Source organism: Pelobates fuscus, chromosome 9 (assembly GCF_036172605.1).
Source record: "Pelobates fuscus isolate aPelFus1 chromosome 9, aPelFus1.pri, whole genome shotgun sequence".
Classification (NCBI taxonomy): Eukaryota; Metazoa; Chordata; class Amphibia; order Anura; family Pelobatidae; genus Pelobates; species Pelobates fuscus.
In genome coordinates, this window is record NC_086325.1 from 170,942,623 (window position 1) to 171,011,275 (window position 68,653).

At 46.2% G+C, this 68,653-nt stretch overlaps 1 protein-coding gene across 1 annotated transcript; it reads right to left on the minus strand.

The window, feature by feature from the left end:
* Positions 1–35,323: 35,323 nt before the first annotated feature.
* On the minus strand, positions 35,324–60,738 carry TBC1D25 (TBC1 domain family member 25). Its single transcript, XM_063433143.1, has 6 exons — positions 60,680–60,738; positions 51,396–51,505; positions 50,770–50,921; positions 41,562–41,683; positions 41,257–41,445; positions 35,324–37,093 (listed from the first exon to the last, which is right to left on the minus strand). The coding sequence occupies exons 1-6, from the start codon at positions 60,719–60,721 to the stop codon at positions 35,627–35,629; spliced, it is 2,082 nt and encodes a 693-aa protein (XP_063289213.1). The 5' UTR covers positions 60,722–60,738; the 3' UTR covers positions 35,324–35,626.
* Between the last annotated feature and the right edge of the window lie 7,915 nt (positions 60,739–68,653).

Below are 68,653 nucleotides of genomic sequence, written 5' to 3' on the forward strand. Positions count from 1 at the left end.
ACGTTGGAGCCTAAGGGGTTAAGTGTAGATATCAATTTAATTTGTTTTCTGTAAAGGTTCCCCGTTAACTGATTTTCTGGAAGGATTAAGTTTAGTCAACTTATTGGCATATAAATTGATTTTAGAAAATATATATATATATTTTTATTTTGGTAATAATGATTGATTTCTACTAATTATGTTAAAACTTTGCGTTTTTGGGAACTGAATCCTGTAATATGTCACTGTGTGAGGTAATGTGTGTCACAGTGTGAGGTAATATGTCACAGTATGAGGTAATATGTGTCACAGTGTGAGGTAATGTGTGTCACAGTGTGAGGTAATGTGTCACAGTGTGAGGTAATGTGTCACAGTATGAGGTAATGTGTCACAGTGTGAGGTAATGTGTGTCACAGTGTGAGGTAATGTGTGTCACAGTGTGAGGTAATGTGTCACAGTATGAGGTAATGTGTGTCACAGTGTGAGGTAATGTGTCACAGTATGAGGTAATGTGTCACAGTGTGAGGTAATGTGTGTCACAGTGTGAGGTAATGTGTGTCACAGTGTGAGGTAATGTGTCACAGTGTGAGGTAATGTGTGTCACAGTGTGAGGTAATATGTCACAGTGTGAGGTAATGTGTCACAGTATGAGGTAATGTGTGTCACAGTGTGAGGTAATATGTCACAGTATGAGGTAATATGTGTCACAGTGTGAGGTAATATGTCACAGTGTGAGGTAATGTGTCACAGTGTGAGGTAATGTGTCACAGTATGAGGTAATGTGTCACAGTGTGAGGTAATGTGTGTCACAGTGTGAGGTAATATGTCACAGTGTGAGGTAATGTGTCACAGTGTGAGGTAATGTGTCACAGTATGAGGTAATGTGTCACAGTGTGAGGTAATGTGTCACAGTGTGAGGTAATGTGTCACAGTGTGAGGTAATGTGTGTCACAGTGTGAGGTAATATGTCACAGTGTGAGGTAATGTGTCACAGTATGAGGTAATGTGTGTCACAGTGTGAGGTAATATGTCACAGTATGAGGTAATATGTGTCACAGTGTGAGGTAATATGTCACAGTGTGAGGTAATGTGTCACAGTGTGAGGTAATGTGTCACAGTATGAGGTAATGTGTCACAGTGTGAGGTAATGTGTGTCACAGTGTGAGGTAATATGTCACAGTGTGAGGTAATGTGTCACAGTGTGAGGTAATGTGTCACAGTATGAGGTAATGTGTCACAGTGTGAGGTAATGTGTGTCACAGTGTGAGGTAATGTGTGTCACAGTGTGAGGTAATGTGTCACAGTATGAGGTAATGTGTGTCACAGTGTGAGGTAATGTGTCACAGTGTGAGGTAATGTGTCACAGTATGAGGTAATGTGTCACAGTGTGAGGTAATGTGTGTCACAGTGTGGGGTAATGTGTGTCACAGTGTGAGGTAATGTGTCACAGTGTGAGGTAATGTGTGTCACAGTGTGAGGTAATATGTCACAGTGTGAGGTAATGTGTCACAGTATGAGGTAATGTGTGTCACAGTGTGAGGTAATATGTCACAGTATGAGGTAATATGTGTCACAGTGTGAGGTAATATGTCACAGTGTGAGGTAATGTGTCACAGTGTGAGGTAATGTGTCACAGTATGAGGTAATGTGTCACAGTGTGAGGTAATGTGTGTCACAGTGTGAGGTAATATGTCACAGTGTGAGGTAATGTGTCACAGTGTGAGGTAATGTGTCACAGTATGAGGTAATGTGTCACAGTGTGAGGTAATGTGTGTCACAGTGTGAGGTAATGTGTCACAGTATGAGGTAATGTGTGTCACAGTGTGAGGTAATGTGTCACAGTGTGAGGTAATGTGTGTCACAGTGTGAGGTAATATGTCACAGTGTGAGGTAATATGTCACAGTGTGAGGTAATATGTCACAGTGTGAGGTAATGTGTCACAGTATGAGGTAATGTGTGTCACAGTGTGAGGTAATGTGTGTCACAGTGTGAGGTAATATGTGTCACAGTGTGAGGTAATGTGTCACAGTGTGAGGTAATATGTCACAGTGTGAGGTAATGTGTCACAGTATGAGGTAATGTGTGTCACAGTGTGAGGTAATGTGTGTCACAGTGTGAGGTAATATGTGTCACAGTGTGAGGTAATGTGTCACAGTGTGAGGTAATGTGTCACAGTGTGAGGTAATGTGTGTCACAGTGTGAGGTAATATGTCACAGTGTGAGGTAATGTGTCACAGTATGAGGTAATGTGTGTCACAGTGTGAGGTAATATGTCACAGTATGAGGTAATATGTGTCACAGTGTGAGGTAATATGTCACAGTGTGAGGTAATGTGTCACAGTGTGAGGTAATGTGTCACAGTATGAGGTAATGTGTCACAGTGTGAGGTAATGTGTGTCACAGTGTGAGGTAATATGTCACAGTGTGAGGTAATGTGTCACAGTGTGAGGTAATGTGTCACAGTATGAGGTAATGTGTCACAGTGTGAGGTAATGTGTGTCACAGTGTGAGGTAATGTGTGTCACAGTGTGAGGTAATGTGTCACAGTATGAGGTAATGTGTGTCACAGTGTGAGGTAATGTGTCACAGTGTGAGGTAATGTGTCACAGTATGAGGTAATGTGTCACAGTGTGAGGTAATGTGTGTCACAGTGTGAGGTAATGTGTGTCACAGTGTGAGGTAATGTGTCACAGTGTGAGGTAATGTGTGTCACAGTGTGAGGTAATATGTCACAGTGTGAGGTAATGTGTCACAGTATGAGGTAATGTGTGTCACAGTGTGAGGTAATATGTCACAGTATGAGGTAATATGTGTCACAGTGTGAGGTAATATGTCACAGTGTGAGGTAATGTGTCACAGTGTGAGGTAATGTGTCACAGTATGAGGTAATGTGTCACAGTGTGAGGTAATGTGTGTCACAGTGTGAGGTAATATGTCACAGTGTGAGGTAATGTGTCACAGTGTGAGGTAATGTGTCACAGTATGAGGTAATGTGTCACAGTGTGAGGTAATGTGTGTCACAGTGTGAGGTAATGTGTGTCACAGTGTGAGGTAATGTGTCACAGTATGAGGTAATGTGTGTCACAGTGTGAGGTAATGTGTCACAGTGTGAGGTAATGTGTGTCACAGTGTGAGGTAATGTGTCACAGTGTGAGGTAATGTGTGTCACAGTGTGAGGTAATATGTCACAGTGTGAGGTAATATGTCACAGTGTGAGGTAATATGTCACAGTGTGAGGTAATGTGTCACAGTATGAGGTAATGTGTGTCACAGTGTGAGGTAATGTGTGTCACAGTGTGAGGTAATATGTGTCACAGTGTGAGGTAATATGTGTCACAGTGTGAGGTAATGTGTGTCACAGTGTGAGGTAATGTGTGTCACAGTGTGAGGTAATATGTGTCACAGTGTGAGGTAATATGTGTCACAGTGTGAGGTAATGTGTCACAGTGTGAGGTAATATGTGTCACAGTGTGAGGTAATATGTGTCACAGTGTGAGGTAATATGTGTCACAGTGTGAGGTAATATGTCACAGTGTGAGGTAATATGTCACAGTGTGAGGTAATGTGTGTCACAGTGTGAGGTAATGTGTCACAGTGTGAGGTAATGTGTGTCACAGTGTGAGGTAATGTGTCACAGTGTGAGGTAATATGTCACAGTGTGAGGTAATGTGTCACAGTATGAGGTAATGTGTGTCACAGTGTGAGGTAATATGTGTCACAGTGTGAGGTAATGTGTCACAGTATGAGGTAATGTGTGTCACAGTGTGAGGTAATGTGTCACAGTATGAGGTAATGTGTGTCACAGTGTGAGGTAATATGTGTCACAGTGTGAGGTAATATGTGTCACAGTGTGAGGTAATATGTCACAGTGTGAGGTAATATGTCACAGTGTGAGGTAATGTGTCACAGTATGAGGTAATGTGTGTCACAGTGTGAGGTAATGTGTCACAGTGTGAGGTAATGTGTCACAGTGTGAGGTAATGTGTGTCACAGTGTGAGGTAATGTGTCACAGTGTGAGGTAATGTGTGTCACAGTGTGAGGTAATATGTCACAGTGTGAGGTAATATGTGTCACAGTGTGAGGTAATATGTCACAGTGTGAGGTAATATGTCACAGTATGAGGTAATGTGTGTCACAGTGTGAGGTAATATGTCACAGTGTGAGGTAATATGTCACAGTATGAGGTAATGTGTGTCACAGTGTGAGGTAATATGTCACAGTGTGAGGTAATGTGTCACAGTGTGAGGTAATATGTCACAGTGTGAGGTAATGTGTCACAGTATGAGGTAATGTGTGTCACAGTGTGAGGTAATGTGTCACAGTGTGAGGTAATATGTCACAGTGTGAGGTAATGTGTGTCACAGTGTGAGGTAATGTGTCACAGTGTGAGGTAATGTGTGTCACAGTGTGAGGTAATATGTCACAGTGTGAGGTAATATGTGTCACAGTGTGAGGTAATATGTCACAGTGTGAGGTAATATGTCACAGTATGAGGTAATGTGTGTCACAGTGTGAGGTAATATGTCACAGTGTGAGGTAATATGTCACAGTATGAGGTAATGTGTGTCACAGTGTGAGGTAATATGTCACAGTGTGAGGTAATATGTCACAGTATGAGGTAATGTGTGTCACAGTGTGAGGTAATATGTCACAGTATGAGGTAATATGTGTCACAGTGTGAGGTAATATGTCACAGTGTGAGGTAATATGTCACAGTATGAGGTAATATGTGTCACAGTGTGAGGTAATATGTCACAGTGTGAGGTAATATGTGTCACAGTGTGAGGTAATATGTCACAGTGTGAGGTAATATGTCACAGTATGAGGTAATGTGTGTCACAGTGTGAGGTAATGTGTCACAGTGTGAGGTAATGTGTGTCACAGTGTGAGGTAATGTGTCACAGTGTGAGGTAATATGTCACAGTGTGAGGTAATGTGTCACAGTATGAGGTAATGTGTGTCACAGTGTGAGGTAATATGTGTCACAGTGTGAGGTAATGTGTCACAGTATGAGGTAATGTGTGTCACAGTGTGAGGTAATGTGTCACAGTATGAGGTAATGTGTGTCACAGTGTGAGGTAATGTGTCACAGTGTGAGGTAATGTGTCACAGTGTGAGGTAATATGTGTCACAGTGTGAGGTAATATGTGTCACAGTGTGAGGTAATATGTCACAGTGTGAGGTAATATGTCACAGTGTGAGGTAATGTGTCACAGTATGAGGTAATGTGTGTCACAGTGTGAGGTAATGTGTCACAGTGTGAGGTAATGTGTCACAGTATGAGGTAATGTGTGTCACAGTGTGAGGTAATGTGTCACAGTGTGAGGTAATATGTGTCACAGTGTGAGGTAATGTGTCACAGTGTGAGGTAATATGTGTCACAGTGTGAGGTAATGTGTGTCACAGTGTGAGGTAATGTGTCACAGTGTGAGGTAATATGTCACAGTGTGAGGTAATGTGTCACAGTGTGAGGTAATATGTGTCACAGTGTGAGGTAATATGTCACAGTGTGAGGTAATGTGTCACAGTGTGAGGTAATATGTGTCACAGTGTGAGGTAATATGTCACAGTGTGAGGTAATATGTCACAGTGTGAGGTAATGTGTCACAGTATGAGGTAATGTGTGTCACAGTGTGAGGTAATGTGTCACAGTGTGAGGTAATGTGTCACAGTATGAGGTAATGTGTGTCACAGTGTGAGGTAATATGTGTCACAGTGTGAGGTAATATGTGTCACAGTGTGAGGTAATGTGTCACAGTGTGAGGTAATATGTGTCACAGTGTGAGGTAATGTGTGTCACAGTGTGAGGTAATGTGTCACAGTGTGAGGTAATGTGTCACAGTGTGAGGTAATATGTGTCACAGTGTGAGGTAATGTGTCACAGTGTGAGGTAATATGTGTCACAGTGTGAGGTAATGTGTCACAGTGTGAGGTAATGTGTCACAGTGTGAGGTAATGTGTGTCACAGTGTGAGGTAATATGTCACAGTGTGAGGTAATGTGTCACAGTATGAGGTAATGTGTGTCACAGTGTGAGGTAATATGTCACAGTATGAGGTAATATGTGTCACAGTGTGAGGTAATATGTCACAGTGTGAGGTAATGTGTCACAGTGTGAGGTAATGTGTCACAGTATGAGGTAATGTGTCACAGTGTGAGGTAATGTGTGTCACAGTGTGAGGTAATATGTCACAGTGTGAGGTAATGTGTCACAGTGTGAGGTAATGTGTCACAGTATGAGGTAATGTGTCACAGTGTGAGGTAATGTGTGTCACAGTGTGAGGTAATGTGTGTCACAGTGTGAGGTAATGTGTCACAGTATGAGGTAATGTGTGTCACAGTGTGAGGTAATGTGTCACAGTGTGAGGTAATGTGTCACAGTATGAGGTAATGTGTCACAGTGTGAGGTAATGTGTGTCACAGTGTGAGGTAATGTGTGTCACAGTGTGAGGTAATGTGTCACAGTGTGAGGTAATGTGTGTCACAGTGTGAGGTAATATGTCACAGTGTGAGGTAATGTGTCACAGTATGAGGTAATGTGTGTCACAGTGTGAGGTAATATGTCACAGTATGAGGTAATATGTGTCACAGTGTGAGGTAATATGTCACAGTGTGAGGTAATGTGTCACAGTGTGAGGTAATGTGTCACAGTATGAGGTAATGTGTCACAGTGTGAGGTAATGTGTGTCACAGTGTGAGGTAATATGTCACAGTGTGAGGTAATGTGTCACAGTGTGAGGTAATGTGTCACAGTATGAGGTAATGTGTCACAGTGTGAGGTAATGTGTGTCACAGTGTGAGGTAATGTGTGTCACAGTGTGAGGTAATGTGTCACAGTATGAGGTAATGTGTGTCACAGTGTGAGGTAATGTGTCACAGTGTGAGGTAATGTGTGTCACAGTGTGAGGTAATGTGTCACAGTGTGAGGTAATGTGTGTCACAGTGTGAGGTAATATGTCACAGTGTGAGGTAATGTGTGTCATTGTGTGAGGTAATGTGTGACCACCCCCGGGTTAGCCCCCCCATATTGAGAATTTTAACATAAGATTATTCCATTTGTTAGATCTTTGTTAGATCAGGTTTGATCAACGATTTTTTTCGTTAGATCTACTCTAAAAGATGCGATATTAACAATCATTGTCGGGGGGGCTAACCCGTAGCCAGCCCCCCCTCAACAAAAATTTGTACAAAATGTTGTTGATTATGATAGCTCTACGTTAGATCAGGTTTGATCAGGCAAAATTTGTGTTAGATCTAGTCTAATTACTGAGATATTGCATATATAATTAGGGGGGGGGTGGTCCCCCCTCAACTGAAATTGTAATTTTTTTTAATTGATTTTGGTAGATATTCGTTAGATCAGGTAAGATCAACTGTTTTTTTGTTAGATCTATCACGCAAGAGGCGGTATTCACTACTTAACTTTGTGGGCGTGACTACGGGTTAGCCCCCCCTCAAGTGAAATTGATTTTGATAGATATTCGTAACAATAGAATGTACAAGCGCCATTGCAAAATCGTGATGTCTGTAGCTTACAAACTGGTAACGCTTTACATGGCTTCATTACAATGTGGTGAACAGTTACATTTTATGAATGCGAGGGTAGAAAGTGGATAAGGGTGTGGATGGGGTGGATTAAACCAGGTATGATCAACTGTTTCTGTCATTAGATCTATCACTAGTGGCGGTATTCACAATCTTATTTTGATTTTGCACATAAATACCAGTTGATTTTCATGTCAAGCCACGTGTCATCATAAAGTGTGAGGTAATATGTCACAGTGTGAGGTAATATGTCACAGTGTGAGGTAATATGTCACTGTGTGAGGTAATGTGTGTCACAGTGTGAGGTAATGTGTGTCACTGTGTGAGGTAATGTGTGTCACTGTGTGAGGTAATGTGTGTCACTGTGTGAGGTAATGTGTGTCACTGTGTGAGGTAATGTGTGTCATTGTGTGAGGTAATGTGTGTCACTGTGTGAGGTAATGTGTGTCACTGTGTGAGGTAATGTGTGTCACTGTGTGAGGTAATGTGTGTCATTGTGTGAGGTAATGTGTGTCACTGTGTGGGGTAATGTGTGTCACTGTGTGAGGTAATGTGTGTCACTGTGTGAGGTAATGTGTGTCATTGTGTGAGGTAATGTGTGTCACTGTGTGAGGTAATATGTGTCATTGTGTGAGGTAATGTGTGTCACTGTGTGGGGTAATGTGTGTCACTGTGTGAGGTAATGTGTGTCACTGTGTGAGGTAATGTGTGTCATTGAGTGAGGTAATGTGTGTCATTGTGTGAGGTAATGTGTGTCACTGTGTGAGGTAATGTGTGTCATTGTGTGAGGTAATGTGTGTCACTGTGTGGGGTAATGTGTGTCACTGTGTGAGGTAATGTGTGTCATTGTGTGAGGTAATGTGTGTCACTGTGTGAGGTAATGTGTGTCACTGTGTGAGGTAATGTGTGTCACTGTGTGAGGTAATGTGTGTCACTGTGTGAGGTAATGTGTGTCATTGTGTGAGGTAATGTGTGTCATTGTGTGAGGTAATGTGTGTCATTGTGTGAGGTAATGTGTGTCACTGTGTGAGGTAATGTGTGTCATTGAGTGAGGTAATGTGTGTCATTGTGTGAGGTAATGTGTGTCACTGTGTGAGGTAATGTGTGTCATTGTGTGAGGTAATGTGTGTCACTGTGTGGGGTAATGTGTGTCACTGTGTGAGGTAATGTGTGTCACTGTGTGAGGTAATGTGTGTCATTGTGTGAGGTAATGTGTGTCACTGTGTGAGGTAATGTGTGTCACTGTGTGAGGTAATGTGTGTCATTGAGTGAGGTAATGTGTGTCATTGTGTGAGGTAATGTGTGTCACTGTGTGAGGTAATGTGTGTCATTGAGTGAGGTAATGTGTGTCACTGTGTGAGGTAATGTGTGTCACTGTGTGAGGTAATGTGTGTCACTGTGTGAGGTAATGTGTGTCACTGTGTGAGGTAATGTGTGTCATTGTGTGAGGTAATGTGTGTCATTGAGTGAGGTAATGTGTGTCATTGTGTGAGGTAATGTGTGTCACTGTGTGGGGTAATGTGTGTCACTGTGTGAGGTAATGTGTGTCACTGTGTGAGGTAATGTGTGTCATTGAGTGAGGTAATGTGTGTCACTGTGTGAGGTAATGTGTGTCATTGTGTGAGGTAATGTGTGTCACAGTGTGAGGTAATGTGTGTCACTGTGTGAGGTAATGTGTGTCACTGTGTGAGGTAATGTGTGTCACTGTGTGAGGTAATGTGTGTCATTGAGTGAGGTAATGTGTGTCATTGTGTGAGGTAATGTGTGTCATTGTGTGAGGTAATGTGTGTCACTGTGTGAGGTAATGTGTGTCACTGTGTGAGGTAATGTGTGTCATTGAGTGAGGTAATGTGTGTCATTGTGTGAGGTAATGTGTGTCATTGTGTGAGGTAGTGTGTCTTTTCCTTAATCTGTATTATGCTGATAGGAATAGACCGACAGCTTTTTCACACAGCTTTCTATTTGTGTCCATTACTGCCGGTACAAAAGCCACGTCACACCATGCTCCTGATTTGAATTTATTCCTTATTTTGTTCTCTGCCTTATTATTTTTATATTCCTTAATCCTTATTTTTGGCTATTTGCCACGCCGGGTCCTGTAGTGCCAGGCATGCAATTCTTTATTCTATCACACGGTTATTGCTCACAAGAGACACAACGTGTGCAGGGCATAAAAGAAACGCCTGCGGGTATATCGCTTAATACATGCAGTGCCGCATACGATGGGTTAATAATAATAATAATAATAATAATAAACGCCTGCGGGTATATCGCTTAATACATGCAGTGCCGCATACGATGGGTTAATGTGAGATAAGTGGAACGATTAAAGGCAATAATAATAATAATAATAAACGCCTGCGGGTATATCGCTTAATACATGCAGTGCTGCATACGATGGGTTAATGTGAGATAAGTGGAACGATTAAAGGCAATAATAATAATAATAAACGCCTGCGGGTATATCGCTTAATACATGCAGTGCCGCATACGATGGGTTAATGGGAGATAAGTGGAACGATTAAAGGCAATAATAATAATAATAAACGTGTAACGGATCACCTGGCACCCCGACTTGGTACCTCCGTTAATGGATGCTCCTAGTGCTTCCTGAGGACTCCAAGCACTCTGGCAGACACCACAATCATCGAATCCGAGAAACCTTTTAAATTCTCCCAAGCATATGAATGCTGTAGACCATTGAATAGGAACCATATGAATAGGCTTGTACTCCTAGCAGTCAACTGGAACAGCATACAATAAATCCTTCCCCCAATAATGAGACGACACATCACTTTGAGGGTAAAACAGGAACTCTCGACTGGCTCATCCAGCCTGGCTTTTATTACACTAATCCACATACAGGCCACACCCAGGGGGAGGCATAAAATAACCAATCACATACATGGTTCAGCCCACACATCCCCTCCCCTCAGATAACATTAAACTCAATTATCCGGTACACTTTTTCAGCCAAGTTCTGGATGTACCCCAAAACCCGGGGGTACACCTTTAAATCCAGCATCGCTGGATAGCCCTTATTCAGGGGGACAACATATCCAAAATTCAAGTAATTCGGATGAATGGTTCGTGAGATATGGGGTTCCAAAGATTTGACCGACCGCATGGGTAAAGTATCCGAAAACAGTTCCATGCATTTTGGCCCTGCGGTCGGTCACAAACAGGGGAATGAAAACAGGCGAATTGCCTGTGTTATAGAGCCTGGAGAGGGTTTGAATGAATTCCCTTGTTTATGGGGCTCTTTCTACCGAACGGCGGGTCATTCGGTAGTTTCCATACGAATTTCTGGAAGTCTGGAGGTCTCAGCGGTGTTTGCCTAGTCGAGTGTCCGATTTTAGTTCCAGACGCTCGACGGCAAAACACCGCTGTTCGGTAGTTTAAGATGGCCGCCGCCACGTGTTGGGCTCCCGAATGGCGGCCACCCAGAGGACACAGACCACACTGCACTGATTGCCAATTACCTGTTTGCAACATTGTTGCAAACGGTAATTGGAGGCACACTCATTCCTGGGTGGTCTGGTTGTTCGGTAGTTTCACTCAATATACTGAATGGAGTGATTCTACCGAACAATCAGTTGAATGCTGCATACAAATCACCCAGGATAAACTTAACACATCTATAAATACATATATAATATTACAGGCAGTACACTCGAATATGCTTCACAGTCTTAAAGGGACAGTAGTCCCAAAAGTCCCAATGTGTCCATAGATGCTGTTAAAAGGGCCAGTAGCAGCAATATACAGTATAACAAGCCCAAATATAAATCTTTAAATGTACCAGTTTTCCAGGGGCCATAGTCAGCGGGTAAGAGGCAGGCAGCCAGGCCCCTCCAATGTCCAGTGGCGAGGTGGGTTCCGCCACATTTCTCCCCTTTCCCATTTAGACTATCCAGACTCCAGACCTCCAGTCGGTCTGGGGCTCTGATAGTCGGCTGGCTGTCCTCACATGGGGTAGTTGTCCAGATGGCCCCCTGCCACTTGTGTCCAGTTGTAGGTCCAAGGCTTGGGGAAAAAGTACCCAGAGTGTCCTCTCCTCTGGTTGAACAAAGCTGTGGTTGGGGAAAAACGACTGTCTCCCCTTCCGATATTTTGTCTGGCTGTTGTGGACTAGGACCGACTGTCCCTATCCCCAGTGGTGTAGGTGCAGAGACTACGGTCCCATCTGCACGGTTGTGGGGTTTACTGTCTCCCCTTGGTGTGCTAAGCTGCCGCTGGGGAGAGGGGATGACAAACTCCTCTCCCTGAACCGTAGACTGCCGCTGGGGAGCAAGGACGGCTCCTTCAGCTCCCTGTAACTTGGGCACAGAGACCACGGTCCCATCTGTGCTGGTGTGGGGCTTACTGTCTCCCCTTGGTGAGCTGTGCGGCCGCTGGGGAGAGGGAATGACCAATTCCTCTCCCTGAACCGTAGACTGCCGCTGGGGAGCAAGGACGGCTCCTTCAGCTCCCTGTAACTTGGGCACAGAGACCACGGTCTCCTCTGTGCTGTTGTGGGGCTCACTGTCTCCCCTTGGTGTGTTAGGCTGCCGCTGGGGAGAGGGAATAACAACCTCCTCTCCCTGAACCGTAGACTGCCGCTGGGGAGCAAGGACATCTCCTTCAGCTCCCTGTAGCTTGGGCACAGGGACCACGGTCCCATCTGTGCTGGTGTGGGGCTTACTGTCTCCCCTTGGTGTGTTAGGCTGCCGCTGGGGAGCAAGGATGGCACCTTCAGCCCCCTGTACTACACACTGCCGCTGGGGACCTGGGCCAACTGCCCAGCCTCCCTGTAGGGCCGGCAGAGAGACCACGGTCCCATCTCCACCTGCCATCTGTGGGTCTTCCCAGGACCAGTCGATAAGGTCCCCCATTTCTGGGGCCGGTTGGGCAGTAGGGGGTACTAAATGCAGGTCTCCTACTGGCGGGCTTAGTTGTTGGGGAGGGGGAACAAAACTCACCGCTCCCAATGGTGTACAGTCCAGAAGCCCCATCAGGTTAGAGACAGGCGGTGTCACTGGATCATATAAGTCCGCATAATTCTGTTCGATCTCCCACTGCTCTGTTGGTACTTGTGGGGCATATGGTAACTGACTGGCGCTGAACAGGTGTTGGTAATCCTGCTCCAGCTCCCATTCCTGGACAGCCAGTTCAGTCAAGTCTGGCCTTAGGTCCTCGGCCGTAGGGAGATCCAGCACAGCTTCTCTGTAGTCAAATATGTCCCAAAGCCGTGACTCTGCCGCACTCCCAAATTCTGGTTCTGCAAATGTCCCCCATAATAAGCCAGGGCCATTATAATCCTCGCCCTCGGGTTTGCCAAATTTGGCCATTCCAGGCACCCGCTGAACCGCGTACCAACGTAGCGCTTGGTATGCGTCCTCGAGACCCAGTTCTCTCCATGCCAGTGAATCAAGTCGCATCACCCATTCCTCCTGAGCCTGTTCTCCCAGCATAGGTATCCGTAGGGCCACTCTGGCTTGTAATCGCTGCTCCTTGCTGGGAAGACGCTCACCTCGCCAACGCTGGACACCCTCTAGGGTTTCTTCCCACATCTCTTGTCGTGCGCTCTCACTGCAGTCCAACCTGGTTGCCTCTACTATTGGCTTTACCAGTGGTGCTAAGAGGTTCTGTAACCTCCGGTTAAACTCCTCTTCCACCTGGAGCACTGTCCAGGGACTCGCTGGTTCTATGCCACTCCATAATAATTCCTGTGTCTCCAGGGTGTTGTTCCTCTCACACCAGGACGCCATCCCACCGCTAGCCACCAATGTAACGGATCACCTGGCACCCCGACTTGGTACCTCCGTTAATGGATGCTCCTAGTGCTTCCTGAGGACTCCAAGCACTCTGGCAGACACCACAATCATCGAATCCGAGAAACCTTTTAAATTCTCCCAAGCATATGAATGCTGTAGACCATTGAATAGGAACCATATGAATAGGCTTGTACTCCTAGCAGTCAACTGGAACAGCATACAATAAATCCTTCCCCCAATAATGAGACGACACATCACTTTGAGGGTAAAACAGGAACTCTCGACTGGCTCATCCAGCCTGGCTTTTATTACACTAATCCACATACAGGCCACACCCAGGGGGAGGCATAAAATAACCAATCACATACATGGTTCAGCCCACACATCCCCTCCCCTCAGATAACATTAAACTCAATTATCCGGTACACTTTTTCAGCCAAGTTCTGGATGTACCCCAAAACCCGGGGGTACACCTTTAAATCCAGCATCGCTGGATAGCCCTTATTCAGGGGGACAACATATCCAAAATTCAAGTAATTCGGATGAATGGTTCGTGAGATATGGGGTTCCAAAGATTTGACCGACCGCATGGGTAAAGTATCCGAAAACAGTTCCATGCATTTTGGCCCTGCGGTCGGTCACAAACAGGGGAATGAAAACAGGCGAATTGCCTGTGTTATAGAGCCTGGAGAGGGTTTGAATGAATTCCCTTGTTTATGGGGCTCTTTCTACCGAACGGCGGGTCATTCGGTAGTTTCCATACGAATTTCTGGAAGTCTGGAGGTCTCAGCGGTGTTTGCCTAGTCGAGTGTCCGATTTTAGTTCCAGACGCTCGACGGCAAAACACCGCTGTTCGGTAGTTTAAGATGGCCGCCGCCACGTGTTGGGCTCCCGAATGGCGGCCACCCAGAGGACACAGACCACACTGCACTGATTGCCAATTACCTGTTTGCAACATTGTTGCAAACGGTAATTGGAGGCACACTCATTCCTGGGTGGTCTGGTTGTTCGGTAGTTTCACTCAATATACTGAATGGAGTGATTCTACCGAACAATCAGTTGAATGCTGCATACAAATCACCCAGGATAAACTTAACACATCTATAAATACATATATAATATTACAGGCAGTACACTCGAATATGCTTCACAGTCTTAAAGGGACAGTAGTCCCAAAAGTCCCAATGTGTCCATAGATGCTGTTAAAAGGGCCAGTAGCAGCAATATACAGTATAACAAGCCCAAATATAAATCTTTAAATGTACCAGTTTTCCAGGGGCCATAGTCAGCGGGTAAGAGGCAGGCAGCCAGGCCCCTCCAATGTCCAGTGGCGAGGTGGGTTCCGCCACAAAACGCCTGCTGGTATATCGCTTAATACATGCAGTGTCGCATACGATGGGTTAATGTGAGATAAGTGGAACGATTAAAGGCAATAATAATAATAATAATAAACGCCTGCTGGTATATCGCTTAATACATGCAGTGCCGCATACGATGGGTTAATGTGAGATAAGTGGAACGATTAAAGGCAATAATAATAATAATAAACGCCTGCGGGTATATCGCTTAATACATGCAGTGCCGCATACGATGGGTTAATGTGAGATAAGTGGAACGATTAAAGGCAATAATAATAATAATAAACGCCTGCGGGTATATCGCTTAATACATGCAGTGCTGCATACGATGGGTTAATGTGAGATAAGTGGAACGATTAAAGGCAATAATAATAATAATAAACGCCTGCGGGTATATCGCGTAATACATGCAGTGCTGCATACGATGGGTTAATGTGAGATAAGTGGAACGATTAAAGGCAATAATAATAATAATAAACGCCTGCGGGTATATCGCTTAATACATGCAGTGCCGCATACGATGGGTTAATGTGAGATAAGTGGAACGATTAAAGGCAATAATAATAATAATAATAATAATAAAAAACGCCTGCGTGTATATCGCTTAATACGTGCAGTGCTGCATACGATGGGTTAATAATAATAATAATAAACGCCTGCGGGTATATCGCTTAATACATGCAGTGCCGCATACGATGGGTTAATGGGAGATAAGTGGAACGATTAAAGGCAATAATAATAATAATAAACGCCTGCGGGTATATCGCTTAATACATGCAGTGCCGCATACGATGGGTTAATGTGAGATAAGTGGAACGATTAAAGGCAATAATAATAATAATAAACGCCTGCGGGTATATCGCTTAATACATGCAGTGCTGCATACGATGGGTTAATGTGAGATAAGTGGAACGATTAAAGGCAATAATAATAATAATAAACGCCTGCGGGTATATCGCGTAATACATGCAGTGCTGCATACGATGGATTAATGTGAGATAAGTGGAACGATTAAAGGCAATAATAATAATAATAAACGCCTGCGGGTATATCGCTTAATACATGCAGTGCCGCATACGATGGGTTAATGTGAGATAAGTGGAACGATTAAAGGCAATAATAATAATAATAATAATAATAAAAAACGCCTGCGTGTATATCGCTTAATACGTGCAGTGCTGCATACGATGGGTTAATAATAATAATAATAAACGCCTGCGGGTATATCGCTTAATACATGCAGTGCCGCATACGATGGGTTAATGGGAGATAAGTGGAACGATTAAAGGCAATAATAATAATAATAAACGCCTGCGGGTATATCGCTTAATACATGCAGTGCCGCATACGATGGGTTAATGTGAGATAAGTGGAACGATTAAAGGCAATAATAATAATAATAAACGCCTGCGGGTATATCGCTTAATACATGCAGTGCTGCATACGATGGGTTAATAATAATAATAATAAACGCCTGCGGGTATATCGCTTAATACATGCAGTGCCGCATACGATGGGTTAATGGGAGATAAGTGGAACGATTAAAGGCAATAATAATAATAATAAACGCCTGCGGGTATATCGCTTAATACATGCAGTGCCGCATACGATGGGTTAATGTGAGATAAGTGGAACGATTAAAGGCAATAATAATAATAATAAACGCCTGCGGGTATATCGCTTAATACATGCAGTGCTGCATACGATGGGTTAATGTGAGATAAGTGGAACGATTAAAGGCAATAATAATAATAATAAACGCCTGCGGGTATATCGCTTAATACATGCAGTGCTGCATACGATGGGTTAATAATAATAATAATAAACGTCTGCGGGTATATCGCTTAATACATGCAGTGCCGCATACGATGGGTTAATGGGAGATAAGTGGAACGATTAAAGGCAATAATAATAATAATAAACGCCTGCGGGTATATCGCTTAATACATGCAGTGCCGCATACGATGGGTTAATGTGAGATAAGTGGAACGATTAAAGGCAATAATAATAATAATAATAAACGCCTGCGGGTATATCGCTTAATACATGCAGTGCTGCATACGATGGGTTAATGTGAGATAAGTGGAACGATTAAAGGCAATAATAATAATAATAATAATAATAAACGCCTGCGGGTATATCGCTTAATACATGCAGTGCCGCATACGATGGGTTAATGGGAGATAAGTGGAACGATTAAAGGCAATAATAATAATAATAAACGCCTGCGGGTATATCGCTTAATACATGCAGTGCCGCATACGATGGGTTAATGTGAGATAAGTGGAACGATTAAAGGCAATAATAATAATAATAAACGCCTGCGGGTATATCGCTTAATACATGCAGTGCTGCATACGATGGGTTAATGTGAGATAAGTGGAACGATTCAAGGCAATAATAATAATAATAAACGCCTGCGGGTATATTGCTTAATACATGCAGTGCCGCATACGATGGGTTAATGTGAGATAAGTGGAACGATTAAAGGCAATAATAATAATAATAAACGCCTGCGGGTATATCGCTTAATACATGCAGTGCCGCATACGATGGGTTAATGTGAGATAAGTGGAACGATTAAAGGCAATAATAATAATAATAAACGCCTGCGGGTATATCGCGTAATACATGCAGTGTCGCATACGATGGGTTAATGTGAGATAAGTGGAACGATTAAAGGCAATAATAATAATAATAATAAACGCCTGCGGGTATATCGCTTAATACATGCAGTGCCGCATACGATGGGTTAATGTGAGATAAGTGGAACGATTAAAGGCAATAATAATAATAATAATAAACGCCTGCGGGTATATCGCTTAATACGTGCAGTGCTGCATACGATGGGTTAATGTGAGATAAGTGGAACGATTAAAGGCAATAATAATAATAATAATAAACGCCTGCGTGTATATCGCTTAATACATGCAGTGCTGCATACGATGGGTTAATGTGAGATAAGTGGAACGATTAAAGGCAATAATAATAATAATAATAAACGCCTGCGGGTATATCGCTTAATACATGCAGTGCTGCATACGATGGGTTAATGTGAGATAAGTGGAACGATTAAAGGCAATAATAATAATAATAATAAACGCCTGCGGGTATATCGCTTAATACATGCAGTGCTGCATACGATGGGTTAATGTGAGATAAGTGGAACGATTAAAGGCAATAATAATAATAATAATAAACGCCTGCGTGTATATCGCTTAATACATGCAGTGCTGCATACGATGGGTTAATGTGAGATAAGTGGAACGATTAAAGGCAATAATAATAATAATAATAAACGCCTGCGGGTATATCGCTTAATACATGCAGTGCTGCATACGATGGGTTAATGTGAGATAAGTGGAACGATTAAAGGCAATAATAATAATAATAATAAACGCCTGCGGGTATATCGCTTAATACATGCAGTGTCGCATACGATGGGTTAATGTGAGATAAGTGGAACGATTAAAGGCAATAATAATAATAAACGCCTGCGTGTATATCGCTTAATACATGCAGTGCTGCATACGATGGGTTAATGTGAGATAAGTGGAACGATTAAAGGCAATAATAATAATAATAATAAACGCCTGCGTGTATATCGCTTAATACATGCAGTGCTGCATACGATGGGTTAATGTGAGATAAGTGGAACGATTAAAGGCAATAATAATAATAATAATAAACGCCTGCGGGTATATCGCTTAATACATGCAGTGCTGCATACGATGGGTTAATGTGAGATAAGTGGAACGATTAGAGGCAATAATAATAATAATAATAAACGCCTGCGGGTATATCGCTTAATACATGCAGTGCCGCATACGATGGGTTAATGTGAGATAAGTGGAACGATTAAAGGCAATAATAATAATAATAATTAAACGCCTGCGGGTATATCGCTTAATACATGCAGTGCCGCATACGATGGGTTAATGTGAGATAAGTGGAACGATTAAAGGCAATAATAATAATAATAATAATAAACGCCTGCCGGTATATCGCTTAATACATGCAGTGCCGCATACGATGGGTTAATGTGAGATAAGTGGAACGATTAAAGGCAATAATAATAATAATAATAAACGCCTGCGGGTATATCGCTTAATACATGCAGCGTCGCATACGATGGGTTAATGTGAGGTAAGTGGAACGATTAAAGGCAATAATAATAATAATAATAATAATAAACGCCTGCGGGTATATCGCTTAATACATGCAGTGCCGCATACGATGGGTTAATGTGAGATAAGTGGAACGATTAAAGGCAATAATAATAATAATAATAATAAACGCCTGCGCGTATATCGCATAATACATGCAGCGTCGCATACGATGGGTTAATGTGAGATAAGTGGAACGATTAAAGGCAATAATAATAATAATAATAATAATAATAAACGCCTGCGGGTATATCGCTTAATACATGCAGCGTCGCATACGATGGGTTAATGTGAGATAAGTGGAACGATTAAAGGCAATAATAATAATAATAATAATAATAAACGCCTGCGCGTATATCGCATAATACATGCAGCGTCGCATACGATGGGTTAATGTGAGATAAGTGGAACGATTAAAGGCAATAATAATAATAATAATAAACGCCTGCGGGTATATCGCTTAATACATGCAGTGCCGCATACGATGGGTTAATGTGAGATAAGTGGAACGATTAAAGGCAATAATAATAATAATAAACGCCTGCGGGTATATCGCTTAATACATGCAGTGCCGCATACGATGGGTTAATGTGAGATAAGTGGAACGATTAAAGGCAATAATAATAATAATAATAAATGCCTGCGGGTATATCGCTTAATACATGCAGTGTCGCATACGATGGGTTAATGTGAGATAAGTGGAACGATTAAAGGCAATAATAATAATAATAATAAACGCCTGCGGGTATATCGCTTAATACATGCAGCGTCGCATACGATGGGTTAATGTGAGATAAGTGGAACGATTAAAGGCAATAATAATAATAATAATAAACGCCTGCGGGTATATCGCTTAATACATGCAGTGCCACATACGATGGGTTAATGTGAGATAAGTGGAACGATTAAAGGCAATAATAATAATAATAATAAACGCCTGCGGGTATATCGCTTAATACATGCAGTGCCGCATACGATGGGTTAATGTGAGATAAGTGGAACGATTAAAGGCAATAATAATAATAATAAACGCCTGCGGGTATATCGCTTAATACATGCAGTGCCGCATACGATGGGTTAATGTGAGATAAGTGGAACGATTAAAGGCAATAATAATAATAATAAACGCCTGCGGGTATATCGCTTAATACATGCAGTGCTGCATACGATGGGTTAATGTGAGATAAGTGGAACGATTAAAGGCAATAATAATAATAATAATAAACGCCTGCGTGTATATCGCTTAATACATGCAGTGCTGCATACGATGGGTTAATGTGAGATAAGTGGAACGATTAAAGGCAATAATAATAATAATAATAAACGCCTGCGGGTATATCGCGTAATACATGCAGTGCTGCATACGATGGGTTAATGTGAGATAAGTGGAACGATTAAAGGCAATAATAATAATAATAAACGCCTGCGGGTATATCGCTTAATACATGCAGTGCTGCATACGATGGGTTAATGTGAGATAAGTGGAACGATTAAAGGCAATAATAATAATAATAAAAAACGCCTGCGGGTATATCGCTTAATACATGCAGTGCTGCATACGATGGGTTAATGTGAGATAAGTGGAACGATTAAAGGCAATAATAATAATAATAATAATAAATGCCTGCGGGTATATCGCTTAATACATGCAGTGCTGCATACGATGGGTTAATGTGAGATAAGTGGAACGATTCAAGGCAATAATAATAATAATAAACGCCTGCGGGTATATCGCTTAATACATGCAGTGCTGCATACGATGGGTTAATGTGAGATAAGTGGAACGATTAAAGGCAATAATAATAATAATAATAAACGCCTGCGGGTATATCGCTTAATACATGCAGTGCTGCATACGATGGGTTAATGTGAGATAAGTGGAACGATTAAAGGCAATAATAATAATAATAATAAACGCCTGCGGGTATATCGCTTAATACATGCAGTGCTGCATACGATGGGTTAATGTGAGATAAGTGGAACGATTAAAGGCAATAATAATAATAATAATAAACGCCTGCCGGTATATCGCTTAATACATGCAGTGCCGCATACGATGGGTTAATGTGAGATAAGTGGAACGATTCAAGGCAATAATAATAATAATAAACGCCTGCGGGTATATCGCTTAATACATGCAGTGTCGCATACGATGGGTTAATGTGAGATAAGTGGAACGATTAAAGGCAATAATAATAATAATAAACGCCTGCGGGTATATCGCTTAATACATGCAGCGTCGCATACGATGGGTTAATGTGAGATAAGTGGAACGATTCAAGGCAATAATAATAATAATTAAACGCCTGCGGGTATATCGCTTAATGCATGCAGTGCTGCATACGATGGGTTAATGTGAGATAAGTGGAACGATTCAAGGCAATATTAATAATCCCCAGAAATGGAGAAACCAACACCGGTATTCCTGAATAGTGGAGACAAAAGGGAAGACCTCATAGGGCAACACCGTAATAATAGTTAATGGAGGTTTTAAATCTCTTACATTTTTCTGAGCCTGTCATGTCAAACTGGCCCAACTAATACAGCTTTAAGGGCCATCTATTGCAGACCCAAAACCAATAAAGTTTGACTCTCAGAGTCTGCGTCTAATAAACACAATGTCCTCCGCTCACTGCGCCAGCTCTGCACCCGGCATACCGGTGCTGGTATCTCCATTACTGGGGATTATTATTATTATTATTAACCCATCGTATGCGGCACTGCATGTATTAAGCGATATACCCGCAGGCGTTTATTATTATTATTATTATTATTGCCTTTAATCGTTCCACTTATCTCACATTAACCCATCGTATGCAGCACTGCATGTATTAAGCGATATACCCGCAGGCGTTTATTATTATTATTGCCTTTAATCGTTCCACTTATCTCACATTAACCCATCGTATGCAGCACTGCATGTATTAAGCGATATACCCGCAGGCGTTTATTATTATTATTATTGCCTTTAATCGTTCCACTTATCTCACATTAACCCATCGTATGCAGCACTGCATGTATTAAGCGATATACCGGCAGGCGTTTATTATTATTATTATTATTGCCTTTAATCGTTCCACTTATCTCACATTAACCCATCGTATGCAGCACTGCATGTATTAAGCGATATACCCGCAGGCGTTTATTATTATTATTATTATTGCCTTTAATCGTTCCACTTATCTCACATTAACCCATCGTATGCAGCACTGCATGTATTAAGCGATATACCGGCAGGCGTTTATTATTATTATTATTATTGCCTTTAATCGTTCCACTTATCTCACATTAACCCATCGTATCCGGCACTGCATGTATTAAGCGATATACCCGCAGGCGTTTATTATTATTATTATTATTGCCTTTAATCGTTCCACTTATCTCACATTAACCCATCGTATGCAGCACTGCATGTATTAAGCGATATACCCGCAGGCGTTTATTATTATTATTATTGCCTTGAATCGTTCCACTTATCTCACATTAACCCATCGTATGCGACACTGCATGTATTAAGCGATATACCCGCAGGCGTTTATTATTATTATTGCCTTTAATCGTTCCACTTATCTCACATTAACCCATCGTATGCAGCACTGCATGTATTAAGCGATATACCCGCAGGCGTTTATTATTATTATTATTGCCTTTAATCGTTCCACTTATCTCACATTAACCCATCGTATGCAGCACTGCACGTATTAAGCGATATACACACAGGCGTTTATTATTATTATTATTATTGCCTTTAATCGTTCCACTTATCTCACATTAACCCATCGTATGCGACGCTGCATGTATTAAGCGATATACCCGCAGGCGTTTATTATTATTATTATTATTATTATTGCCTTTAATCGTTCCACTTATCTCACATTAACCCATCGTATGCGGCACTGCATGTATTAAGCGATATACCCGCAGGCGTTTATTATTATTATTATTGCCTTTAATCGTTCCACTTATCTCACATTAACCCATCGTATCCGGCACTGCATGTATTAAGCAATATACCCGCAGGCGTTTATTATTATTATTATTATTGCCTTTAATCGTTCCACTTATCTCACATTAACCCATCGTATGCGACACTGCATGTATTAAGCGATATACCCGCAGGCGTTTATTATTATTATTATTATTGCCTTTAATCGTTCCACTTATCTCACATTAACCCATCGTATGCAGCACTGCATGTATTAAGCGATATACCCGCAGGCGTTTATTATTATTATTATTGCCTTTAATCGTTCCACTTATCTCACATTAACCCATCGTATGCGGCACTGCATGTATTAAGCAATATACCCGCAGGCGTTTATTATTATTATTATTATTGCCTTTAATCGTTCCACTTATCTCACATTAACCCATCGTATGCGACACTGCATGTATTAAGCGATATACCCGCAGGCGTTTAATTATTATTATTATTATTGCCTTTAATCGTTCCACTTATCTCACATTAACCCATCGTATGCGACACTGCATGTATTACGCGATATACCCGCAGGCGTTTATTATTATTATTATTGCCTTTAATCGTTCCACTTATCTCACATTAACCCATCGTATGCGACACTGCATGTATTACGCGATATACCCGCAGGCGTTTATTATTATTATTATTGCCTTTAATCGTTCCACTTATCTCACATTAACCCATCATATGCGACACTGCATGTATTACGCGATATACCCGCAGGCGTTTATTATTATTATTATTGCCTTTAATCGTTCCACTTATCTCACATTAACCCATCGTATGCAGCACTGCATGTATTAAGCGATATACCCGCAGGCGTTTATTATTATTATTATTGCCTTTAATCGTTCCACTTATCTCACATTAACCCATCGTATGCGGCACTGCATGTATTAAGCAATATACCCGCAGGCGTTTATTATTATTATTATTATTGCCTTTAATCGTTCCACTTATCTCACATTAACCCATCGTATGCAGCACTGCATGTATTAAGCGATATACCCGCAGGCGTTTATTATTATTATTATTGCCTTTAATCGTTCCACTTATCTCACATTAACCCATCGTATGCGACACTGCATGTATTACGCGATATACCCGCAGGCGTTTATTATTATTATTATTATTGCCTTTAATCGTTCCACTTATCTCACATTAACCCATCGTATGCAGCACTGCATGTATTAAGCGATATACCCGCAGGCGTTTATTATTATTATTATTATTGCCTTTAATCGTTCCACTTATCTCACATTAACCCATCGTATGCAGCACTGCATGTATTAAGCGATATACCCGCAGGCGTTTATTATTATTATTATTGCCTTTAATCGTTCCACTTATCTCACATTAACCCATCGTATGCGACACTGCATGTATTAAGCAATATACCCGCAGGCGTTTATTATTATTATTATTATTGCCTTTAATCGTTCCACTTATCTCACATTAACCCATCGTATGCGGCACTGCATGTATTAAGCGATATACCCGCAGGCGTTTATTATTATTATTATTGCCTTTAATCGTTCCACTTATCTCACATTAACCCATCGTATGCGACACTGCATGTATTACGCGATATACCCGCAGGCGTTTATTATTATTATTATTATTGCCTTTAATCGTTCCACTTATCTCACATTAACCCATCGTATGCAGCACTGCATGTATTAAGCGATATACCCGCAGGCGTTTATTATTATTATTATTATTATTGCCTTTAATCGTTCCACTTATCTCACATTAACCCATCGTATGCGGCACTGCATGTATTAAGCGATATACCCGCAGGCGTTTATTATTATTATTATTATTGCCTTTAATCGTTCCACTTATCTCACATTAACCCATCGTATGCGACACTGCATGTATTAAGCGATATACCCGCAGGCGTTTATTATTATTATTATTATTGCCTTTAATCGTTCCACTTATCTCACATTAACCCATCGTATGCGACACTGCATGTATTAAGCGATATACCCGCAGGCGTTTATTATTATTTTCACGCGCTGCACACGTTGTGTCTCTTGGATGGTATTCTGAGTGATCCCACTAGTGTGTACTGGCAGCAATCACTTCGCGCCTGGTTTCGTATACCTTGTTTTACTGTTTTGTTCGGTTATTGCTCACATCCTGTTATCATTGTAGATTTTTTATTTTCTTAAAATGGGTAGCTTGTCTGTAATATTTCCGTGTTTATGTGCTTTTATCTTAATGAATATATTTTAATGTGTCCTCTCTCTTAATGCAATCTGAACGGTCTGTCCCTGGCAATGAGTGGCAATAGGGCGGCACCATAACCACACTGTAGTGGTTATGGTGCTTAAAATAAATATACCCCGTAGCCAGTCAATAAGGAATTAACAAAACTTGACGGCAGTAGGTGCTTTCTGTCAATGTAGAAAAAATACATAAAATAAAGTAGCTGTTATATCACATTATATCTTCAATGAAATTCCAGCGCAGTTCATGTATTTCATAACGACTCTAACATTAAGTAATATTCATTTTCTGGGAGAGGAGGGGATGACAGATGCTGAATCCGGGTCATAGTGTAAACAGGTTAACAGTGTGTAGACACCATCCACCTCTGACCTTGTGGTCTTTCACTATTCATGGCCTATGACCCCGCGGTGTTAATGGCTTCTCCATGTGTTCCCACTGCCAGTTCTGTGTCAGGCTGTGACATGTTACACAGCTTCTGACAGTCACTCATTCCTGGCTGCACACATAACAAGCACGTATACACATTAAAAGGGCAGGCTGCTGGGACACAGTTACCCCCACCTTGTCCTATTTAGCTAAACAGCTAAAACGGAGACTTTACAAGAAACAATCTAATTGCCAAACATTCTGTCGCCCAGCCAGGGTGTTATATTTGCAAATCTCACCCCTCCCAGTTTAGTAAATAATACCCCACCAGAGGTGGCATGGGAGAGGTATTTCATTAGCCACCCGGGACAATCTGTCAAGGCCGCTCAAATCTTCCGTGTAATGCTTAGTTGACTTGACCACAGGGCCGTACTGGGAGAAAAATTCGGCCCGGGCATTTTTTAATCACAGCGGCCCACTAAGAAGGGGGCGGGGCAGAGAGGGTGTGTTTCGTCATCACTAATGACAAGCACGCCCCCTCTCAAAGTGAGCATGTTGGTTCAATGCTCTTCCAGGGCAGACCATGCTCAGAGCTCTGCTGAAGAGCTCTAGCATGAGAAAAAAAACTGTATTTGTTCTGCACAGTGTAAGCAAATTTAATAACATGCTTGCACTGTGTTTCCTTGCAACTTGTCTCTGGTGTCTCTATAACTGGATACCAGGAGACAAAAATGCCAGGAAAGAGTATTGTGCATGTGTTTGGAGTCTGCTTGTGGTATTGCGTGTGTGTAGAGTGAGCTGATTGTGGTGTGGTATTGTGTAATAAGGTTAGTTTTAGACATGTTGTGCCTGTGGTGTAATGTGATGCATATGTGGCTAGGGGCTGTAGAGAATGTATGTAAAGGGGATGTAGCATGTGTGCAAACAGGCTAGAGTGTGTGTATAGGTGATGTAGTGTTTGTAGAAAGTGTGTATTTAGGGGTGTAGTATGTGTTTGCTTACAAGGAATCTAGTGTGTGTGTGTGTATAGGGGATTCAGAGTGTATATGTTAAGAGTGTAGTGTGTGTGTGTGTATGTGTATAGGAGTCTAGTGTGTGTTTGAAGGACCCAGAATGTGTAGGAGATCTAGTGAGTGTGTGTTTATAACGGATTCAGAGTGTATATAGGGATCTATAGAATGTAAGCTCGATCGAGCAGGGTCCTCTTCAACCTATTGTTCCTGTAAGTTTATTTGTAATTGTCCTATCTATAGTTAAATCCCTTCTCATAATATTGTAAAGCGCTACGGAATCTGTTGGCGCTATATAAATTGCAATAATAATAATAATAAATCTAGTGTTTATATGTGTGTAGATGATCCAGAGTTGGGTAAGGGATCTAGTGTGTGTCTGGAATGTAATGTGTTTAGGGGTGCAGTATGTGTGAGGGGTGCTGTGTGTGTGTGTATGTATATATATGTGTGTGTTTGGAACTATTGTGTATGTGTGTGGTGCAGTGTTGGGGGGGTTCTGTGTGTATGTGAGGGGTGCAGTATGTGTGCGTGATGGATGCTGTGTGTGAGGGGTGCTGTGTGTGAGGGTGCGGTAAGTGGTATGTGAGGGTGCGGTAAGTGGTGTGTGTGAGAATGCTGTGTTTGATGTGTGTAAGAATGTGGTATGTGAGAGTGCTGTGTGTGACAGTGCTGTTTGTAATGTGTGTGAGAGTGCTGTGTATGATAGTGCTGTGTATGATGGGTGTGAGAGTGCAGAGTGTGATAGTGCTGTGTGTGAGAGTGCTGAGTGTGATGTGTGTAAGAGTACTGTGTACGATGTGTGTGAGAGTGCTGGGTGTGAGAGTGCTGTGTGTGATGGGTGTGAGAGTGCCGAGTGTGATAGTGCTGTGTGTGAGAGTGCTGAATGTGCGAGTGCTGAGTGTGATGTGTGTAAGAGTACTGTGTGTGATGTGGGTGAGAGTGCTGAGTGTGAGGGGTGTGAGAGTGCTGTGTGTTATGTGGGTGAGAGTGCTGAGTGTAAGAGTGCTGAGTGTGAGTGCTGAGTGTGATGGGTGTGAGTGCTGTGTGTGAGAGTGCTGTGTGTGATGGGTGTGAGAGTGCTGTGTATGATGTGGGTGAGAGTGCTGTGTGTGATGGGTGTGAGAGTGCTGTGTGTGATGGGTGTGAGAGTGCTGTGTATGCTGTGGGTGAGAGTACTGGGGGTGAGAGTGCTGGGGGTGAGAGTGCCGAGTGTGATGGGTGTGAGAGTGCTGAGTGATGGGTGTGAGAGTGCTGAGTGTGATGGGTGTGAGTGATGTATAAATGTTAGAATGGATTTTGTGTGTAGGGGGGGGGGGTAAACAAATAAAATAACAAGCATTATGTCCCCCCCTCCCTTCTTACCTTTAGCCTGGGAGGGGGGGACTGGTTCCTGGGACTGGGAGGCAGAGTGGCAGTGTTCCCTGGTGGTCCTCGTGGTGAGTGAACTCTAGCCTGCGGGCTAGAGTTCACTCTCGCGAGATCCGGTCGTTGCCATGGCAAGTTAGAGCTCCGCCAGGTCTTCTCTCCGTGCAGGCTGTCTCCCTCCCTCTCTCCCCGCCGGCGGCCGCATTGGATAGCATGTGGGCCGGTGAGGGAGATCTTTGATCTCCCCACCGGCCCGACATGGAATACAGCGGGGCCGGCGCTCGGATAGTGCCGGCCCTGCATAAACCGGCAGGGGAAGTCCTGGGACCTTCCCCTGCCGGCCTCGGCCCCACGGCCATCGCGGCCCACCGGGCATTTGCCCGGTGTGCCCGATGGCCAGTCCGGGCCTGCTTGACCACCCCCAGGTTAGCCCCCCGGGCATTTGCCCGGTGTGCCCGATGGCCAGTCCGGGCCTGCTTGACCACCCCCGGGTTAGTCCCCCCATTTTGAGAATTTTAACATAAGATTATTCCATTTGTTAGATCTTTGTTAGATCAGGTTTGATCAACGATTTTTTTTGTTAGATCTACTTTAAATTATGCGATATTAACAATCATTGTCAGGGGGGGCTAACCCGTAGCCAGCCCCCCCTCAACAAAAATTTGTACAAAATGAGCAAAATTTTTGTTAGATCTAGTCTAATTACTGAGATATTGCATATATAATTAGGGGGGGCTGGCCCCCCCTCAACTGAAATTTTAATATTTTTTAATTGATTTTGGTAGATATTCGTTAGATCAGGTAAGATCAACAGTTTTTTTCGTTAGATCTATCACGCAAGAGGCGGTATTCACTACTTAACTTTGTGGGCATGACTACGGGTTAGCCCCCCCTGAAGTGAATTTTTTATTTTTTTTTATTGATTTTGGTAGATATTCGTTAGATCAGGTAAGATCAACAGTTTTTTTCGTTAGATCTATCACGCAAGAGGCGGTATTCACTACTTAACTTTGTGGGTGTGACTACAGGTTATCCCCCCCTCAAGTGAATTATTTATTTTTTTTAATTGATTTTGGTAGATATTCGTTAGATCAGGTAAGATCAACAGTTTTTTTTGTTAGAGGAGGAGGGAGCTGACAGGAGCTGCAGGAGAGGTAAGTTACAGCTCTGCCATCCCCCACAGCCCCCTGTCTGTATTATGGCAATGCAAATTGCCATAATACAGACTCTCGCAAGATTTACACTGGGAGCTGACCGAGGTGCTGAACGGACCGGCGCGGAGGAGGAGGGAGCTGACAGGAGCTGCAGGAGAGGTAAGTTACAGCACTGCCAGCCCCCCTCCCCCCTCACTGAACTGCCAATGCCACTGGACCACCAGGGAAGGAGAGCCCCCCTCCCTGCCATATATCACACACACACACTGCACTCATACACACACGCTGCACTCATACACACACGCTGCATTCATTATACACACACGCTGCATTCATTATACACACACGCTGCATTCATTATACACACACGCTGCATTCATTATACACACGCTGCATTCATTATACACACGCTGCATTCATTATACACACGCTGCATTCATTATACACACGCTGCATTCATTATACACACACTGCATTCATTATACACACACTGCATTCATTATACACACACTGTAAATAAATATTCAATTCATATTTTTTTTTTAGGATCTAATTTTATTTAGAAATTTACCAGTAGCTGCTGCATTTCCCACCCTAGTCTTATACTCGAGTCAATAAGTTTTCCCAGTTTTTTGGGGTAAAATTAGGGGCCTCGGCTTATATTCGGGTCGGCTTATACTAGAGTATATACGGTATTACCACAAACATACAACACCACGGACACACACTGCATGCCCTTTATTAACACAGTCATACACAGCATTACTCAGGTTATACATGCATATTCAAATATCACTAATAACTTCAGGCTGGGCATATGCTGGACTTTCTCACCTCAATACTGTGCATGTAGAGAATAAAAAAAAAAGAAATATTGAAAATGATCTACACATTGTGTTAACAAATCCCTAAATTATGATGTCACCTGTGGCTTGATATGAAAATTTACTGATATTTATGTGCAAAATTAAAATAAGATTGTGAATACCGCCTTTTGCGTGATAGATCTTATGAAAAAAAAAACCTTGAATATCTACCAAAATCAATTAAAAAAAAAAAAAAATTCACTTGAGGGGGGGCTAGCCTGTAGTCACGCCCACAAAGTTAAGTAGTGAATACCGCCTCTTGCGTGATAGATCTAACAAAAAAAAACTGTTGATCTTACCTGATCTAACGAATATCTACCAAAATCAATTAAAAAAAATTACAATTTCAGTTGAGGGGGGGCCAGCCCCCCCTAATTATATATGCAATATCTCAGTAATTAGACTAGATCTAACAAAAATTTTGCCTGATCAAACCTGATCTAACGTAGAGCTATCATAATCAACAACATTTTGGACAAATTTTTGTTGAGAGGGGGCTGGCTACGGGTTAGCCCCCCCTGACAATGATTGTTAATATCGCATATTTTAGAGTAGATCTAACGAAAAAAATCGTTGATCAAACCTGATCTAACAAAGATCTAACAAATGGAATAATCTTTTGTTAAAATTCTCAAAATGGGGGGGCTAACCCGGGGGTGGTGTTGACTTGGGCAATAAACCCCGTTTGGCAAATCATTAACAATCAATTCCTGGTACCCATTACAGGCATTTGATTAGTTTGGCCACTGCTGAATGGGCATTTGATTCGCTGGTCCAGTTATTAACAGGCATGTGATTACAGTTGGTTCTGTCATTAATGGGTATTTGATTAGTTGGTTCTGTGATTAACAGGCATTTGATTCATTGAGAGCAACTGACCAGGATTTGTTGCTAAGTCCAACATAAATATATGTCAAATATCCAAGGGTGTGCAATATCTCAGGGTGTGCAATATCCCAGGGCGCACACTATCCCAGGGCGCACACTATCCCAGGGCGTACAAACGGCCATTTCTGATCTGTTTGCCAAAGATAGTGATCATATATTAAAATAAAGAAATCCCTACTTGCTCAAAAATAGTCTTTAAACCAATGATTCGATGAACTCACTATAAATACCAATATCTTAATGTTAATTACAAAGAGATGGACATTAGAAATAGCAGTAAAACAGAACAGAAACCTATTGTTCCATTGCCATATAACAATCCTTTCTCTATATCCGTTTATATAAGTATGTACTGCTGGAATATTAGAACTTTGGCTTTTGCATGCACTACTCCTACGCAACATTTATCTGCCTGTAATTTCTGTCATTTGAAAATAAAGAATTAGCAGTAAATAAAGGGAATTGTAACTTGGTCTCCCAGAGATTACGCTGCTCAATGTACAAGGAAACCTAAACAAATCGTGATCAAAATACATAAAGAGAAGGAGAGGCACCAGGAAATATCAATCATATAATAATACAGAGAACGGCTGCTAGTAATCACCGTATTTATGAGTTATTAAGGGACAGTTTAGCCGTGTTACAATTTTGGGGTTTCTGGTTTTGATAGTGATTGCACTTTGCATTGTGACAGGTGAATCACTTCTACATGGTAAGAAATCTCATTCAAACACAGCACCAATACAGCACCTTTAATGATAAACTAGCGGGAAATCAAAGACTAATAGAGCTCAACTCAGCACAAAACATTTAGAATTATTTTCCAATTGCCTTAAACCCGAATTGATTTTGAACACCCACCAATTGCCTTTAAATCCCAGCTCCTTGAGTTTGCAAACAATACTGCGTGTTGTAGTGATTAAAGATCCTGTAGCTGCTGGGATGAGGATTTCAGAGTACAGATAAGACACAACAGGTTTCTAAATGATTTATTTACAATAAGATGATATAATACCCAGCCTCAATGTATTATTTGCAGATACCAACGCCATGAACGGTGAAATACAGCTTGGAGAATTGGTCAAGCAGTTCACTGAACGCATTTCAGGGTCCATTCCCCGGCCTGGAGAGGGTTAACGAGCTGCTTGCTGCCCAGCCCTGTCTGGAATTGGGGCAAGACTGTGGTATGTACCCCTCTGTGCAGGGATAAAGTTATTACACTGTGTCCTTACTCAAGACATGGTACAAGCAGAAAAACTGTCACTCTCAGGAGATGTGACAAACATATAGCTGAAAGTGCTGTCTGTGGATTTGTAAGGAACTTGGCACACAACGCCACATATATTCATTACGATCACACCAAACCATTGTTGTGTGCTCAAAGCTTCGTCCCTCGCTGAACAGTGCTGACAGTGTGGAATGCGTGGACACGGTTTGCAGAGGGACTGTATATGAACTAACATTTATTTTTCATTGTAATATAACAGAAAAGATATCCCATGTACACACGCTGTTGGTACAGAAGGGGTTAAAGTGAATATTCGGCTAGGGCAGTGAAAGGCAACCTTCGGCTCTCCAGATGATGTGGACTACATCCCCCATAATGCTCTTACACACATAATGCTGGCAAAGCATCATGGGAGGTGTAGTCCAAAACATCTGGAGAGCCGAAGGTTCCCCACCCCTGGGCTAGGGCACAGAATGCATTATAACTGGATTGTTCAAAGTGACCCCCAGTGAGGGTTTACACCATGCTTGTATCCTGTATGAAAGCTCTGAAGACATGAAACAAAAGGCGTATTAATACTCACTGCTAATCATAATATAATATACCGCACAGTATGCACGCATATTGGCCATCGGACAGCCAGAGGCCTCAGAGAAGGCTGATGGTAAGAAAAACATGGCCGCAGCCTCTGTACATTCTGCTTTAGTGCCGGTTAAAGGGGAGTAAGAGTAACATTTACACTGCTATAGTCAAGTAATTAGGATTTTTCTCTAAACACAGTTTAATGTTCCCTGACATGTGAGAATGTGGGGTGAAGGTCAGGCTGACGAACTCCGTGCACTGCAGTTAATGCACTGAGATAGATGAAATGCGTGGGACATCCAAGAAGGATCAGACTGGAACCATAATCCTGCTAGACGGAGGGGCATGAGGTGGGAACAAAAAATCCTATAATGGTGAAAAGCTACGGCTGCCCTCAAATCTCCCCCTTTACATGGAATGCTGGGTAACAGTTCAAGTGTCCACTTACCCTCCCCATCTGCATATTCCCTCCTAAACTTAGCTAATCGATGACAAGGAGAGCTAGGCAACAGGCAGAGTGTCCACTCATCATCCCAATCTTCAGCCCCCCTTCCAAACTAAGCTAATCACAAGGAGAGGTAGGTAGCAAGCTGAATGTCCACTCACCCTTCCAATCTGCAGTTTTACATCCAAACTACGCTAATCTATTACAAGGAGAGCTAGGTAACGGGCTGAGTGTCCACTCACCCTTACAATATACAGCTCCCCTCCTCCACTAAGCTAATTTCATACAAGGAGAGCTCGTCCATAGGCTAAAGTCCACTCACCCTTACAATCTGCAGGTCCCCTCCCAAACTAAGCTAATCGATTACAGGGAGAGCTAGCTAACGGCTGAGTGTCCACTCACCCTTACAATCTGCAGGTCCCCTCCTAAACTAAGCTAATCAATTACAAGGAGAGCTAAGCAAGCGGCTAAGTGTCCACTCACCCTCCCAACCTCCAGCTCCTCTCTCAAAAACAGTCTACCCTTTACAGAGAGAGTGTCCACTCAGCAGGCAGCACCTCTCAAAATCAAATCTATGCATCTATGGATTACAAGACACTCTGGTAACAAGCTCTTTGTCTGCAGAGACAAGCAATGCCTTCATTAAGGCCACATGAACCAACATTATAGGAAAGCTGCCATCTATAGGCTGAAACGCAGATTTCACCAGAACAAGCTCTTAGCTCAAATCTAATGCAGTTCGAATACTATGAGAGATTCCATTGGGAACCATGAGATCCCAATCTTACGCACATCTATCTCTGTGAAAAGAGCATCAGGGAGCGTGGACTATACTCTACATACAAATGGAATGATGTGGAAAATAAAGCTAAAAATTATAGACATAGCTTCCTCATATATTAAGAAGCACCTCATAAACATTCCAAAATCTACGTGTAACAGTTGTCATATTCTGACATTATTAGAGAAATCAGAAATTGCCGCTGTGGTTATTGTCCAGTTGCACTATTCACTCTGCATTCCAGTAGCCTCCTTCAGCATGCCACAATTCCTATTGTTTTTCAGTTTATCTCTTAGTCTACTTGGAAGGTTTGGGACCATGCCCAGCTGACAATCCATTTCAGGGATTTTTTGCCTGTCCAAAAGTCCATTTGGGTAGAGGGGTAGCTCCTCACCTGTCTGTAAGTCCAGTTGGGAGAGGGGTAGCTCCTCACCTGTCTGTAAGTCCAGTTGGGAGAGGGGTAGCTCCTCACCTGTCTGTAAGTCCAGTTGGGAGAGGGGTAGCTCCTCACCTGTCTGTAAGTCCAGTTAGGAGAGGGGTAGCTCCTCACCTGTCTGTAAGTCCAGTTGGGAGAGGGGTAGCTCCTCACCTGTCTGTAAGTCCAGTTAGGAGAGGGGTAGCTCCTCACCTGTCTGTAAGTCCAGTTGGGAGAGGGGTAGCTCCTCACCTGTCTGTAAGTCCAGTTAGGAGAGGGGTAGCTCCTCACCTGTCTGTAAGTCCAGTTGGGAGAGGGGTAGCTCCTCACCTGTCTGTAAGTCCAGTTAGGAGAGGGGTAGCTCCTCACCTGTCTGTAAGTCCAGTTAGGAGAGGGGTAGCTCTACCGCTGTCTGTAAGTCCAGTTAGGAGAGGGGTAGCTCCTCACCTGTCTGTAAGTCCAGTTGGGAGAGGGGTAGCTCCTCACCTGTCTGTAAGTCCAGTTGGGAGAGGGGTAGCTCCTCACCTGTCTGTAAGAACAGTTAGGAGAGGGGTAGCTCCTCACCTGTCTGTAAGTCCAGTTAGGAGGGTAGCTCCTCACCTGTCTGTAAGTCCAGTTAGGAGAGGGGTAGCTCCTCACCTGTCTGTAAGTCCAGTTAGGAGAGGGGTAGCTCTACCGCTGTCTGTAAGTCCAGTTAGGAGAGGGGTAGCTCTACCGCTGTCTGTAAGTCCAGTTAGGAGAGGGGTAGCTCTACCGCTGTCTGTAAGTCCAGTTGGGAGAGGGGTAGCTCCTCACCTGTCTGTAAGTCCAGTTGGGAGAGGGGTAGCTCCTCACCTGTCTGTAAGTCCAGTTGGGAGAGGGGTAGCTCCTCACCTGTCTGTAAGAACAGTTAGGAGAGGGGTAGCTCCTCACCTGTCTGTAAGTCCAGTTAGGAGGGTAGCTCCTCACCTGTCTGTAAGTCCAGTTAGGAGAGGGGTAGCTCCTCACCTGTCTGTATGTCCAGTTGGGAGAGGGGTAGCTCCTCACCTGTCTGTAAGTCCAGTTGGGAGAGGGGTAGCTCCTCACCTGTCTGTAAGTCCAGTTGGGAGAGGGGTAGCTCCTCACCTGTCTGTAAGTCCAGTTAGGAGGGTAGCTCCTCACCTGTCTGTAAGTCCAGTTGGGAGAGGGGTAGCTCCTCGCCTGTCTGTAAGTCCAGTTGGGAGAGGGGTAGCTCCTCGCCTGTCTGTAAGTCCAGTTGGGAGAGGGGTAGCTCCTCGCCTGTCTGTAAGTCCAGTTGGGAGAGGGGGGTTTTCTTGTAGAGCACGGCCCTGCCTGCCCCAGCCCCAGTCACACAAGTCAGATTACTTCATATCATTGCTAGAGTTTTCATAATTATAAATAGAGCCTTAGAGTATTAACTCCTTCACTGCTGTGGACAGATAGTGTTACAGTGCAATCAAACCACTCCTTTGATAGACTTTACCCAGAGCCAGTGGGTAAAATGTAGTGAATCAGGGTGTCAGGATATGGCTGGGGATTCTGCAGCTGCCTCATCTCCCTCCTCCGAGTCCCAAACCTTGGATTGCAGATAATCGGCAAACAACGCCTTGGCTCGATGCAGCACGCGGTTTAGGTTATGCCTCCTCACCAAGCGATTAAAATGCATTGCCAGCTCATCATAGCCCATGTTCTGTTTCATAATTTGCTCGCGGTGCTCCAATAAGATTGAGAGGCACAGAAAGAGCATAAATGGGTTCCCACGCCCAAACTCCTGTGGAGGGGGCAAGCTGATTGGGGCTGGGGAGTGAGCGACAGGCTGCTCAGGTTCAAGGTTTACGTCGCTTTTCTCCTCTCCACTGGGGGTAGATGTTATGGGTTTCCCATCAACACATGAAGGGGTGCACTGTGAGTTTGTGGTCTCTTCACTCAGGCAAGGGACAGATATGGATTTGGTGACTCCTAAAGAGTTAGGTGGTTTGATGAGTGGTTCTTCTTCCCAGAACGTTTCTTCTTCGTCGTCCTCTGTGGGCTGCCGAATATTGACAGGAGAACTGGCAGGTTCATCATCTCTCTCTACACTTATGTCGTCCATATTGGTACTATAACACTTAAACTCCCCAAAGCTGGCCTGTTTCAGTAATGGAGAGCACCTAGCTGTTGGCTCCTGATGTGCCCCTGGTTCTTTATGTGTAACTTCCAATGATTTGCTCTCTTTCTGTTGTCCCGCCTCTTGCTCTTCCACCTCCTCCTCCTCCTCCTCCTCCTCCTCTTCCGGGCTTAGCCCACGGTCTGGACGCATCATATGCCTCCTCCTTGTGTTTTTACGACTCTCCCCTGGTGCACATGGTGAGCCCACCAGCTCCACCTCTTTCTCAGGAGGGTCTGGGGGTAATGAACTCCAAGTCACCTCCAGCATCCGCAAGGCATCCTCAAAAGCAAACTCCCTCTTGAGCTCCAGAAGAAGCCAACGATAGCAGAAGAGCAGGTCATCAGCCCCACGGGACACAAGGTAGGAGCTGAAATCGGGATCAGAGTATCGCAGTAGGAGCTTGAGGTGGGAAAACTTGACAGACATACACTCCCCATCCATGTGGAAGTTTCCCTCCAGTCGCTTCATGATGCCACAGAAGCAAATAAATGCATGGGCCTCGTTGTCCATCACAGCCAGGATAGGCGAGGCTATATCACTCATGCCCTGACAGTAAGATACCTGCGGATGTGTAACAGCATATGTGGTGAGCAGGTCGTGTAGTGCTTGCAAGTGCGGGCTGTCCTCAGATCCTGCATAGTAAGGGTGTGTGCGGTCTGTGCGCAGGACATCTTTCAGTACATTGCCTTGAATGAATTCCAGGTCCTCTGCGCTGCATCGTTCCCGCCACTCGCTCTTCAGCTGGTAATACTCTCGAGTCTTACACTTCATGTAGTCCAGGCGCTCCTGCCCGCTAAGGCCATCCGGGTACACATTGAGAAGGTAACGCCAAACCACCTAGGTAGGACAAATAGACCATTAATTGCATGAATGCTATCAGTGAATGCCAATTGGTTTATATTGTGTGGCTGGGGGGCATCTACTAGCTATACAAATGCAAAAGGTTTTCCAGGATTAATATAAAACTCAACAACCCCTTGGCCACAGATTGTATAAAGTCAAACACAAGCTATTAGACATTATCTGAGCAGAGCAGCCATGTGGGGGCAGTGACGTGGCAGGGTGTAGAACATGTTCAATAATCTAAATTGATACTGCAAAGTAAAAGGAAGCCATTGAGAAAGAATATTCTCTCTTCCGACTCCACTATTTTATTGTCCGCCTGGTCATCCCCAAACGCCCCTATGCCCCCCATTTTACCTTTTTTTTTTTAAAAACACTTTATTTTATGACCGGGCCACGTCATCTGCCCACACTAGATAGCACTGTTAAATTCCTGTGCATGCTCAGTTTAACACTTGGGCATTCGTTATTGTCCGAAATGCAGATGGGAATTTCAGCTGTTCGTTCATTCATCAGAAAGACAAATTAATTAAAAGAAATTTCAAATGAACGACCGAAGACCGAATTTAGGTAAGTATGATTATTTTTTTAAATTTTTTTTACAGGTATTTGGTTTAATGCACCCCTTCACTATTTTTAGGGTGAGGAGGGTAGGTAGGGTTTTATTTTTTTTAAAAAAAAATTTTGGGGGGAGAAGGACACACCCTAGTGACCTGTGGGGGTAATTTTACATTCAACCACCACTCGTGGCCAATGGGTGGGTGACAATAGGTCCCCTCTCTGTTGTCACTTATGGCCCCCACTTGCCGCTCATGGGTAGGGGTCGGGGGGATGCGATCAGACTCCCTCTCTTCTCCCCCTGCCGGGATGTGATCAGACTCCCTCTCTTCTCCACCTGTCGGGATGCGATCAGAATCCCTCTCTTCTCCCCTTGTCGGGATGCGATCAGACTACCTCTCTTCTCCCCCTGTCGGGATGTGATCAGACTCCCTCTCTTCTACCCCTGTCAGGATGTGATCAGACTCCCTCTCTTCTCCCCCTGTCGGGATGTGATAAGAATCCCTCTCTTCTCCCCCTGTCGGGATGTGATCAGACTCCCTCTCTTCTCCCCCTGTCGGGATGTGATCAGACTCACTCTCTTCTCCCCCTGTCGGGATGTGATCAGACTCCCTCTCTTCTCCCCCTGTCGGGATGTGATCAGACTCCCTCTCTTCTCCCCCTGTCGGGATGTGATCAGACTCCCTCTCTTCTCCCCCTGTCGGGATGTGATCAGACTCCCTCTCTTCTCCCCCTGTCGGGATGTGATCAGACTCCCTCTCTTCTCCCCCTGTCGGGATGTGATCAGACTCCCTCTCTTCTCCCCCTGTCGGGATGTGATCAGACTCCCTCTCTTCTCCCCCTGTCGGGATGTGATCAGACTCCCTCTCTTCTCCCCCTGTCGGGATGTGATCAGAATCCCTCTCTTCTCCCCCTGTCGGGATGTGATCAGAATCCCTCTCTTCTCCCCCTGTCGGGATGTGATCAGAATCCCTCTCTTCTCCCCCTGTCGGGATGCAATCATACTCCCTCTCTTCTCCCCCTGTCGGGATGCAATCACACTCCCTCTCTTCTCCCCCTGTCGGGATGAGATCAGACTCCCTCTCTTCTCCGCCTGTCGGGATGTGATCAGAATCCCTCTCTTCTCCCCCTGTCGGGATGTGATCAGACTCCCTCTCTTCTCCCCCTGTCGGGATGTGATCAGACTCCCTCTCTTCTCCCCCTGTCGGGATGCGATCAGAATCCCTCTCTTCTCCCCCTGTCAGGATGTGATCAGACTCCCTCTCTTCTCCCCCTGTCGGAATGTGATCAGACTCCCTCTCTTCTCCCCCTGTCGGGATGTGATCAGAATCCCTCTCTTCTCCCCCTGTCAGGTTGTGATCACACTCCCTCTCTTTTCCCTTGATAAAGGCGGATAGCGACGAAACGTTGGGGGCTATTTTGTGTTTGACGTCTTCACCCTCTTCTCATGTTCCTTGATAGGGTCTGTGTTTGGTATGTATTTTGTGGTTCACTATCTTATACAGGTATCATAACATTGCTTTTTTTGTATCAGTGGTTACACCACTTAATGTGGATTATTAAGATCATTTGTTTCTTTGGTCCTAGTCATTGCTTACATATTTGTTTAAGTATATTGTCATTCTATGATGTCCTTGTTGATACCTGTTATAAGTGAGCCTGTACAATAAAGTTTTCTGCATTTTTATTGGTTGTGCTCCTCCTTTCATTATTATATCATTTAATTCCATATCCAGAGACAGCTACCTTCTACGGACCTTCACAGAGAGGGTGTGGCTAAGCAGTGACATCATTCAATTCAAAGACATATCCAGAGACAGCTACCTTCTACAGACCTTCACAGCGAGGGCGTGGCTAAGCAGTGACATCATTCATTTCTAAGACATATCCAGAGACAGCTACCTTCTACAGACCTTCACAGAGAGGGCGTGGCTAAGCAGTGACATCATTTAATTCCATCACATATCCAGAGACAGCTACCTTCTACAGACCTTCACAGAGAGGGCGTGGCTAAGCAGTGACATCATTTAATTCCATCACATATCCAGAGACAGCTACCTTCTACAGACCTTCACAGAGAGGGCGTGGCTTAGCTGTGACATCATTCAATTCAAAGACATATCCAGAGACAGCTACCTTCTACAGACCTTCACAGAGGGGGCGTGGCTTAGCTGTGACATCATTCTAATCAGAGACATATCCAGAGACAGCTACCTTCTACAGACCTTCACAGAGAGGGCGTGGCTTAGCTGTGACATCATTCATTTCTAAGACATATCCAGAGACAGCTACCTTCTACAGACCTTCACAGAGAGGGCGTGGCTAAGCAGTGACATCATTTAATTCCATATCCAGAGACAGCTACCTTCTACAGACCTTCACAGAGAGGGGGTGGCTAAGCAGTGACATCATTCAATTCAAAGACATATCCAGAGACAGCTACCTTCTACAGACCTTCACAGAGAGGGCGTGGCTAAGCAGTGACATCATTTAATTCCATATCCAGAGACAGCTACCTTCTACAGACCTTCACAGAGAGGGGGTGGCTAAGCAGTGACATCATTCAATTCAAAGACATATCCAGACAGCTACCTTCTACAGACCTTCACAGAGAGGGCGTGGCTAAGCTGTGACATCATTTAATTCCATATCCAGAGACAGCTACCTTCTACAGACCTTCAGAGAGGGCGTGGCTTAGCTGTGACATCATTCAATTCTAAGACATATCCAGAGACAGCTACCTTCTACAGACCTTCACAGAGAGGGCATGGCTTAGCATGACATCATTCAATTCAAAGACATATCAAGACAGCTACCTTCTACAGACCTTCACAGAGAGGGCGTGGCTTAGCTGTGACATCATTCAATTCAAAGACATATCCAGACAGCTACCTTCTACAGACCTTCACAAAGAGGGCGTGGCTTAGCTGTGACATCATTCAATTCAAAGACATATCCAGACAGCTACCTTCTACAGACCTTCACAGAGAGGGCGTGGCTTAGCTGTGACATCATTCTAATCAGAGACATATCCAGAGACAGCTACCTTCTACAGACCTTCACAAAGGGGGCGTGGGTTAGCTGTGACATCATTCTAATCAGAGACATATCCAGAGACAGCTACCTTCTACAGACCTTCACAGAGAGGGCATGGCTTAGTTGTGACATCATTCAATTCTAAGACATATCCAGAGACAGCTACCTTCTACAGACCTTCACAGAGAGGGCGTGAATATGATAACAGATCTTTAAATTGCAAAACGTGTTTTTTTTTATTTAGCTGTAAGCTAACTTCACACAGAGCAAAGCATGCCGAGTTGATATCACATCTCATCCTCCAAACCCAGCAACCTTCTATTGTCTGCTTACGAGAGTGTCCCAGGTATCTAAATACTGAGCTGGTATCCTACATGATGTAAATATTGTATTCTCCTCACAATACAAGGTGAGCTTACTATAAGGTAAGCCGATGTTAACTAACCCAGAGGGAGATTTAATTTAACTGGATACAAAACCTCTGGCTAGGCATTGCAGGTAACTCGTTCTCCTCCTTGTCCTCTCTCACCCACATATTGTCACACCCTGCTCATCATACGCACCTTGCGCAGTGAAGGCTCCACGCCACCATGGTATATACGCAAACGCAGGTCCTCAGGACGCGTCAGCTGTCCTTCATGGTTCAGGTATGTGTGGAACTCCGTATCGCTCAAAGGTGGTTTAAAAGGCTTTATATCTTCCCCGTAAGACCAACTCAAGGCTTGCTGAACTTTGGAAAGTGTCCGTCCTACCTGTATCATAATAAATACACAATGCTGGAGTAATCACACAAAGGGAAATTGGCACAAAATTAAAGATGCAACAAGCTATATTTATAGGGTATTATCTCACAAGAGATAGGGCTCACCTGAGACAAGATGGTCTGGGTAAAGGGAAGTGCTGAGCTCAGTGTACGCTTGTCCACTAGAAACAGGTCTGTGCCAATAACATCCTTTGGACTAATGATATCCCAGTCTTCAAGCAATGGACCTGCAGTGAGGACATTCTGTATTACGGGGGGCTGCAGTGAGGACATTCTGTATTACGGGGGGCTGCAGTGAGGACAGTCTGTATTACGGGGGGCTGCAGTGAGGACAGTCTGTATTACGGGGGGCTGCAGTGAGGACAGTCTGTATTACGGGGGGCTGCAGTGAGGACAGACTGTATTACGGGGGGCTGCAGTGAGGACAGTCTGTATTACGGGGGGCTGCAGTGAGGACAGTCTGTATTACGGGGGGCTGCAGTGAGGACAGTCTGTATTACGGGGGGCTGCAGTGAGGACAGTCTGTATTACGGGGGGCTGCAGTGAGGACAGTCTGTATTACGGGGGGCTGCAGTGAGGACAGTCTGTATTACGGGGGGCTGCAGTGAGGACAGTCTGTATTACGGGGGGCTGCAGTGAGGACATTCTGTATTACGGGGGGCTGCAGTGAGGACATTCTGTATTACGGGGGGGAAGCAGTGAGGACAGTCTGTATTACGGGGGGCAGCAGTGAGGACATTCTGTATTACGGGGGGCAGCAGTGAGGACATTCTGTATTACGGGGGGCTGCAGTGAGGACATTCTGTATTACGGGGGGCTGCAGTAAGGACATTCTGTATTACGGGGGGCAGCAGTGAGGACATTCTGTATTACGGGGGGCAGCAGTGAGGACATTCTGTATTACGGGGGGCTGCAGTGAGGACATTCTGTATTACGGGGGGCTGCAGTGAGGACATTCTGTATTACGGGGGGCTGCAGTGAGGACATTCTGTATTACGGGGGGCTGCAGTGAGGACATTCTGTATTACGGGGGGCTGCAGTGAGGACATTCTGTATTACGGGGGGCTGCAGTGAGGACATTCTGTATTACGGGGGGCTGCAGTGAGGACATTCTGTATTACGGGGGCTGCAGTGAGGACATTCTGTATTACAGGGGGCTGCAGTGAGGACATTCTGTATTACGGGGGCTGCAGTGAGGACATTCTGTATTACGGGGGGCTGCAGTGAGGACATTCTGTATTACGGGGGGCTGCAGTGAGGACAGTCTGTATTACGGGGGGCTGCAGTGAGGACAGTCTGTATTACGGGGGGCTGCAGTGAGGACAGTCTGTATTACGGGGGGCTGCAGTGAGGACAGTCTGTATTACGGGGGGCTGCAGTGAGGACAGTCTGTATTACGGGGGGCTGCAGTGAGGACATTCTGTATTACGGGGGGCTGCAGTGAGGATATTCTGTATTACGGGGGGCTGCAGTGAGGACATTCTGTATTACGGGGGGCTGCAGTGAGGACATTCTGTATTACGGGGGGCTGCAGTGAGGACAGTCTCTATTACGGGGGGCTGCAGTGAGGACAGTCTCTATTACGGGGGGCTGCAGTGAGGACAGTCTATTACGGGGGGCTACAGTGAGGACAGTCTATTACGGGGGGCTACAGTGAGGACAGTCTGTATTACGAGGGGGGCTGCAGTGAGGACAGTCTGTATTACGGGGGGCTGCAGTGAGGACAGTCTGTATTACGGGGGGCTGCAGTGAGGACAGTCTGTATTACGGGGGGCTGCAGTGAGGACAGTCTGTATTACGGGGGGCTGCAGTGAGGACAGTCTGTATTACGGGGGGCTGCAGTGAGGACAGTCTGTATTACGGGGGGCTGCAGTGAGGACAGTCTGTATTACGGGGGCTGCAGTGAGGACAGTCTGTATTACGGGGGGCTGCAGTGAGGACAGTCTGTATTACGGGGGGCTGCAGTGAGGACATTCTGTATTACGGGGGCTGCAGTGAGGACATTCTGTATTACGGGGGGCTGCAGTGAGGACATTCTGTATTACGAGGGGCTGCAGTGAGGACATTCTGTATTACGGGGGGCTGCAGTGAGGACATTCTGTATTACGGGGGGCTGCAGTGAGGACATTCTGTATTACGGGGGGCTGCAGTGAGGACATTCTGTATTACGAGGGGCTGCAGTGAGGACATTCTGTATTACGGGGGGCTGCAGTGAGGACATTCTGTATTACGGGGGCTGCAGTGAGGACAGTCTGTATTACGGGGGGCTGCAGTGAGGACATTCTGTATTACGGGGGGCTGCAGTGAGGACAGTCTGTATTACGAGGGGCTGCAGTGAGGACAGTCTGTATTACGGGGGGCTGCAGTGAGGACAGTCTGTATTACGGGGGGCTGCAGTGAGGACATTCTGTATTACGGGGGGCTGCAGTGAGGACAGTCTGTATTACGAGGGGCTGCAGTGAGGACATTCTGTATTACGGGGGGCTGCAGTGAGGACATTCTGTATTACGAGGGGCTGCAGTGAGGACATTCTGTATTACGGGGGGCTGCAGTGAGGACATTCTGTATTACGGGGGGCTGCAGTGAGGACATTCTGTATTACGGGGGGCTGCAGTGAGGACATTCTGTATTACGAGGGGCTGCAGTGAGGACATTCTGTATTACGGGGGGCTGCAGTGAGGACATTCTGTATTACAGGGGCTACAGTGAGGACAGTCTGTATTACGGGGGGCTGCAGTGAGGACATTCTGTATTACGGGGGGCTGCAGTGAGGACAGTCTGTATTACGAGGGGCTGCAGTGAGGACATTCTGTATTACGGGGGGCTGCAGTGAGGACATTCTGTATTACGGGGGGCTGCAGTGAGGACATTCTGTATTACGAGGGGCTGCAGTGAGGACATTCTGTATTACGGGGGGCTGCAGTGAGGACATTCTGTATTACGGGGGGCTGCAGTGAGGACATTCTGTATTACGGGGGGCTGCAGTGAGGACATTCTGTATTACGAGGGGGGCTGCAGTGAGGACATTCTGTATTACGGGGGGCTGCAGTGAGGACAGTCTGTATTACGGGGGGCTGCAGTGAGGACAGTCTGTATTACGGGGGGCTGCAGTGAGGACAGTCTGTATTACGGGGGGCTGCAGTGAGGACAGTCTGTATTACGGGGGGCTGCAGTGAGGACATTCTGTATTACGGGGGGCTGCAGTGAGGACATTCTGTATTACGGGGGGCTGCAGTGAGGACATTCTGTATTACGGGGGGCTGCAGTGAGGACATTCTGTATTACGGGGGGCTGCAGTGAGGACAGTCTGTATTACGGGGGGCTGCAGTGAGGACATTCTGTATTACGGGGGGCTGCAGTGAGGACATTCTGTATTACGGGGGGCTGCAGTGAGGACATTCTGTATTACGGGGGGCTGCAGTGAGGACATTCTGTATTACGGGGGGCTGCAGTGAGGACATTCTGTATTACGGGGGGCTGCAGTGAGGACATTCTGTATTACGGGGGCTGCAGTGAGGACAGTCTGTATTAAGATTTCCGGGTTCTTAGATGACTTTTGGTTGTCTAAACAAAGCTGGACGTCCTTGTGCTACTCTGTTCTCATTGAGCTGCATTGGGAAGACTGTGATTGGACAGACACAGAGTCTGGGCGGGGTTAGAAGGGATGGTTTGCAAAGGCTGCAGACAACAGATGCAGTTTATCACGTTTTGTATATCACGCAAGGTTTTGGGAATCCTTGTAGATCTAATGCTGCCTCCTCTTGAATATTATAGGGAGAGTCTAAACTTGTCCCAATTAAAAAAAATTTATAATTAAATGCATGCAAGTTTTATCTTGGTATACATCTACTAAATACAGCTTTATTTATTTTGTATTTGGGCAATGGAGTGTCCCTTTAAGTATTTAAATGAACTTTGTTATAGTTATTGGGACTTACAGGGGACTCTCTGATGTGACACTAGGCATTACAAGGGACACACTCTGAAGACAATATATATATATATACACACGCACATTTATTTAAGGGGACCTGCTCTAATTAAAGGCATTACAAGCAATGGGAAACTAGTTATTATTAGGGAGCTGCTAAAGAGACACTAAGCGTTACTAGGGACTTACTGATGAGACACTAGACATTAGAAGGGACTTGCTAATATGACACTAGACAAAACAAGGGATCAGTCAAACTTACAGTGATAATGCTGTCATTAGCAGATATTGCTGGAATAATATAAAGGCCTAAAGAAGTCTGTGAAACAACAGAACAATGTGAGCAGGACTGTGCCGAAACACACAAACTACGATCAGGTCATCACCCATAACGTGTGTGCAAAAGCATGTGACAATACGCTTGTATTAAACAAGTACCATTCGTGCAAGACTTATCTACTGTGCACATATATATCTTTTTTACCTTGCACGTCATCCTATATATACATTATTCTATCACTCTACACGTTATCCTATACATACATTATTCTATCACTCTACACGTTATCCTATACATACATTATTCTATCACTCTACACGTTATCCTATACATACATTATTCTATCACTCTACACGTTATCCTATACATACATTATTCTATCACTCGACACGTTATCCTATACATACATTATTCCTATCACCGCACACGTTATCCTATACATACATTATTCCTATCACCGCACACGTTATCCTATACATACATTATTCCTATCACCGTACACGTTATCCTATACATACATTATTCCTATCACCGTACACACCATCCTATACATTATTCCTATCACCGTACACGTTATCCTATACATACATTATTCTATCACTCTACACGTTATCCTATACATACATTATTCTATCACTCTACACGTTATCCTATACATACATTATTCTATCACTCTACACGTTATCCTATACATACATTATTCTATCACTCTACACGTTATCCTATACATACATTATTCTATCACTCTACACGTTATCCTATACATACATTATTCTATCACTCTACACGTTATCCTATACATACATTATTCCTATCACCGCACACGTTATCCTATACATACATTATTCCTATCACCGCACACGTTATCCTATACATACATTATTCCTATCACCGTACACACCATCCTATACATTATTCCTATCACCGTACACGTTATCCTATACATACATTATTCTATCACTCTACACGTTATCCTATACATACATCATTCCGATCACCGCACACGCCATCCTATACATTATTCCTATCACCGTACACGTTATCCTATACATACATTATTCTATCACTCTACACGTTATCCTATACATACATTATTCCTATCACCGCACACGTTATCCTATACATACATTATTCCTATCACCGCACACGTTTTCCTATACATACATTATTCCTATCACCGCACACGTTTTCCTATACATACATTATTCCTATCACCGCACACGGTTTCCTATACATACATTATTCCTATCACCGTACACGTTATCCTATACATACATTATTCCTATCACCGCACACGTTATCCTATACATTAATTATTCCTATCACCGCACACGTCATCCTATACATACATTATTCCTATCACCGTACACGTAATCCTATACATACATTATTCCTATCACCGTACACGTTATCCTATACATACATTATTCCTATCACCGTACACGTTTTCCTATACATACATTATTCCTATCACCGTACAGGTTATCCTATACATACATTATTCCTATCACCGCACACGTCATCCTATACATACATTATTCCCAACACCGTACACGCCATCCTATACATACATCATTCCTATCACCGCACACGTTTTCCTATACATACATTATTCCTATCACCGCACACGGTTTCCTATACATACATTATTCCCATCACCGCACACGGTTTCCTATACATACATTATTCCTATCACCGCACACGTTTTCCTATACATACATTATTCCTATCACCGTACACGTTATCCTATACATACATTATTCCTATCACCGCACACGTTTTCCTATACATACATTATTCCTATCACCGCACACGGTTTCCTATACATTCATTATTCCTATCACCGCACACGTCATCCTATACATACATTATTCCTATCACCGTACACGTCATCCTATACATACATTATTCCTATCACCGCACACGTATTCCTATCACCGTGCTCGCAGATTCTGTACACACCGTATTCCTATCACCATGCTCGCAGATTCTGTACACACCGTATTCCTATCACCGTGCTCGCAGATTCCGTACACACCGTATTCCTATCACCATGCTCGCTGATTCTGTACACACCGTATTCCTATCACTGTGCTCGCAGATTCTGTACACACCGTATTCCTATCACCATGCTCGCTGATTCTGTACACACCGTATTCCTATCACTGCGCTCGCAGATTCTGTACACACCGTATTCCTATCACTGTGCTCGCAGATTCTGTACACACCGTATTCCTATCACCGTGCTCGCAGATTCTGTACACACCGTATTCCTATCACCGTGCTCGCTGATCCCGTATAGACCGTATTCCTATCACCGTGCTCGCAGATTCTGTACACACCGTATTCCTATCACCATGCTCGCAGATTCTGTACACACCGTATTCCTATCACTGTGGACGCTGATCCCGTACAGACCGTATTCCTATCACTGTGCTCGCAGATTCTGTACACACCGTATTCCTATCACCATGCTCGCAGATTCTGTACACACCGTATTCCTATCACCGTGCTCGCAGATTCTGTACACACCGTATTCCTATCACCATGCTCGCAGATTCTGTACACACCGTATTCCTATCACCATGCTCGCTGATCCCGTACACACCGTATTCCTATCACCATGCTCGCTGATCCCGTACACAGCGTATTCCTATCACCGTGCTCTCAGATTCTGTACACACCGTATTCCTATCACCATGCTCGCAGATTCTGTACAGACCGTATTCCTATCACCATGCTCGCTGATCCCGTACAGACCGTATTCCTATCACCGTGCTCGCAGATTCTGTACAGACCGTATTCCTATCACTGTGCTCGCTGATTCTGTACAGACCGTATTCCTATCACCGTGCTCGCAGATTCTGTACAGACCGTATTCCTATCACTGTGCTCGCTGATTCTGTACAGACCGTATTCCTATCACTGTGCTCGCAGATTCTGTACACACCGTATTCCTATCACCATGCTCGCTGATCCCGTACAGACCGTATTCCTATCACTGTGCTCGCTGATTCCGTACAGACCGTATTCCTATCACTGTGCTCGCTGATCCCGTACACACCGTATTCCTATCACTGTGCTCGCTGACCCCGTACAGACCGTATTCCTATCACTGTGCTCGCTGATCCCGTACAGACCGTATTCCTATCACTGTGCTCGCTGATCCCGTACAGACCGTATTCCTATCACTGTGCTCGCTGATCCCGTACACACCGTATTCCTATCACTGTACTCGCTGATCCCGTACAGACCGTATTCCTATCACTGTGCTCGCTGATCCCGTACAGACCGTATTCCTATCACCATGCTCGCTGATCCCGTACACACCGTATTCCTATCACTGTGGACGCTGATCCCGTACACACCGTATTCCTATCACTGTGGACGCTGATCCCGTACACACCGTATTCCTATCACTGTGCTCGCTGATCTCGTACACACCGTAAACCTATCACTGTGCTCGCAGATTCTGTACACACCGTATTCCTATCACCGTGCTCGCAGATTCTGTACACACCGTATTCCTATCACTGTGCTCGCTGATTCTGTACAGACCGTATTCCTATCACCATGCTCGCTGATCCCGTACAGACCGTATTCCTATCACCATGCTCGCTGATCCCGTACAGACCGTATTCCTATCACCGTGCTCGCAGATTCTGTACACACCGTATTCCTATCACTGTGCTCGCAGATTCTGTACAGACCGTATTCCTATCACCGTGCTCGCAGATTCTGTACACACCGTATTCCTATCACTGTGCTCGCACATTCTGTACACACCGTATTCCTATCACCATGCTCGCAGATTCTGTACACACCGTATTCCTATCACCATGCTCGCAGATTCTGTACACACCGTATTCCTATCACCATGCTCGCAGATTCTGTACACACCGTATTCCTATCACCGTGCTCGCAGATTCTGTACACACCGTATTCCTATCACCATGCTCGCAGATTCTGTACACACCGTATTCCTATCACCATGCTCGCTGATCCCGTACACAGCGTATTCCTATCACCGTGCTCGCAGATTCTGTACACACCGTATTCCTATCACCATGCTCGCAGATTCTGTACAGACCGTATTCCTATCACCATGCTCGCTGATCCCGTACAGACCGTATTCCTATCACCGTGCTCGCAGATTCTGTACAGACCGTATTCCTATCACTGTGCTCGCTGATTCTGTACAGACCGTATTCCTATCACCGTGCTCGCAGATTCTGTACAGACCGTATTCCTATCACTGTGCTCGCTGATTCTGTACAGACCGTATTCCTATCACTGTGCTCGCAGATTCTGTACACACCGTATTCCTATCACCATGCTCGCTGATCCCGTACAGACCGTATTCCTATCACTGTGCTCGCTGATTCCGTACAGACCGTATTCCTATCACTGTGCTCGCTGATCCCGTACACACCGTATTCCTATCACTGTGCTCGCTTATCCCGTACAGACCGTATTCCTATCACTGTGCTCGCTGATCCCGTACAGACCGTATTCCTATCACCATGCTCGCTGATCCCGTACAGACCGTATTCCTATCACTGTGCTCGCTGATTCCGTACAGACCGTATTCCTATCACTGTGCTCGCTGATCCCGTACACACCGTATTCCTATCACTGTGCTCGCTTATCCCGTACAGACCGTATTCCTATCACTGTGCTCGCTGATCCCGTACAGACCGTATTCCTATCACTGTGCTCGCTGATCCCGTACAGACCGTATTCCTATCACTGTGCTCGCTGATCCCGTACACACCGTATTCCTATCACTGTACTCGCTGATCCCGTACAGACCGTATTCCTATCACTGTGCTCGCTGATCCCGTACAGACCGTATTCCTATCACCATGCTCGCTGATCCCGTACACAGCGTATTCCTATCACTGTGGACGCTGATCCCGTACACACCGTATTCCTATCACTGTGGACGCTGATCCCGTACACACCGTATTCCTATCACTGTGCTCGCTGATCTCGTACACACCGTAAACCTATCACTGTGCTCGCAGATTCTGTACACACCGTATTCCTATCACCGTACAGGCATGACCATGACTTCCATTCCCTTCACTGTAAATACTTACTGTCCTCGGATGGCTTAATATCTAACTTGAGTTGGAGGTACGGCTTGGAGGCGCTGTCAAATGCAGTGCCCAGATCCCAGTCAGACATCAAGGATGTATAAGTCTCATGCCCCTGTTTATCACGGATCAGGTAACTGATTCCAAAGTTCTTCCTGTGGAGTGAGAGTGAAATAGTAAAAATACTCTAAACACCATGGCAGCTATAGCCCAGTTTAGTGTGTTTTGCAGCAGAATTTAGAGGTTTCTATACAATTAGGCACAGCTGGCCCAGGACTATTCTTATTGGCTGAAACCACTCAGCGTCAGCCAACAAGGCTGCAGGACTGCTGGGCGGATTCTTCTGTTGTTGAAGACCGGCTGAGGGAGCCCCATGGGAACCAGGTAAGTTGTCCAATCACTGTAAATCAGTTTGACTTCTTATAATTGGATAGCGCAAGAGCTTTCCTGCCACCATAACCGTGCTGTAGTGGTTATGGTAGTTGGAGTGGTCGTCTAGCCAGACTCATTGTCCCAGTTTTGTGCTGGAATTCCATATTGGAGCCCCCTCTAAAATTATGAAAGGGTTATTTAAATTTAAGGTAGCAGCCAAAGTAACGGAGTGTGTGTTGAAATGGTATGAGCCTCACCCGCTGAGATCAAAGGCCCGGATCAGAATATGCTGCAGGACATCCAAAGAGGTGATCTGAGGATCAACCGCGAATGAGCGCGATTCTGGCTGTAGGACCCCGTCACATTTCTAGGGAGAGAGAGGAGAGAATATCATGAGGTGAGATGCTATGCTGTGGGCATACGGTAATACTCTGCAGTCCCATCACTACGCACATTTGTTTATAGACAGTTGGCTCTTTTTATCACTGTAGTACAGGTTAAAGGGTTACTCCAAGTGTTATGAACCATTTCAGAGATTGTAAGTGGTTATGGTGCTTAAAACACTGCACATAACAAGTTAAAGCACACTGCTGCCAAAGCATCATAGCCAGGAACAAGGGTTAAACCTGTGCTTATTTACTTACCGTAAAGTGGCTGCGGCCACTGAAAATGGCATTGGAGGGACACTCTAGGCACCATTGGTGCAGGAACCACTGGAGTGGACAATCCATAATAATGCCAGTTATGCTTACAGTTTTCTACAGTCAATATATTATCGCGAGGGATGGGATAATAAACTCTTAGCATCTGTTTTGGTTTTCTTCTCTTTTTAAATGAACATATTTTTCCCCACCCCACAGGTCTGCATATCCATGCTAGGCTATATAGACACATAATGTCTGTGACGGAGCTCCCGTACTCGAGTACCTCCACCAAGTCTGCTTCCACCATCAGGGACCCTGGAGCTTTTCAGACACAGTCGCAAAAGCTTGACTTGGGTTTCTTTCACCCCGGACCATGTTGCAGCTTCCTCATTCCAGGCAGGTATCATCCCCTCTGCCTCTTCAGTTCCTCTCACAACCAGGTTTCCATACTTTTCCCACCTGCACTGTGACTGTTTACATGGTGTGTTCAATAAAAACATGGCCACATTTCATTCTTTGTGTGTTATTAGTTTAAGCAGACTGTGATTGTCTATTGTTGTGACTTAGATGATGATCAGATCACATTTTATGACCAATTTGTGCAGAAATCCATATCATTCCAAAGGGTTCACATACTTTTTCTTGCAACTGTAATTACTACATTAACTATACAATACAAGTAACATCTTCAAACAATAAAAAGCAATAATATATGCAGAAATAGAAAAAAGATCCAGACTCTAAGCTTTAAAAATAAATTCTACAGTAGAAAAGCTGCCACTCATAATAGGCACACCCCAGAAAAGCCTATGGACAAAAAGCTAGAAAATAGAGAGGGTGAGAGTGTTAGTCTCCCCTATTGAGGGCGCTAATCACTGTAACAGTCCAGAGACCGTTCATTTCACCATATTGAAAGCCGCAAGTATACTTAGCCCTCGGAGTCGCGACCCAGGGCTATTTGGAATCATCTTTACTCTTGTGTGCTAGTGGCTGGTGTTTGTTTTTTTAACTATTGGTCTTGGAATTGTACTGCTTTATAATCACGATTTTTATATGAATTGTATCAATAAATTTGCAGTTTTTTTATATACTATATTCATTTCTATCACAGTGATTAGCGCCCTCAATAGGGGAGACTAACACTCTCCCCCTCTCTATTTTCTAGCAATAATATATGCATTTTACTACGTATTTGGTTGCCCTTATTTGCATACCAGCAATATGTAAATGTACACTGACATTCAGTCGGCAGAGAGCGCTGCAGAGTTATCATATAACAATTACTAGGTTTTTTTCCATTTGCTGCAATCAAAAGCTCCTATCAGGGGCTCTTGGGACCAGGTCCAGGTGGCATGGGAGCTTCTGTCATAATCTCACTCAGTTGGTTATAGTCTCCTATCGCTGTCCCTCCATTTGGTACTGAATGAGGGTCCCTGGCTTCCTAGAGCCCCGCCCCCACTGGAGGTGTGGCTAACGTAGAGTTACACTCCACCATGGCCATACCAAATGATATTACATATGGACAACTGATATTGGGTGAGGGGGAGATGCTGTCAGGGTGATATTGGGGTGAGGGGGGAGATGCTGTCAGGGTGATATTGGGGTGAGGGGGAGATGCTGTCAGGGTGATATTGGGGTGAGGGGGGAGATGCTGTCAGGGTGATATTGGGGTGAGGGGGAGATGCTGTCAGGGTGATATTGGGGTGAGGGGGGAGATGCTGTCAGGGTGATATTGGGGTGAGGGGGAGATGCTGTCAGGGTGATATTGGGGTGAGGGGGGAGATGCTGTCAGGGTGATATTGGGGTGAGGGGGGAGATGCTGTCAGGGTGATATTGGGGTGAGGGGGGAGATGCTGTCAGGGTGATATTGGGGTGAGGGGGAGATGCTGTCAGGGTGATATTGGGGTGAGGGGGAGATGCTGTCAGGGCGATATTGGGGTGACGGGGGAGATGCTGTCAGGGTGATATTGGGGTGAGGGGGGAGATGCTGTCAGGGTGATATTGGGGTGAGGGGGAGATGCTGTCAGGGTGATATTGGGGTGAGGGGGAGATGCTGTCAGGGTGATATTGGGGTGAGGGGGAGATGCTGTCAGGGCGATATTGGGGTGAGGGGGAGATGCTGTCAGGGCGATATTGGGGTGAGGGGGAGATGCTGTCAGGGCGATATTGGGGTGACGGGGGAGATGCTGTCAGGGCGATATTGGGGTGACGGGGAGATACTGTCAGGGTGATATTGGGGTGAGGGGGGAGATGCTGTCAGGGTGATATTGGGGTGAGGGGGGAGATGCTGTCAGGGTGATATTGGGGTGAGGGGGGAGATGCTGTCAGGGTGATATTGGGGTGAGGGGGAGATGCTGTCAGGGTGATATTGGGGTGAGGGGGAGATGCTGTCAGGGCGATATTGGGGTGACGGGGGAGATGCTGTCAGGGTGATATTGGGGTGAGGGGGGAGATGCTGTCAGGGTGATATTGGGGTGAGGGGGAGATGCTGTCAGGGTGATATTGGGGTGAGGGGGAGATGCTGTCAGGGTGATATTGGGGTGAGGGGGAGATGCTGTCAGGGTGATATTGGGGTGAGGGGGAGATGCTGTCAGGGCGATATTGGGGTGAGGGGGAGATGCTGTCAGGGCGATATTGGGGTGACGGGGGAGATGCTGTCAGGGCGATATTGGGGTGACGGGGAGATACTGTCAGGGTGATATTGGGGTAACGGGGGTGATAGGGAGATGCTGTCAGGGTGATATTGGGGAGAGGGGGAGATGCTGTCAGGGTGATATTGGGGTGAGGGGGGAGATGCTGTCAGGGTGATATTGGGGTGAGGGGGAGATGCTGTCAGGGTGATATTGGGGTGAGGGGGAGATGCTGTCAGGGTGATATTGGGGTGAGGGGGAGATGCTGTCAGGGTGATATTGGGGTGAGGGGGAGATGCTGTCAGGGCGATATTGGGGTGAGGGGGAGATGCTGTCAGGGCGATATTGGGGTGAGGGGGAGATGCTGTCAGGGCGATATTGGGGTGAGGGGGAGATGCTGTCAGGGCGATATTGGGGTGACGGGGGAGATGCTGTCAGGGCGATATTGGGGTGACGGGGGAGATGCTGTCAGGGTGATATTGGGGTGAGGGGGGAGATGCTGTCAGGGTGATATTGGGGTGAGATGCTGTCAGGGTGATATTGGGGTGAGGGGGAGATGCTGTCAGGGTGATATTGGGGTGAGGGGGGAGATGCTGTCAGGGTGATATTGGGGTGAGGGGGGAGATGCTGTCAGGGTGATATTGGGCTGAGGGGGAGATGCTGTCAGGGTGATATTGGGCTGAGGGGGAGATGCTGTCAGGGTGATATTGGGCTGAGGGGGAGATGCTGTCAGGGTGATATTGGGCTGAGGGGGGAGATGCTGTCAGGGTGATATTGGGGTGAGGGGGGAGATGCTGTCAGGGTGATATTGGGGTGAGGGGGAGATGCTGTCAGGGTGATATTGGGGTGAGGGGGGAGATGCTGTCAGGGTGATATTGGGGTGAGGGGGGAGATGCTGTCAGGGCGATATTGGGGTGAGGGGGGAGATGCTGTCAGGGCGATATTGGGGTGAGGGGGAGATGCTGTCAGGGTGATATTGGGGTGAGGGGGGAGATGCTGTCAGGGTGATATTGGGGTGAGGGGGGAGATGCTGTCAGGGTAATATTGGGGTGAGGGGGGAGATGCTGTCAGGGTGATATTGGGGTGAGGGGGGAGATGCTGTCAGGGTGATATTGGGGTGAGGGGGAGATGCTGTCAGGGTGATATTGGGGTGACGGGGGAGATGCTGTCAGGGTGATATTGGGGTGAGGGGGAGATGCTGTCAGGGTGATATTGGGGTGAGGGGGGAGATGCTGTCAGGGTGATATTGGGGTGAGGGGGGAGATGCTGTCAGGGTGATATTGGGGTGAGGGGGGAGATGCTGTCAGGGTGATATTGGGGTGAGGGGGAGATGCTGTCAGGGTGATATTGGGGTGAGGGGGGAGATGCTGTCAGGGTGATATTGGGGTGAGGGGGGAGATGCTGTCAGGGTGATATTGGGGTGAGGGGGGAGATGCTGTCAGGGTGATATTGGGGTGAGGGGGGAGATGCTGTCAGGGTGATATTGGGGTGAGGGGGGAGATGCTGTCAGGGTGATATTGGGGTGAGGGGGGAGATGCTGTCAGGGTGATATTGGGGTGAGGGGGGAGATGCTGTCAGGGTGATATTGGGGTGAGGGGGGAGATGCTGTCAGGGTGATATTGGGGTGAGGGGGGAGATGCTGTCAGGGTGATATTGGGGTGAGGGGGGAGATGCTGTCAGGGTGATATTGGGGTGAGGGGGGAGATGCTGTCAGGGTGATATTGGGGTGAGGGGGAGATGCTGTCAGGGTGATATTGGGGTGACGGGGGAGATGCTGTCAGGGTGATATTGGGGTGACGGGGGAGATGCGGTCAGGGTGATATTGGGGTGAGGGGGGAGATGCTGTCAGGGTGATATTGGGGTGAGATGCTGTCAGCGTGATATTGGGGTGACGGGGAGATACTGTCAGGGTGATATTGGGGTGACGGGGGTGATAGGGAGATGCTGTCAGGGTGATATTGGGGAGAGGGGGGAGATGCTGTCAGGGTGATATTGGGGTGAGGGGGAGATGCTGTCAGGGTGATATTGGGGTGAGGGGGAGATGCTGTCAGGGTGATATTGGGGTGAGGGGGGAGATGCTGTCGGGGTGATATTGGGGTGAGATGCTGTCAGGGTGATATTGGGGTGAGGGGGGAGATGCTGTCAGGGTGATATTGGGGTGAGGGGGGAGATGCTGTCAGGGTGATATTGGGGTGAGGGGGGAGATGCTGTCAGGGTGATATTGGGGTGAGGGGGAGATGCTGTCAGGGTGATATTGGGGTGACGGGGGAGATGCTGTCAGGGTGATATTGGGGTGACGGGGGAGATGCGGTCAGGGTGATATTGGGGTGAGGGGGGAGATGCTGTCAGGGTGATATTGGGGTGAGATGCTGTCAGCGTGATATTGGGGTGACGGGGAGATACTGTCAGGGTGATATTGGGGTGACGGGGGTGATAGGGAGATGCTGTCAGGGTGATATTGGGGAGAGGGGGGAGATGCTGTCAGGGTGATATTGGGGTGAGGGGGGAGATGCTGTCAGGGTGATATTGGGGTGAGGGGGAGATGCTGTCAGGGTGATATTGGGGTGAGGGGGGAGATGCTGTCGGGGTGATATTGGGGTGAGATGCTGTCAGGGTGATATTGGGGTGAGGGGGGAGATGCTGTCAGGGTGATATTGGGGTGAGGGGGGAGATGCTGTCAGGGTGATATTGGGGTGAGGGGGGAGATGCTGTCAGGGTGATATTGGGGTGAGGGGGGAGATGCTGTCAGGGTGATATTGGGGTGAGGGGGGAGATGCTGTCAGGGTGATATTGGGGTGAGGGGGGAGATGCTGTCAGGGTGATATTGGGGTGAGGGGGGAGATGCTGTCAGGGTGATATTGGGGTGAGGGGGAGATGCTGTCAGGGTGATATTGGGGTGACGGGGGAGATGCTGTCAGGGTGATATTGGGGTGAGGGGGGAGATGCTGTCAGGGTGATATTGGGGTGAGGGGGGAGATGCTGTCAGCGTGATATTGGGGTGACGGGGAGATACTGTCAGGGTGATATTGGGGTGAGGGGGGAGATGCTGTCAGGGTGATATTGGGGAGAGGGGGGAGATGCTGTCAGGGTGATATTGGGGTGAGGGGGAGATGCTGTCGGGGTGATATTGGGGTGAGGGGGGAGATGCTGTCGGGGTGATATTGGGGTGAGGGGGGAGATGCTGTCAGGGTGATATTGGGGTGAGGGGGGAGATGCTGTCAGGGTGATATTGGGGTGAGGGGGGAGATGCTGTCAGGGTGATATTGGGGTGAGGGGGGAGATGCTGTCAGGGTGATATTGGGGTGAGGGGGGAGATGCTGTCAGGGTGATATTGGGGTGAGGGGGGAGATGCTGTCAGGGTGATATTGGGGTGAGGGGGGAGATGCTGTCAGGGTGATATTGGGGTGAGGGGGGAGATGCTGTCAGGGTGATATTGGGGTGAGGGGGGAGATGCTGTCAGGGTGATATTGGGGTGAGGGGGGAGATGCTGTCAGGGTGATATTGGGGTGCGGGGGGAGATGCTGTCAGGGTGATATTGGGGTGAGGGGGAGATGCTGTCAGGGTGATATTGGGGTGACGGGGGAGATGCTGTCAGGGTGATATTGGGGTGAGGGGGGAGATGCTGTCAGGGTGATATTGGGGTGAGGGGGGAGATGCTGTCAGCGTGATATTGGGGTGACGGGGAGATGCTGTCAGGGTGATATTGGGGTGAGGGGGGAGATGCTGTCAGGGTGATATTGGGGTGAGGGGGGAGATGCTGTCAGGGTGATATTGGGGTGAGGGGGGAGATGCTGTCGGGGTGATATTGGGGTGAGGGGGGAGATGCTGTCAGGGTGATATTGGGGTGAGGGGGAGATGCTGTCAGGGTGATATTGGGGTGAGGGGGGAGATGCTGTCAGGGTGATATTGGGGTGAGGGGGAGATGCTGTCAGGGTGATATTGGGGTGAGGGGGAGATGCTGTCAGGGTGATATTGGGGTGAGGGGGAGATGCTGTCAGGGTGATATTGGGGTGAGGGGGGAGATGCTGTCAGGGTGATATTGGGGTGAGGGGGGAGATGCTGTCAGGGTGATATTGGGGTGAGGGGGGAGATGCTGTCAGGGTGATATTGGGGTGAGGGGGGAGATGCTGTCAGGGTGATATTGGGGTGAGGGGGGAGATGCTGTCAGGGTGATATTGGGGTGACGGGGGAGATGCTGTCAGGGTGATATTGGGGTGAGGGGGGAGATGCTGTCAGGGTGATATTGGGGTGAGGGGGGAGATGCTGTCAGCGTGATATTGGGGTGACGGGGAGATACTGTCAGGGTGATATTGGGGTGAGATGCTGTCAGGGTGATATTGGGGTGAGGGGGGAGATGCTGTCAGGGTGATATTGGGGTGAGGGGGAGATGCTGTCAGGGTGATATTGGGGTGACGGGGGAGATGCTGTCAGGGTGATATTGGGGTGACGGGGGAGATGCTGTCAGGGTGATATTGGGGTGAGGGGGGAGATGCTGTCAGGGTGATATTGGGGTGAGGGGGAGATGCTGTCAGGGTGATATTGGGGTGAGGGGGGAGATGCTGTCAGGGTGATATTGGGGTGAGGGGGGAGATGCTGTCAGGGTGATATTGGGGTGAGGGGGGAGATGCTGTCAGGGCGATATTGGGGTGAGGGGGAGATGCTGTCAGGGTGATATTGGGGTGAGGGGGGAGATGCTGTCAGGGTGATATTGGGGTGAGGGGGAGATGCTGTCAGGGTAATATTGGGGTGAGGGGGAGATGCTGTCGGGGTGATATTGGGGTGAGGGGGAGATGCTGTCAGGGTGATATTGGGGTGAGGGGGAGATGCTGTCAGGGTGATATGGGGGTGAGGGGGAGATGCTGTCAGGGTGATATTGGGGTGAGGGGGGAGATGCTGTCAGGGTGATATTGGGGTGAGGGGGAGATGCTGTCAGGGTGATATTGGGGTGAGGGGGAGATACTGTCAGGGTGATATTGGGGTGAGGGGGAGATGCTGTCAGGGTGATATTGGGGTGAGGGGGGAGATGCTGTCAGGGTGATATTGGGGTGAGGGGGAGATGCTGTCAGGGTGATATTGGGGTGAGGGGGGAGATGCTGTCAGGGTGATATTGGGGTGAGGGGGGAGATGCTGTCGGGGTGATATTGGGGTGAGGGGGAGATGCTGTCAGGGTGATATTGGGGTGAGGGGGGAGATGCTGTCAGGGTGATATTGGGGTGAGGGGGGAGATGCTGTCGGGGTGATATTGGGGTGAGGGGGAGATGCTGTCGGGGTGATATTGGGGTGAGGGGGAGATGCTGTCAGGGTGATATTGGGGTGAGGGGGGAGATGCTGTCGGGGTGATATTGGGGTGAGGGGGAGATGCTGTCGGGGTGATATTGGGGTGAGGGGGAGATGCTGTCAGGGTGATATTGGGGTGAGGGGGGAGATGCTGTCAGGGTGATATTGGGGTGAGGGGGAGATGCTGTCAGGGTGATATTGGGGTGAGGGGGGAGATGCTGTCAGGGTGATATTGGGGTGAGGGGGGAGATGCTGTCAGGGTGATATTGGGGTGAGGGGGGAGATGCTGTCAGGGTGATATTGGGGTGAGGGGGGAGATGCTGTCAGGGTGATATTGGGGTGAGGGGGGAGATGCTGTCAGGGTGATATTGGGGTGAGGGGGGAGATGCTGTCAGGGTGATATTGGGGTGAGGGGGGAGATGCTGTCGGGGTGATATTGGGGTGAGGGGGGAGATGCTGTCAGGGTGATATTGGGGTGAGGGGGGAGATGCTGTCAGGGTAATATTGGGGTGAGGGGGGAGATGCTGTCAGGGTGATATTGGGGTGAGGGGGAGATGCTGTCAGGGTGATATTGGGGTGAGGGGGGAGATGCTGTCAGGGTGATATTGGGGTGAGGGGGAGATGCTGTCAGGGTGATATTGGGGTGAGGGGGGAGATGCTGTCAGGGTGATATTGGGGTGAGGGGGGAGATGCTGTCAGGGTGATATTGGGGTGAGGGGGGAGATGCTGTCAGGGTGATATTGGGGTGAGGGGGAGATACTGTCAGGGTGATATTGGGTGAGGGGGAGATGCTGTCAGGGTGATATTGGGGTGAGGGGGGAGATGCTGTCGGGGTGATATTGGGGTGAGATGCTGTCAGGGTGATATTGGGGTGAGGGGGGAGATGCTGTCAGGGTGATATTGGGGTGAGAGGGAGATGCTGTCAGGGTGATATTGGGGTGAGGGGGAGATGCTGTCAGGGCGATATTGGCCCCCAGGGGCCCAACTCACCCGGACCCGGACTCGCACCACCTCCCGTTCCTCCTCCTCCATGTCCAGCTCTTCCTCTCCGGGTCACATCCGGTATGACGTCACTAAACCTCACTGACTCCACCCACCTCTGGGATCATCATGTGACAGTAAGATTTCCCCCCCTACTGAGTGCGAGCTCTACGGCCCAGAAACAGCTATACCCCCACACTGAGTGCCAGCTCTGCGGCCCAGACACATCTGTACCCCCACACTGAGTGCCAGCTCTGCCGCCCAGACTAGGCTGTACCCCTACCCACACTGAGTGCTAGCTCTGCGGCCAAGACACAGCTATATCCCCACACTGAGTGCCAGCTCTGCGGCCAAGACACAGCTATACCCCCACACTGAGTGCCAGCTCTGCCGCCCAGACTAGGCTGTACCCCTACCCACACTGAGTGCTAGCTCTGCGGCCAAGACACAGCTATATCCCCACACTGAGTGCCAGCTCTGCGGCCAAGACACAGCTATACCCCCACACTGAGTGCCAACTCTGCGGCCCAGACTAGGCTGTACCCCTACCCACACTGAGTGCTAGCTCTGCGGCCAAGACACAGCTATACCCCCACACTGAGTGCCAGCTCTGCGGCCAAGACACAGCTATACCCCCACACTGAGTGCCAGCTCTGCGGCCAAGACACAGCTATACCCCCACACTGAGTGCCAGCTCTGCGGCCAAGACACAGCTATACCCCCACACTGAGTGCCAGCTCTGCGGCCAAGACACAGCTATACCCCCACACTGAGTGCCAGCTCTGCGGCCAAGACACAGCTATACCCCCACACTGAGTGCCAGCTCTGCGGCCAAGACACAGCTATACCCCCACACTGAGTGCTAGCTCTGCGGCCCAGACACAGCTATACCCCCACACTGAGTGCCAGCGCTGCGGCCAAGACACATCTATACCCCCACACTGAGTGCCAGCTCTGCGGCCAAGACACAGCTATACCCCCACACTGAGTGCTAGCTCTGCGGCCCAGACACAGCTATACCCACACACTGAGTGCCAGCGCTGCGGCCAAGACACATCTATACCCCCACACTGAGTGCTAGCTCTGCGGCCAAGACACCGGTATACCCCCACACTGAGTGCTAGCTCTGCGGCCCAGACACAGCTATACCCCCACACTGAGTGCCAGCTCTGCGGCCAAGACACAGCTATACCCCCACACTGAGTGCCAGCTCTGCGGCCAAGACACAGCTATACCCCCACACTGAGTGCTAGCTCTGCGGCCCAGACACAGCTATACCCACACACTGAGTGCTAGCTCTGCGGCCAAGACACCGGTATACCCCCACACTGAGTGCTAGCTCTGCGGCCAAGACACATCTATACCCCCACACTGAGTGCTAGCTCTGCGGCCAAGACACCGGTATACCCCCACACTGAGTGCTAGCTCTGCGGCCAAGACACTGGTATACCCCCACACTGAGTGCTAGCTCTGCGGCCCACCTCGCCCACCTCGCCATTGGGCATTGGAGAGACCTGGCTGCCCACCTCCTACCTGCTGACTATGGTCCCGGGTAAATTTGTACTTTGAAATGCAATATTTGGGCATGTGGTATTTTATATTGCTGCTACTGGCCCTTTAAGGGCCATCCGTGGACATATTATGACTTTAGGGACCAATGCCCCTTTAAGACTGTGTAGCAGATTGCATTCAGGCTGTCTTAAATATTCTGTATGTTATTATGTGTTCGGTTAAATTGTATATGTGTATGCAGCATTCAAGTGATTGTTCGGTAGAATCACTCCATTTATTATATTGAGGAAACTACCGAACAACCAGACCACCCAGGAATAAGTGTGCCTCCAATTACAGTTTGCAACAATGTTGCAAGCGGGTAATTGGCAATCAGTGCAGTGTGGTCTGTGTCCTCTGGGTGGCCGCCCAGAGGACAAAGAACACTTTACATAAAGGTCATAACCTTTTTCTAAATATTGACTTTTGATGTGTCTAGGTCTTAGTAACTGTGAATTCCTAGATGGATAAAGTTATTGACATCTACTGATTTGAAGTAAGTTTGTGTTTTCATGGAAACATCTTTGATAACATTTGTTTCTTGTAATACCTTTTTTTTATTGTACGAACAGAATTTTTTAATGACAAGCTATGAGGAGAACCTCCCTTTCTCAAGTCTCAAGAAAAGGAGGTTCTCACAAAAGCTTGTCATTAAAAAATTCCGTTAGTCCAATAAGGTATTACATGATGCAAATTTTATCTGTTTTTTACATCTACATCACTGAACTAATACGGCTACAAGCTCTACTTAAACATATCACAGATTGCTAAAATTATACACCAACTGTTTGTATTTAAAATGGTTAAAAATAAGTGTATTGTTCTGTAGTCCCCTTCCAAATTAATACTATTATACATTTATTGTCTTTTTTTTGTAAATTAACAGCTGTATCTCCCACATTTTATATACTTTGGTTGTTCTATGAGGGGATATACTCTGGGATATGCCCTGGGTTAACCGTATAGCATTCAAATCTTTAAGATAAGTGTATTTTATCCCCACCTAGCACTAAGCGTGAGGTTATGGGTTGTTTGTACATATACCCCATATACCCATTGCTGTGATTTCTTTTTTTTTTTTTTGTCATGGACCCAAACTATGCAGATTGTGTTAGAATTTTGTAATCAGCACAGCGACCATCTTTCCGTGTGTTATCATGTTATGGGTTAAACACCTAGAGAAGTGGCATTTATATACAGAGTAGTCGAACAGCCTTGTTGCGTCCATTGTCCACAGTCCTGGCATGTGTCAACATTACACTCTTGGAGCTGAAAATTACCGTGACTTTTGCGTTATAAAAGAATGAGTCTGACCTCCACCTGTGTATAAACCGTCGCACGTGAATTTACATAATGGACGTTTCAAGCAGGTAACAGTCACATGCAGGACGAGGCCCTTCTCTTCCTGACTCCAGTCCCTCTGTGTGTCTCTTTCTCCCTGACACCGGCCCTTCTGTGTGTCTCTTTCTCCCTCCCCCCACTCCAGCCCCTCTGTGTGTCTCTTTCTTCCTGACTCCGGCCCTTCTGTGTGTCTCTTTCTCCCCCCAACTCCTGCTCCTCTGTGTGTGTCTCTCTTACCAAGTCGCTCTTAAACTCTTGTGTGTCTCTTCCCCTCACTGAGTGGGAGCTCTATGGCCCAGCCCTGACAATACCTCCCACTAAGTGTCCCCTCCAAGTCTCTTGCCCCTGTGTGTCTCTTTCCCCTATGTGTGTCTCTGCCCCCTTCCCTCCATTTTGTAGTGTAGCCGCGTTAGAGATGGAAGTAGTTTGAGATCTCCATGTCAGACAGGGGAGAGGATAACGAAGATACTCTACCCCTGTGTTCTCTGCCTCGCTACATGGAATGAGTGGCAGTAGATGGAGCGCTATGCTGTGTGCTTCCCTCCAGCCGCTCACCTGAACATTTCGCTCACTGGACCCCCTTCTTACAGAGAGACTCCAAGCAACATTTACAACATAATAAGTTGAAAAAAAAGACTAAAGTCCATCAAGTTCAGCCTTTAAAAAACATTATTTCAAACAAATGAAAATTCAGGTACAAGGGGTGACTGCATCTGGGTTTGGATGTTAGATCCTATCGGTGGTGGTACAGAGAGACCATGGAATGAGCATGGAGAAAGAGATAGGCTCCTCATATGTCAGGTGTAGATTTCTATGTGACTTCCCATGTTATGGATGATGTCTCTCATGATACTAAGCCAGCCAGGAGAGATAGCAGGCCACCCGATGAACGCACATCACAATAGTCAGCCTTGGCCTCGTACAATATGTGGGAACTTCCATAGCCCTTTCACCGGACGGGTCCTGTCCATCTCCATGTTATAGCGCCCACGTGCTTTTTTTTGCACATATTACCTGGATTCTGACTGATCCAAGGTCTTGTTATCACAGTCTGATCAGATTACACTCCCAAACAGAGACACATGGACAAAGTCCGCATCACACAGGATTGCAGAGTCAGGTCCTGCGTAACTGCCACAGTGGTCAGTCCCCATGTTATCTGGCTCTACACTGGATGAATACCCTCACCCTTATATTTCATTCTGGAAAACCACAACATGACTTTGTACTCACAAACTTTATCATAACACGTATATTGGGGTTATTGCGTATGATGTGCCACCGGCAGGTATCGCTGTGACCCACACACTGGGCCTTTTACACTAAACAACAATCGGAGGACACGGAAAATCAATTGGAAAATATACTAGCTTGGCTAGTTCTGCCATTCACAATTCATTTACTGAAATATGGCTTTTAGTAAATAATCCAAAATAAATCTTCTACGGACACTCCAGAGAGAGTTAGGCTTCATATATCTAGAGGGGTTGAACTCAGAAAGACTCAGAGTCCACCACTACACCACGAAACGCACCACATATAATAATACTCCATATTCCTCACTCACTGAACGCAGCGCGTGTAATAATACTCCATATTCCTCCCTGAACGCAGCGCGTGTAATAATACTCCATATTCCTCCCTGAACGCAGCGCGTGTAATAATACTCCATATTCCTCCCTGAACGCAGCGCGTGTAATAATACTCCATATTCCTCCCTGAACGCAGCGCGTGTAATAATACTCCATATTCCTCATTAACTGAACACAGCGCGTGTAATAATACTCCATATTCCTCCCTGAACGCAGCGCGTGTAATAATACTCCATATTCCTCCCTGAACGCAGCGCGTGTAATAATACTCCATATTCCTCCCTGAACGCAGCGCGTGTAATAATACTCCATATTCCTCCCTGAACGCAGCGCGTGTAATAATACTCCATATTCCTCCCTGAACACAGCGCGTGTAATAATACTCCATATTCCTCCCTGAACGCAGCGCGTGTAATAATACTCCATATTCCTCCCTGAACGCAGCGCGTGTAATAATACTCCATATTCCTCCCTGAACGCAGCGCGTTTAATAATACTCCATATTGCTCCCTGAACGCAGCGCGTGTAATAATACTCCATATTCCTCCCTGAACGCAGCGCGTGTAATACTCCATATTCCTCCCTGAACGCAGCGCGTGTAATAATTCTCCATATTCCTCCCTGAACGCAGCGCGTGTAATACTCCATATTCCTCCCTGAACGCAGCGCGTGTAATAATACTCCATATTCCTCCCTGAACGCAGCGCGTGTAATAATACTCCATATTCCTCCCTGAACGCAGCGCGTGTAATAATACTCCATATTCCTCCCTGAACGCAGCGCGTGTAATAATACTCCATATTCCTCCCTGAACGCAGCGCGTGTAATAATACTCCATATTCCTCCCTGAACGCAGTGCGTTTAATAATACTCCATATTCCTCCCTGAACGCAGAGCGTGTAATAATACTCCATATTCCTCCCTGAACGCAGCGCGTGTAATAATACTCCATATTCCTCCCTGAACGCAGTGCGTGTAATAATACTTCATATTCCTCCCTGAACGCAGCGCGTGTAATAATACTCCATATTCCTCCCTGAACGCAGTGCGTGTAATAATACTCCATATTCCTCACTCACTGAACGCAGCGCGTGTAATAATACTCCATATTCCTCCCTGAACGCAGCGCGTGTAATAATACTCCATATTCCTCCCTGAACGCAGCGCGTGTAATAATACTCCATATTCCTCCCTGAACGCAGCGCGTGTAATAATACTCCATATTCCTCCCTGAACGCAGCGCGTGTAATAATACTCCATATTCCTCCCTGAACGCAGCGCATGTAATAATACTCCATATTCCTCCCTGAACGCAGCGCGTGTAATAATACTCCATATTCCTCCCTGAACGCAGCGCGTGTAATAATACTCCATATTCCTCCCTGAATGCAGCGCGTGTAATAATACTCCATATTCCTCCCTGAACGCAGCGCGTGTAATAATACTCCATATTCCTCCCTGAACGCAGCGCGTGTAATAATACTCCATATTCCTCCCTGAACGCAGCGCGTGTAATAATACTCCATATTCCTCCCTGAACGCAGCGCGTGTAATAATACTCCATATTCCTCCCTGAACGCAGCGCGTGTAATACTCCATATTCCTCCCTGAACGCAGCGCGTGTAATAATACTCCATATTCCTCCCTGAACGCAGTGCGTGTAATAATACTCCATATTCCTCACTCACTGAACGCAGCGCGTGTAATAATACTCCATATTCCTCACTCACTGAACGCAGCGCGTGTAATAATACTCCATATTCCTCCCTGAACGCAGCGCGTGTAATAATACTCCATATTCCTCCCTGAACGCAGCACGTGTAATAATACTCCATATTCCTCCCTGAACGCAGCGCGTGTAATAATACTCCATATTCCTCCCTGAACGCAGCGCGTGTAATAATACTCCATATTCCTCACTCACTGAACGCAGCGCGTGTAATAATACTCCATATTCCTCCCTGAATGCAGCGCGTGTAATAATACTCCATATTCCTCCCTGAACGCAGCGCGTGTAATAATACTCCATATTCCTCCCTGAACGCAGCGCGTGTAATAATACTCCATATTCCTCCCTGAACGCAGCGCGTGTAATAATACTCCATATTCCTCCCTGAACGCAGCGCGTGTAATAATACTCCATATTCCTCCCTGAACGCAGCGCGTGTAATAATACTCCATATTCCTCACTCACTGAACGCAGCGCGTGTAATAATACTCCATATTCCTCCCTGAATGCAGCGCGTGTAATAATACTCCATATTCCTCCCTGAACGCAGCACGTGTAATAATACTCCATATTCCTCCCTGAACGCAGCGCGTGTAATAATACTCCATATTCCTCCCTGAACGCAGCGCGTGTAATAATACTCCATATTCCTCCCTGAACGCAGCGCGTCTAATAATACTCCATATTCCTCCCTGAACGCAGCGCGTGTAATAATACTCCATATTCCTCCCTGAACGCAGCGCGTGTAATAATACTCCATATTCCTCCCTGAACGCAGCGTGTGTAATAATACTCCATATTCCTCCCTGAACGCAGCGCGTGTAATAATACTCCATATTCCTCACTCACTGAACCCAGCGCGTGTAATAATACTCCATATTCCTCACTCACTGAACGCAGCGCGTGTAATAATACTCCATATTCCTCCCTGAACGCAGCGCGTGTAATAATACTCCATATTCCTCCCTGAACGCAGCGCGTGTAATAATACTCCATATTCCTCCCTGAACGCAGCGCGTGTAATAATACTCCATATTCCTCACTCACTGAACGCAGCGCGTGTAATAATACTCCATATTCCTCCCTGAACGCAGCGCGTGTAATAATACTCCATATTCCTCCCTGAACGCAGCGCGTGTAATAATACTCCATATTCCTCCCTGAACGCAGCGCGTGTAATAATACTCCATATTCCTCCCTGAACGCAGCGCGTGTAATAATACTCCATATTCCTCCCTGAACGCAGCGCGTGTAATAATACTCCATATTCCTCCCTGAACGCAGCGCGTGTAATAATACTCCATATTCCTCCCTGAACGCAGCGCGTGTAATAATACTCCATATTCCTCCCTGAACGCAGCGCGTGTAATAATACTCCATATTCCTCCCTGAATGCAGCGCGTGTAATAATACTCCATATTCCTCACTCACTGAACGCAGCACGTGTAATAATACTCCATATTCCTCCCTGAACGCAGCGCGTGTAATAATACTCCATATTCCTCCCTGAACGCAGCGCGTGTAATAATACTCCATATTCCTCCCTGAACGCAGCGCGTGTAATAATACTCCATATTCCTCCCTGAACGCAGCGCGTGTAATAATACTCCATATTCCTCACTCACTGAACGCAGCGCGTGTAATAATACTCCATATTCCTCACTCACTGAACGCAGCGCGTGTAATAATACTCCATATTCCTCCCTGAATGCAGCGCGTGTAATAATACTCCATATTCCTCCCTGAACGCAGCGCGTGTAATAATACTCC

Coding starts and splice junctions, on each gene's coding strand:
- TBC1D25 (XM_063433143.1), bottom strand. CDS start 60,721: ATGGAGGAGGAGGAACGGGAGGTGGTGCGAGTCCGGGTCCGG. Junction 41,446..41,561: donor CCCAGACCATCTTGTCTCAG/GTGAGCCCTATC, acceptor ATTATGATACAG/GTAGGACGGACACTTTCCAA. Junction 37,094..41,256: donor TGGAGCCTTCACTGCGCAAG/GTGCGTATGATG, acceptor TGTCCTACCTAG/GTGGTTTGGCGTTACCTTCT.